We start from the raw sequence: 67,218 nt of genomic DNA on the forward strand, positions 1-67,218 counted from the left end.
ATAGGGGTGCAACATTGAAATAATATGTGAGTGAAAAAATTAACCAATTCACTACAGAGCTGTTCGACATCTTTTTGGTATTTGAAAAGATCTCGAGCAACGACGAACTGAGCAGTCAAAAACACTTTTTGCCTGCTAGAAGAGCCCCAGGCATTGCGAATATTTTACCCATCGTTTTTACATTAAATTTTGGTCTCAAGCTAACTGATTTTAGATTTCCTAACCAACTTTTTATTGTTTCTAACTGTGCTAACATGAGCCATCCTTCATTCAATCAATAATTTTGTTGTTGGATATTCGAATGGACAATTTTTATTAATGAAATAATGAAAAATCGAACCCAAATGCATTGGGAATTGCTGGTGCTTGGACCATTAGAAGACCCCGTCCGTGACCAGATGCTATGAAATGGTTGAGCATGGACTCGTCGACTTGTGGGTGCTGGTAGCTTGCGGAGTTTCCGATACTTTGCCGTCCCATTTTTTTGGGCCACTTTTGTCACGGCTGACGGAATCCAAATACAGCGCAAATAAAGAGAGAGAGAAGGGTTATTTAAATTTAAAAAGTGGAATAAATAAAAAAATACAAAAACAAAAAAAAATTTACTCATGTAGCTTTAGGCATTTCGTCCAGAAAATCGTCGTTATCTAGTTCTCTTGGCACCATGTTTCAGGATGACAGCAGAACCATTGAAGTGGCAGGTGGAAAGAATGATGTATGAAGATACGATTTAATACACACACAAACACACACGGACATGAACAGATGCTTGTGTAAAGCGGAGTCCACGTACCCACGGGAATGGAAATAGCAAAAAAACACACACGCTCAGGCAACAGCAGCAATGGTGGCCGTTTAAAATTTCGACGCAGCTGACTACTCCAATTGCAGAGAACTTTGTGTCTGGCCTGTGAACACTGCACACACTCCTACAAAATTGCGAACACCCAATCAAACCACCCACACACCCACCCACCCCTTGGAAAACACACACACACTCCCATTCTTTGGACAGGAAATGCCTGCTGCCACCTTTATGGTCATTTTCACTCATGGTTAGTTTTGGATCATCCATGAGGTTGTCGCTTGTGTGTGTGCTTTAGGAATCGTGCTCATGGCCAACCCCCCCCCCCCCCCCAAAAAAAAAAAAAAAAAACTCCAGTAGCATTTGCGAACGACTGGCAAACAGACGTGAGCTACATTTCTTGTGTTTTTGTGAAACACAAATAACTTTAAAGTGTTTGAATTTGCTGCCGGCGAGAAAATTGTGAGTGTGTGTGAGTGGGTGTGTGTGAGGCCTTATTTTTTTCAAAGCCAGTGGAGGACAAATTTTGACTTTTTTTGGACAACTCTACACAGTGAAACACACCGTGATTCAACTATAGCCATCATTTGTAGTCCAGCAACAAGCAAAGACCACGTCTAAAGGTAATTATCTCGAACATCGTTTAAACTTTTTGGGCAGCGTTGGGTCATTTTCCGGCACTTCACATTTACACAGCCATTCCTTTTTTTCTTTCCCCACCGCAGCTATTGCAGCTAACGCTATTCCTTATATTGCTGCTGCTACTACTTCTACTCCTGCTGCTGCTGCCCCTCCTGGTGCTGCTCCTTCTGCCGTGGCCTTGTGGCCACGATGGAACGTGAAACGATGGAGTGGCGCAACATTAGTAGGCTAAGATTAAAAATGTTTTTTTTTTTTATTTACATTTGAATAATGTTCTTTTTTTTCAGCCCCTCCAGGAGCCGTATTCTAGCCTTGACTTAGGCGCGGAATTTTTTCTTATCTTACTGTTTTTGGCTTAAAAATCCAATTTATGCTTGGATTTTCCTAAAACCGTATTCTAGCTTTTCTCAACTCACCTTTTTTTCTTAAGATTTTTTTTTTTGAACTTGTCTTTTTAGTCTTAAATCAGCAAATTTTTGTAAGCAAACTATTTGCGGGATTACAGCGGTTATTTTCTTACAATTCCGTGCTAAAGCTAATGCTGACAGCTATTGTTGTTCTAGTTTTTAGTATTTTCACTTGTTAATTCCCTATATTTCCCTAAACATTGCTCGTAACTACTAACTAAATTATAAATCTAAAATAAAAATAAAAAAGAGAAATAGGATCCGTCGTTGCAAGAAGTTTGTGTCACGTCATTTCGCTCGACGAATATTTCGATCACCCAGCATCTTCGACGACAGTCGGTATACTGCTGTTCCTGTCTATTTATTATTATCATCATTATCAGAAAGACAATAGAATCAAAATGGAGGGGGGAATTGTGTCACGAACTATTCCAGTCCGTCTTCTTCTTCTTCTCGGTTTGGTTGTCGATGATCAAGTCGCGTGGAATTGAAAGCCGCAGGATTGACGGCACTGCTGACAAACACTTGATAATCGCCCTCAAGTTTGCTCTGAATGGCAAGATCTGTAAAAACGCCACCACCAGAACCTATCGCTCTTCGTCGGCTACTTGTAGGAGGAAGAATTGTGATGTTCACAGATGGGCCAGCGCCGTATGGTTTAATGGGTTAAACATCCTATCAGCTACTTCCTGTATGGACTCTTCAACTACTTCGTTTGTCTCTTCTCTTCTTGTCTCTTCAACAACTTCATTGAGCTCACTCCTAATACAACACTCTTCACCATGGACAGCGTTGCTTCCATTTTCTCTCTTTGGTGATTGAAAGTTTCACCGATGAAATCACGAACACAGTCTTCAATTTGGTAATGCTTCGCCTCATTTTGATAAGCATCAAGTTCCTTTAGGTAGCTCTATCAAAAAACTTTATTTTAGCATTCTATGGTGAAAACCTGAAAAGCTGTGCTTACCTCAACTTCTTGAATAACAATTGGGGAAACCGCAAAACAAATTTCTTTCGTTGCACAATTTAAGAAAAAAACAATGGCGATTTTTTCTCGATGTAGAAACACTGTCTTTCAATCAATAGACACACTTATTTCCAGTACAAGTACAGCTCGTGATTACATGTAATGGTGTCACTGCACCTCCTCCAGCGTATGAAAAATCCGTCGGCATCTGTACATGGTTCAAGAAAACCACGTACCTAAAACAAAAAGGAAATCACGTTGAAACCAGAAAAAACTCTGCTCTTATGATAGCAATGTTAGGTAGTAAATTAGAAAACTGCTGCAATGAGAGCAATAGAAATTACAGCACGGTCGTAAAAAAAATGCTGCTAGAGCAACATTGCTGGAATTGAAACATTTTAAAAAATTGCTGCTCGAGCAATATCACTGGATTTGAAAGATTTTTAAAAATTGCTGCTAGAGCAACATCACTGAAATAGACACATTTCAAAAAATTGCTTCAAGAGCAACATCTATAAATGTGAATATTTTTAAAAAAATTTCTGCTAGAGCAACATCTCTCAATTTGAAAACATTTATAAAATTGCTGCTAGAGCAACATTACTGGAATAGACACTTTTCAAGAAATTGCTGCTAGAGAAACACAATTGAATTTTTAAAAAAATTTCCAGACTTACAGAATATTTTAGGTTATCTAGCAGCATTTGGTTGTTAGTCAAGTTGTCTCTGGATGACAAGACTTGACTAATTAGCTTTTGGATTTCCGAAGGATTTGTTGGCAAGTAGGAAATTTGTAACTGATTAATTGAGTCCAGGAAGGTACCCAAAGCCTTTGAACTTTCTGCTACTTAAAGTCTTTTCCGCTCAAATTCCTTCTTTTTTATGCTGTTTTGCTAGTCTCAACGAAGGAATCAAGTTCATTCCATTCGTCACGAACATCTACAACATCCAATATCTGTTAAAACTACACAAGGAAATGAAAATGAAACAAGTTTACCATTAATCCATTTGATCTTCTCTTCCTTATCGGTAAGAAAATTGGAGGATTCCAGTTTTCGGTGATATTCTAGAAGAAAGGATAATTTTCCCTGTTTCGGACCCATATTAATGGCCATCACCTCGGTAGCTTTTTCAGAGTCGAGGAGAGACTCGTGCAATTGCCATGGCTCTTCCACGAATGGGTGCATAGCCCTCAGCCTCCCTAGCCCGGGTGCTAGCTCCTGTCATAGCCAAAATTCAAAATCCGTTAATCAAGCCGCTAAAATCAAGCGGTAGAATTCATAACTGACCACAGAAAGCGTGAATCTGACAGCCGAGATCACCAAATTGCCACGGTCCACCACAAGAGAAGTTGTAAACAAGCTTCGGGAATCAGCGAGATCATAAGGAGAAGATCCGAAACGGCCAAATTCATCACCAGCATATTGGCCAGCATCCGCAGAGACTTGTAGCGGCTGAAGATTTTTAGAACGAGTACATTTCCACCGGTGGCACAGGTGACTACAGTCCAAGCACAGGAGCACGTTCAACAGATTATCAATTTGTTGATCAGGCACAGTACATGGCTTGAAATCGTGTTTCTGCGCCAATGCCAAGGAGACATTTCGTGCAATCATGGTGATGTTTGCCATTGTCAGCTAATTAAATGAGTCTGGAAGAATTCTCGGTAGTAACGTAAAAAGTGTTGCTGGAGTGCTTGACGAAAAATCTGCGGACTTCAACTGAAATTTAATTTGTTTTAATGAATGTAAATAATTGAAGAAATTAACATGTTTTTGGGTCTACTAAACAGAAACGACCAACTGCCAGCTACTCCAGCAGTGTGTTTACGATCTACCCCGACCAGACTCTGTTATTTATACTAAATTCGTAAAGGTCTAGCGCTAAACTACGCTAAACAGCGTCTAGTCTAGCGACGAAAAGTCAGCTCATTTGCAAAGCTTTTCTGTTTCGTTGCCTCTTCCACCTTTTTCTTGTGTGCGTTCCTGTATTCGTTTTACGGCCTCTGCCAACAAGTGGGGAATTTCAGCGACAAGATCGCCGCAGCTTTGGCCCCTTTATCTCCACTTTTAAAGAAAATATCGCCTGGGAGTGGTCCGCCGATCATGAACAAGCATTCTGCGCCGCCCGCAGTACACTAGCCATCGTTCCAGACCTCGCCTTTTACGACCCGGGCCGTCCAACATCTTTAGCAGTCGACGCATCTCTGTTAAACGGCCTCGGATTTATCTTAAAGCAACAAAACGAGTCCGGTACGTGGCACGTCGTGCAAGCTGGCTCCAGATTCCTCCGTCCGCCTGAAACGAGATACGCTATGATAGAACTGGAATGCCTGGCCGCATCTTGGAGCATGAAACAAAGCCGCCAATTCATTGAAGGACTCCCCAACTTCGACTTGGTTACAGATCACCGCCCCCTAGTGCCGATCCTTAACGACTACGCTTTAGACAAGCTCGACAACCCGCGGCTCCTTCGTCTTCGTCTTCAGATGGCGCGATACAATTTTACCGCTCGGTGGGTGCCGGGAAACCGCAATATCGAGGCCGACGCCCTCTCGCGTTCACCAATTTCTCCAGGCACACCCGCGGACGAGCTTGGGGAGGGACCCCAAACATTCACGGCCAGGATCGCCATGGTCGGGGTCATTGCCGAATCCCCCGCCACAAACATCGACATTACGCTTGAAAAAGTGAAACTAGCAGCCACAGCAGATCCAGTATTAGTGGCGCTGCGTACCACCATACGGGAAGGTTTTCCAAACGAAAAGAGCAATCTGCCTCTCGCCCTTCGCCCGTACTGGGACGCTCGCCACCAACTCGCCATAGACGACGCCGATGACATGCTCGTTTATGGCGCACGCATCGTCCTTCCACGATCCATGGTGAAAGAAACGATCCAGACACTTGTCGGCATGCACCAGGGCGCCTCAAAGATGCGCCAACGAGCCAGGCTATCACTCTACTGGCCCCACATGGACGTCGATATTGCCCACGCCGCAGCCTCATGCGAAGAATGCGTCAGCCAACTTCCTTCTTTACCGGCAAAACCTCTGCAACACCACGAACCAGCGACTCGGCCGTTTGAATTTCTTCACGCGGATCTCGGCGAGGTTGAAGGCCGGCACTTCCTGGTCATCGTCGACCAGTTCAGTGATTGGCCGGCCGTCACCATGTTCGCAGACAAAAACACAACCGCCCGGCGTCTCATCAACGCGTTCCGTGCATTCTTTATGGACACCGGGGGAGCCCCAGTAAAGATTTATGCTGACAACAGCCCATTCGGAGCAGCCGAACTCCAATCTTTCCTGCGAGACTGGGGCGTATCATTCGGATCTTCCATCCCATCCGTGACAGCTTGCCCGCCCACCGACGATCTTTCGCCCCCGTGGCAGTGGCAGAGAGTAGCCGACGTTTTGAAACAGCACATGCATCGCGCATTGGCGCTAACAACATCCCGTTATAAAGCCACCGCTCATCATTTAGCCACATTCCCGCTTGGCGCTCATGTGCTCGTGCAGCATCACGCGACAAAGCGATGGGACACCCCCGCCGTCGTCGTAGAGGTAGGCGACAACCGCGACTACATCGTCAAAACGGCATCAGGACGCCTATACCGCCGAAACCGCCGCCTACTCCGCCAACGCGTGGTGGTCATGCCGGGACCCGCGGTACCGACGAACGACCCAGCCCAAATCGCCCCAGCTCCAGCCCTGGATCCAGACATCGAGCCGCGCCAGAGACGACAACGTCGGCCCAGGAACTACGGCCCGGCAACTCGACGTTCAGCCAGAACACACAGCGCCCCGCTTCGCTACCCGGCCTAGTGCCGGAACATGCGAGCCGCAACACGGGTTTTTCTTTCTTTTTTAACCCCCTCCCGCTATTTTGTCCCCCTTCGTCTCAACAAACAAGCATTCTCATTTCGGCTTTTTTTATTATTCCTGCCCCCCGTCTCAAACCTAGTATGGCTACCAGGCCATGTATGTATCCAAACGCTATGTGTCCCTCAAACCATTCTCATCCGTTTCCCTCGCCAATTGAAGCCCTGAAATAACAAATAACAAATAAACAAACACGGAAAGAAAGGGCATGTATTGACTCCGCAGACGACGAGTCTAGCAGACGACGCTGAGAGGAGCAAGGGAGTCAGTCTTGGCTAGCTAGCCTATTCATCACGTTGTGCTCTCGTCCCCTCCCGGCCAGTGTTTCGTATCTTTTTGAAAAGATAAGATAAGATACGAAAAGATTAGATAAATTCGTATCTTTTGACCTATCTTTATCTGGTACTTTAAAAAACGCAATTTATCTTATCTTTATCTTATCTTCGGACCTTTTTTCGCAAAGATAAGATAAAAGATAACTTGTTACTGACATTCTGACAATTTTTCGGTGTGACCGATATTTGAACCTCGCTCCTTCGACATTTCAGCCCAGGATTCTAACCATTAGACTACCAGAGACATGACTAACGAGTAACGACCAAGGTTAAAATCAGGGCCAAGTCGAAAATGAAAATTTCATATTGTAAAAAAGGAGTCTGCAGAAGAGACGAGAAGAGACTGCGCCCGCTGAAGCCAACGGAAGTGTCGAGCGTGTTTTTAGTACAGCCAAAGACATTCTTCAGGCTAAACGCAGTAGAACTAAAGCTGATCTTTTCCAAATGCTAATGTTCATTAAAAGAAATGCATGTATTGATTGAAACATTTATTGATTCATTTGCAAAAATAAATTAAAAGCATTATCTTATCTTATCTTTATCTTATCTTTAAAAAAAACAGATAAAGATAAAGTGCAAACTTATCTTTATCTTATCTGAAATTTATCTTATCTTTTTCTTTTTTTTTTTTGAATCTTTATCTTATCTGAGCGGTTCAAAACAGGTGCTATCTTATCAGATAACGAAAAAACGAAAGATACGTTACACTGCTCCCGACTCGACTTAAGGTAATACACTGTTTACCCCCATTACGCTGGTCTAAACAGTTCCTCAAATGTAATTTGATTCGAGTCTTGCATCTTCCGCAAATCCAATATTCGAAGGACAAACACTTTTGTTTGCGGATATGAGTGTCGAATTTTTCTAACTCTAATAACCCCGTGTGATTTTCTTTGTGTCCACTCATTTCCATCAGACCTTTGTCCGTTGCTCTAATGCCAAATTTGACTGGTGAGGTAATTGGATATTTGAAATTTGTTTGCCGCCATTTTTTGCGCACCGTCTGACGCAGTTGTTTCTTCAGACCTTTTTGTGAGGTTAGCAGGGAAGAATTGACCAGTGGTGCTATAAATGCCACCACTCAAAGGTGTGCTAATCTTTAATGGTTCCCATGGCGACAATTTTTGACAATCCAATTTCTTATTCGATTTCGCGTGCTGACTAAAAGTCAATAAGTACACTAGTCGCAGATTTCCAAATGAACCGTAACACAAGGGTGCGATTTTATTTTGGGTCCAATGTCGAATATTATTGTTGCTTTTTTTTTTTCATTTGCATCCGTAATGGATGGAGAATAGTTTTTCTCTTAACAACTGCCGGACAGGATTTTTAAAAAACACTAGGTGATTTTATGCTCTATATCGTTCCTCCAGCAGATTATCCGAGTCACTTAAAAAGCCTTCGCCGTACTTTGCCTACGTAGACTTCCTGCCATTTCACCAGCGATGTGTGAAATGCGGTGAAATGTTTCAAAAAAAGCTAAACGTCAGATGTACAGGAACAGTCATACAAGGAATCGTCACTGACCCGTATTGAACTTCGTACTTTGTCAAATTTGAACCGTCCGGTACCCTGTGCATAGAAACCCAACTATGCCAAACATATTTGTGCGACGCAATGCAAACATAATTTGTATATGCGATCCCGAGCACACATCAAGTAAAACGAGGGTCAAAAACACCCGGGCTGGAATTTCTCAATATCCAATATCGTCAACGATGATTTGAAGCACTTGCAAATAACAACGTGTAAAGAAATCGAATCAGCTCTTCCGCCTTTTTGTTCCCTAGCAGTAAAAAAAACTTTTGCGACAGCCAGCACAACCGTTTCAGTTAATATGAGAATTATTCTGGTCCATTTGTAAACGCTCCTCAACGATCCGGCGATGAAATGTAGGCAAATGAATCTTGTAATCTTTTTTTTTTTTCAGCGGGAAATTTGAAAAATTCCAATAAACGGTATGTTGATCAAACAATAATAGCGCAAGCGCACTCATTTGGATGGAAAAACCAGTTAGGGAAATCCCTGAGCGGGAAAGCGCTGGTTGTTCCGACAATTTTCCAGCATTGTTATGCTTCCTTTGTAGGAAAACCAAAAAATAAAAAGGGGAAAAATTCTACCGGCAACAGGGGAAAACTTCCGTTGGAAGAGGCTAAACGGTACGCCGAGTTGGAAAATGTAGTTACTTAGCAACAAGAGATTTGATTGCTTTTGCTTTGATTTTATTTTGATTTGATTTATTTGTAACGCGCACTATCCAAGTGAAGTTCTAATGACGCGAATTTAACGTCATATCCTTGAAAGCAATCAAGGATCCTGTCTAATAACATTTTTTAGTGTTATGCCGCAGCCTCAAGGCGCAGGCCAACAGTTTTATGACGGGTTCAGCAGGGCCTTTTTTCAAAGCATTGACGCTCTAGCCACTACACCCTACACCACATCGCTTTCACCCCCTTCAGTATATATCTAGGCCTGATTGTATAGTGGCGGGATGTGGCTCGACAATCTGCAGATTGTCAATGCAGGCGCATGCAGATAGTTGCGGTTATTCGTTCCCAAATTCGATTCAACGTCGGTTAATTTGTTCACTTCGTCGAGTTCAAAAGCTCCCGCAACGATGGCGCCAGAAAGTCCTTCATTCGGGAAGCCGTATATATAGCTAGCGACCGTGTATCGATCCGACACGACAAACTATCTGATTGCTATATACACACGTCTTATCATTGCCTCTCCCCACCCCAAGTGTTTCTGATGTACTACGCAACAACTTGGCTTTTTCAACATGGAGGGAAAAGTTACAGTGTGCCAAACTAGGCCGCCGCCACCACCGCCTTAATCAACTTTTTGTTTATGTGCTCTGGCTGTTTGGTTTTATTCGTGGGATTCGCTTCTTGGAAGTCATATAATTAACTTGGCGCCAAAATCGCAACATAAACATCTTCTTGTCGCTGGGTAACAAAATTTGCGAATAAGCACCTCCAGGAATATTTTTCTTTTTGCCAGTTTGTTTTATTCGAAGGATTGGATGTCAGCGTCTAAGAGATGAAAACAAAATATTGTCCTATAATTAATAGATCGCAATTTTCTCCGAGAGTTTGAAGACTTTATATCGATGTCAATTTTCTGGTTACATTTTTGGCTCGAAAGTGGGAAGAAGGAGAATCTTGGAGTGATCTTCGACAGCAATTTGACCATGATCCCGCATATCAACAGCGTGTGCAAGTCAGCATTTTTTCACATTCGCACACTGGGAAAAATCAGGAAATACCTGTCACCACATGCGGCGAAAACCTTGGTTCAAGCTATGGTTCTTTCCCGACTGGACTACGCCAACTCGCTGTTTGCTGGTCTTCCAAAGGAACAGATCCTGAGACTGCAGAGAGTCCAAAACGCTGCTGCCAGATTGATTGTCGGAGCGAGGAGGTTTGATCCTGTTTCCAACCATCTCAAAACCCTGCGTTGGCTGCCAGTCAACGAGCGCATCAGCTTTAAGTGTTTGGTTTTGGCCTTTAAGTGTCTGCATGGATATGCCCCTCCATATTTGTCATCCCTGATTGAGCGTTACAACCCACCACGGACCCTCAGATCGTCGTTTTCTAGTGATCTAGCTGTCCCACCAGGAAAACCTGGGCTCTATGGCTCGCGCACATTCTCAAGAATGGGTCCGAGGCTGTGGAACGACCTGCCGGATAACATCAAGAAAATGACGGAGCTGAAGAATTTTAAAACTCTGTTGAAATCCTATTTGTTCAGTAAATGTTATAAATGACCCAAATTGTACATATTTTCTTGAGTGACTCTACCTAAAGCGTCATTTGATCATTGTGTTGTAAAGTGCGCTATAGAAATTGAATAAAATAAATAAAAATAAAATAAAGACCTTCCGGATCGATGCGTTTCATTTGTTAACATTTTTACCGTAGCTGCTGTGAGCTGGTGATGAGACGGACTTTGAAATCACGTGACTCGCCAACTAATTTTTCACCCCGCTCTGATCAGCCGGCAGCTGACTCAGGTTTCAATTGAGTTTCCGCTGGGACTGGCCGTTAATGCTGACGTCTTGTTCTTTTTGTTGATTAGTCAGTTCGTTTCGTCACCCCTCACGCGGAACCCAGCGGCAGAGGAGACTCAATTTGTTCCTTCCGCCTGTAGTAGATAATTCACTTTTCTTGTCCAGCGTACAGCAGAAAGTCCCGGGCATCTCCAACGGGTCGGCCGTGGATAAGTGCAAAGGCTGGATTGAAGCACGTAGTTTACGCTTTGTACATTTTAGAGCTGCCTTTTGCCTTCTAATTATTTCGCCCTTGACGCGTAGCACTATCAAACAATCCTTCGCAAATGTTCACGTGTGCTCAAGCGTCGAAAAACAAATTCCTTTTTTCTTTTTAAATGCCAAAGGTTTTCGGGGACGAATTCAACTTAAGTTTTCCATATATCAAGTTGGGAGTAGTTTAGGCCAATTATTGCGAGTCAACCTGTTGCTAAAGGCTCTGCGCCAAGGGAATCATCTTCTCGAGAAAAGCCAGTTGATATGGAAACTACAAACTTGTGAAAATGGCATGAAGCAGCCACGGGCATAGTACATTGTAAAGGCTCACATCATATTTTCAAAATGATACGTTGGGGTTGACTGACAAATGCAACAGTCAAACTTCTAAGTACATATAACGATTACATAGGATTTGTGGGAGCACTAAAGTCTACCTACTGTCTGGTGATGATGTGGACTGGGCAGAATTGAAACTTATAAACCCACCAACATTCACAATTGGACGCATTGAATTGCATTTGGTATCATTTGCTCTTGTTATCTTTGTCTTGACGTGCTGTAACGAGATGAGATGACGGGATCTAATTTTCTTTGTATCTTGGGAGATGGCACGACCTGTACAGTGGAGAAATGGGAAAAGTGTTTGGCTAGCACTCTGACGTGTTTGTACAGAGTTATATACCACATTGTTTCTTTTGTCCAACCGCTGAATCGTCACGCATCAACTGTCGTTCCTATACGTATTACACATAATCCTATAGAACAACAACTCTTATCTCATAAATCAACAACATTTTGCGAGGGGCTGGCTGATATAAAAGACGGGGTGGATTAGGGACCAAGTCGGAGATCCCTTCGTTTGTATTTATAGAATAAATAAATGAACTTGGTCGGCGGTCAATAAATTAAATATCAAGGGCTGCAAAGTCTCGTTGTATTTCATTTGTCGATCGTTATCTAAATGAGGGCTTTGAGCGATAGGGAAACATCTTCTTCGAGAAGGAATCCAGTGAAATGTGTGTAAGAGGGACCGAGTAGACTGATACCTGAAGTTATGTACGTAACCTGAGTCCAAACTTGATCGCCAGCTTTCAGATTTAATATCGATTGCATCGAGAGTGTTTCGGAATTGGCTCCGTCATCGGCCGCTGCTCTGGCGACGTACTGGCCGTTCTTTACCATCTCCACGTCTAATGTGAAATCGCCTGGAGGGTTATACGATTGGGCTCTTCCAGTAAAAGAGAAGAAATATCTTCCAGCCACGGGTGCTGTGAATTTTTTTGTCGTTCGGTCGTAAGCTCCTCCTTCGTTTAGTACGAAGCTGTCGTATGCAATTGGAATTCCGACAGAGTACCAGTTGTAGTTCAGTTGACCGTAGAAGTATGTCGGTTTGGATTGGACGCCGGCGTAACCGACAAAAGTCTGGAAACCTAATTAACCAACGAATTAAATCGTACCAGAAGTTGGAACTGAGTCTGCCATGATTTTACCGGGGTCGGTGTTCGGTTTGGTGAAATCGCAGTAAACAGTTTCCACCGTCGAGGCGCCCATGACAGAATAGACGCCACTCCAGAGGTGCCCAGTACTTTTGAGATCGGCGCATGAGGTTGGCATTGGTTTTGGGTAGGGGATCTAGTTTCCATTTCCACTGGATTATGTTATACAGTATGTTTTAGTCCTTGATTCCTTGGAGGGAAATTCAAATACAATCCGGAATCTCATCAAAGTAAAACACTCGTGTATTAATGCATAGATATAGCTGCTTTAATACTTGATACATCTTCTCAAACAAGCAAACTGTCCGTAGGTTGTCGTTAACAACGTGATTCGATGCCAACTGTTGCGTGAATGGGTTGAATGACTCCTATAAATCCATCTTCGAATTGCATCTCCTCCTGTTTTGAGAAAAGAAAAGTTTGTTTAAATTCGCGTTATTGCGTCATTGCTGTTGATATAATAAATTACGGGTGTCTCCGCCACGGGGAAGAAGCGGAAGTTTTTGACGAGGGTGCACAAGGCAATTTTCATTTCCTCTATGGCGAATCGCATGCCGACGCAGTTGCGGGGGCTCACTCCAAATGGCATGAACACGTTGGGGTTTGGCTTGATTTCACTTTCAGAGTCCCATCTGATTTATTTTTCCCATCAAGTAAAGATTAAAATCAATTTATTTTCACTGAGGACGCATTAATGACATCATTTCACCTGTCGGGATTGAATCTGTTGGGATCCGGGTAGTACTCCTCGTCGTAGTGAAGGGCGAAGGCTGGAACAGTTACTATCATGCCCTTCTTGATATGAACGTCGTCATTGAATGTCGTCTTTCGCTTGAACAGCCACATAAAGAGCTTTGCTTTCCACGTCACGTGCACTGTGTTTTAAAAGTAGATCGATCATTCCTGAAAAACGCAATAACGTTACAATGTTAAAGCACACATATGCGTTAATGATTTGAAAGAAATACCCATATCACGATGTTTGACTGCTTCAACCAACACAGTGGATCCTGTAAAAACGTACTCGTCTAGAGCAGTGCGAGAACGTAATTTTGACAATTCTTCTTCATTTAGATATATTGTAAGGTTGGGATTTCCACCGGCAACTAATATAAGAGACGCAATAGCAAAATTTTTGTTCTTCACAGCAATGTGTAACGCTGTTTGTGTTCCATGGTCACAATAGATGTCTACATCGACAGGACTCAAAGTTTGATTAACATTGCCAGCAGGTGTAGCCGTATCCGGTTTTAAGTTTACGTTGAGACGGGACATTAATGCTTGAATGGAATCTGATATCCGTTTTTTCGCCGTGATCGATTCCGCTCCCGACAACGACTGCGTTGTCGATTCGCAAGACTTTAACATTTTTCCTTTGACGCGATATTTCAAAATGATCTCTACCATCTTCAAACTTCCCATGTAAGCAGCAATATACAACACAGTTTGTCCTAAAAAATATTAACAAGTTAAAAATCTATTTTTGAATAACTTATCTACTTAGTCTGTACCTGATACATCTTTCGCGTTAATGTCAAAAGGAAGTTCATATTCATAATTGCCAGTCTTATCAATGTACTTTTTCAGAATACTAGAGGGGTACGGGAACTTGAGTAAAAGATCCAGCACCTGATGGTGCCCCTGTATACAGCATCCGTGAGAAGGAAACCATTTTTCAACTGTTGGCGTTTGTACCAATTCAGGATATTTCTGTCAAAAGATAAAAATACAGATTACAGCGCCACTTCCAATTTTAATTCTAGAATCGTTCATCTTTCAAATGAATATGCAGCTTACTCTCAATAGCAATTCGGCGATTTCTTTGTGGCCATTGTAACATGCTATGTATAGAGGAGAATACTTTGTTACAGGATGAACTCTTGCATCCGCGCCATTGGCAAGTAAGAGATTAACTATTTCCTTATGACCGACTTCTGAAGCTCTGAAAAATAATTTAAAGCATTAATTAGAATTCATGATACAAACATGTAGCTACTTACTTGAATAATAATGTGTTTGATCCTTCAACAGTCATATTTATAACAAGTTTCAAGTCTTCTTTGAGCTCCTTGAAAAGTTTGAGCATTAAATCAGGGTTTCCTTCAATGCATGCTTTTAATAATCCGTTAAAGGTTTCAACTCTAGAAGCTTCATGTGTTGCCTGGGCTGTTTTTAGAGCTGTGGCACATTCTATGTGACCACCTTTGACTGCTAGATCCAATGCAGAGAATCCAAGACCATCTCTGACATCAATACGAGCTTCATGACAAAGCAAAAGCCGAAGATTGTTGACATGGCCATATTCAGCTGTGATGTGTAATGATGTCTTAATTGAAAAATTAAGACAGTAAGTTAGTTTCAAAATATACTTAAGCTGTCAAATTTACCCTGTATTCTCCTCGAGGCCCACAAGGGATGTTGGGATCAGCTTAAAGAAAACACCAGTTGAATGAATACATACATTTTATTTTTTTATTTTTTTATTTTAACATTTGCATACCTCCTGATTGAAGCAATATTCTGAGACAGCTAGAGTTTTCTGTGGTGGCAGCTGCATGCAGTGGTGTTCGACCCCAAGCATCAACTCCATCAATATGTTGTAATTGATCAGCGTGAAGGAGATCTTCAAGTAATTCCGCATTGTCCCACAAAGCCGCCTAAACAATAACGCATTCACAGAGCATCGAAATAAATACATGTTACATCCCAAGTATTTACAATTTATAAACAACAAACAAATATCAAACCTGATGTAACAGGCGCCCGGGAAAATCTTCCAAATCATCGGAGTTTGGAGAACTTGGAGTACTCATGCTTGAAATTGTAGAGTCCGCCAGAAAATTCGCATTATTAGTTTATTACTGAATTTGTCAACAAAACTCGACCAATCTATTTGACGATGCTGATCCCGTGCATCGATCAGCTGTGTGCCGCTGTGTGAGGCAGCAAAGAAGACTACTATTTGGCGGATAATGGAAAGCGGCAATTCAACAAGAAAACAAACGGGCCAGAGCGCGTAATTTGAAGCGGGGGTTACAAGAACTGCCCCAAAAAAGGTGTATTTCTATGGCAAGTAACTTAGTGCCTGTTGGCGAAGACATGGGACACTGATCCGTAGGGGCCTGTGTAGCCATTTATATTGCCCCCCGATAGCAAAGGGTGATTGCGGGGGGATTGATAACATAGCTGTGTGTACAAGGTTGGGTGATCCATAATAGCTGGGTGGGGGGACGAAAAATGGCACTAAGTACTTACCATACTTGCCATAAAAATATAGGACCTTAACCTTAACAAGTAGCCTAAGTAATCTAAGAAACTTCCATCGGCCAAGGTCGCCAGTCTATTACCGACGATATTATCCGTTTTACCTTCTTTTCTTCTGATAGAAAATTCGGGTGTGACTAAAATGCGGACGTGGACCGTGGACCGTGGACGGCTAAATAGTGGACTTTGAATGAGTGGACTCGACACAAGTTTTTCGGTCCACTTCTAGGTTTTTGATTACTAAAAGGTGGACCAAAAAAGTGGACCAGACTCTAAATCAATGACAGTGTTTGTATGTACTCGAGGGGTTCACCACTAAAAATTTTTTCGTACATCCTGCCAAAAGTACACGTTAGTCTGGGAGCTGGGCAACCAAATAATGTTTTTTATTTAACAAAAGGTTTGAGGCTAAAAGATGGTTGGGGGGGAGGGGGTATGACACGCACGAAAAGCACAGTCTGTCGACTGGCGGCCGGGGCGTTCAAGCGTGACGCGATCCCGAAGTCGGTGGGAACCGTAAAAAAATCAACTTTGTTTAGCAAGCCAAAATTTTCTCTAGGGATCAAGTTAAGATTATGTTGATGCCAATTTCTTACCACATAGGGACATCAATTTGTTCTTTTTTCATTTTTAAACAGTATGTGGTAGCTAGGATGGTAGAACACTAGATTACAAAGAGATTGTTACGGTGAGGTACGGTGTTCGCGTCCCGTATAATTCCCCTTTTTTTTTAAATTTAACTTTTTTTAAATAGATTTATCATTTCACAATGAAAATATTTTTATTAGCAAACCCAACGTTCTTAACGTAGATAATTTAATTACTATGGAAAAAGGAAAAGAGCGACGAACGAAAGGACTTAGAAAAAATTCCAAAATATTTGCGTTTTCTGTTTCTTTTTCTTTCACGCCGGAATTTTTTGTTTGTAAGAAAAAGAGGCTCGCCGTTTCCCCGCGTTTCTCTTACCTATGTCTGGCATCAAAATGGTTTAGATTTAACACAATTTAATTTAAATTTAGGAGACCACGCTTTAGTATGTATAGTGGACTTTCTAGGTTACTAATAAGTGGACTCCGGTGAGCTAAGTCCACTCATTCAAAGTCCACTATTTAGCCGTCCACGGTCCACGGTCCACGTCCGCATTTTAGTCACACCCAGAAAATTCCGTGAATAACAAGAGTCGTATCAACGTTCTGTCGAGTCGTAAACTACAAACGGCCATCATTGCATTTTCATAACTTAGTCTGGAAGCTTAGTCTTTTGAGTTGTATCGGATGCATCGGGTCATTTCTCCAACGCGCATGCATACATTTGAAAAATAATGCCTAAAGTATGAGAAGTCGAATCTCTGGTCCAACTTTGTACGGACTGCATTCAAAAATCGATTGAGAATATTAAATTTCCATCTGATGTTTCAGCAACTAAGAGAGAAGGAAATACGTTCAGAATGAGCCATCCGATCTATGAACTAAGTAAGTTGACCCGAAAAATCTATATTTTTTTTTTTAATTTAAGCGTTATAATTTACATTTTTTTACTTTAATTTATCTAGTTAAATCTATTTTTAAACTCTCTGTTAGCTGCATTAAAATAACGATTGAATGTAGAAAATTTGTGCCAGACCTATCGACAACTATAAGAGAGAGCAATGCGATCAATGTCAATTCTGAAATGGTTAGCGATCCATTTCATAAATTACGTAAGTTGACCAAAAAATAAGAAAAAGCGATGAAAATGATTATGTTTTTTTTTTGCTTTTATTTAGTCGAATCTGTGTTGAAACTCGGTGCATGCTACATAAAGAAAACGATTGAGAATAAGAAATTGGCATCCGACCTATCAGCAGCAACCAAGAAAAAGGACGATACAATCATTCTCAGTTCAGTAGAAACAAAAAATCCATTTCCTCAATTACGTAAGAAGACTGATCAAAAAGGATTTCTTTCATGAGAGCTTAAAAACTAATTTTCACTTTTAAACTTTTATATTAGCTGTCCCTCTTTTGGAGAAGATCATTAAGTCTCTTACCAGCGGAAGAAAATCAACACATGCAAATATTCTAGAACAACTCATCACCTCACAACTTCAACATTTGACATTATCTTTTTACTCTGAAAGTTACTTGAGTTTATTTCCCAAGCTGGAAAATCTGATAATTCTTAACCTTGAAGACACCGGAGTAGGAAACGACTGTTTGAAAAGCATTGGGATTTACTGTTCCAAATTAAGGTATTTCAGTTTAAGTGCTTATTGTTATATTGTCATTATGGCTGTTGAAAGAAAACTCATTGTGAATTAATTTAAAAAAAATAGGTGGCTGAATGTGACAAGATGCGTTAAGGTGACAGACACTGGAATTCAATGGCTCTGTCGCAAGGCTGATTTTCCCGAGATGGGAAATGAAAAATCGGGACTTTGTGAGACTCTGAAAAGACTAGATCTTAATTGCACTAGTGTTACACAGTGGGGAATTCAAATGGCTCTCACGCATTTACTGTCTTTAGAGGTAATTAATCATTATGATACCTTTGAAGCCTTGTTAGAATTGGCTCAGTCAGCGGAAGATTCAAAGCGTGTTGATTGTTTCAACGGTAAATTGTCCGTACTTATTCTGCACACCACTCGTAATAAGCCTTATATAAACGGTAGCCTTCAAGTAGCACTCTCCATGTGCAATTCACTCACTCGTGTCACAATCTACGCAACCAGGGGTTTTAAAGACAGTGACCTTTTGGGCTTAATTGTAATTAAGGTGCTCCGCGGATTAAAAATCTTAAGGTCTGATTCGAATGCATTCGATGAAATGACCTTTGAAGGTGGCTTATGTTCACTTCTCAAGGTAATTGGCAACTCTTTGGAAGCGTTTGGCACTGATTGTTTCGATTCAATCTGTATTCCGACCATAGCCGAGTTATGTCCCAATTTGACTGCTCTTTATTTCAAAGACGCCGGAGGCATGCTTATTGAAAACGAATTAATAAACCTTCAAACGGAAAGGAATCCAAACATTTTTAAGAAATTAACTCATGTTTATTGTTGGAGTATTCCATCCGATATCTTACTTTTTTTGTTATGTTCTCCTTTACTTGAAGACATTCGGTTTTTTTACTGTCGATCGTTGACCGATGAAGTCTTACGTAGGGCAGCCAATTGTCATGGATTTCATAAACTTGAAATTCTGCATCTACGAAATTGCCACGTGGTGTCGGAGTATGGTATTAATGTTTTACTTCAAGATAATATCCCACTTAAACAAACTTTTTTTAAATCTTGTTATAATCTGGGTTTGCATACCCATTCAAATTGGCTGTCGCGGATTCTTAAAAAAAAAAGGAATTTAAAACGCTTTTTTATTCAATAAAATGTCTTCGATAAAAGACTGAGTTTTTTTATTCGTATTAGATTAATAGGTGGTTTATATTTATAATATGCACGCTACCAAAAGATAATAAAGAAATAGACTTTTTCAATTTTATTTATTTAATTCCATCAACGTTATATACGAAAAATCTTAACACAACGAACAAGCAAATTAAAAGAAAGCAATTCAATTTCAATTCCCTTCGCTGTCGTTATTAATATTCTCTTTCCGCGTGATAACGTTGACGTTCTCTTGATTGGTTGTTGGATACTGGCCAAGTGATTAGGAGTAAGTGAAGAGGATTTACCGGCCGTCGTACTTGGCTGTCGGCCTGTTTCGGCAAGTTCTGAACGCGAAGTGATTCGAGAGCTTCCCCCAATCCACCCCTCACCTGATTGAAACCATGCACAACTAGCGACAAGCGGCCCAGCAAATAGTTCAAATGGTCGTCAACTTCGTTGGCCCGTTCCGTCACTTATAGTAAAGTCCGCTATCAATTGCAGAAATGTCGTTCAAATTTCAAATAACTCCATTTGGCGGGTAACGAAAAGCGGAAACTCAGCAAGAAAAAAAACGGACCAGTCCAGCCTCCAGCGGAGAGAGAGCGGGCCAGCGCGGGTGGAAACTGGAAAGTGGAAAGGAAGAGCCCCGAAAAAAAAAACGACAAAAAACGAGTATTTCGGCCTACTTGCTTGAGAGGGGGGAATAGGTTTAAACATTGAATGTGACCACGATTTTGAAAAAATATAAATACTGCACTCTAGTTTAAAAAATAAATAAATAAATATTAGGTCCCGCTCCCGGCCCCCGCACTTTAGGTGCTTTAGGCTGTTTTTCTCCCTACGGCAGAAAGAGCAGACGAAACTCCCTCTATTGGGAGAAGAGAGAGACAGACATTTCTTCTGTACCTGTTTGTTGTTAGGTTACTAGGCGTTACGTCAGTTCACTTTATTGCACTGTTAACATCTGCTCAACTGCTTTGATGTGTCATATTGACGAAATATTCGCGTAAAGCTGTAAAGAGAAAATGGTATTCAATGTTTTAAAATGTAACTTCAAAGTTATGTTAATTAACTATTATTTTGCAGCAATCTTCCAATAGTGAAATCGAAGAAACTCTCAAACGAATTCAGTCTCACAAGGGAGTAATCGGGGTTGTCGTTATTAACAATGAAGGTAAAATGTTTTTAATAACCACTTTGAAATATAAGCTTATTCCTTAATTCTAGGCATTCCTATCAAGTCAACTTTGGACAATGCCACCACAATTCAATATGCTGGTTTGATCAGTCAACTTGCAGATAAAGCCTGTAGTGTGGTGCGTGAGTTGGACCCAACAAATGATCTGACTTTCTTCCGTATTCGAACCAAGAAACATGAGATCATGGTAAGCTTGATTTTAATTTAACATTGTCTCTTTTTTAATGTGATGTTAATTGTTATGCAGGTTGCACCAGACAAGGAGTACATGTTGATAGTTGTTCAAAACCAGTCTGACTAATTTTATCCACTGTTTAATTTACTATGCTTTTTCTTGGTACAAGCTTTTTTCCTGTGTTGCCCAAATATTAAACCATAAAGATAAAGCATATGAAATCATGGTCTTTTGCATTGATTGAGTTTATTTTCTGAAGGCTGGAAAAATTTATTGAGGTTACCCTTGAAATTTTTCTTGACACAACATTGATGGTTCCTCAATGAAAGGCCAGGATTAAAATGGAATGTATAAAACAATGTTAATCATGTTAATTTTTTTTCTAATATTTGAATGAAATGACGATTCATTTTCGTCCACCTTTACAGTCAAGGGGTCAGCAACTCAAATTTGAATTTGGTACTTATTTCTTTTAATTTTTACCAGAGTAATTTTTATTTGTTATGTTTTTAGTAGACTTTATCTTACAAGAAAAAGTAATAGGATAGAAAGAGTAGGAGTAGGGAGGGGGTCAATGGGAGGAGAGTAAGGACAAAGGAGGCTTCCGCACGCGCCCTTGTTTTAGCTTGTATTGAAAATTTACTTTTTCCCCGAAAAATTTACTTCAGTAGTCCGAGTTACGAGAGCCTGCGACGGTTTGGACCATCTAGGCACTAAGTATGAGTAATAATTAATTTCACATCAAATGTAAATGATCAATGTTACTAATATAAAGAAGCCCTTTTAATTATAATTTGAAATTATACATGTCACTATATATTTGATATTCCAAACCCTTTATAATGAACACAGGAATGGCTCACATCACAATGGCGTCTGTAAACCAAACTGAATCCGGTAAATATGTGTCTTGACAAATATGCCATATAGAAAATAATTGAGATAAAGGACGCCTTTTTCGCAAATTAGAATCATGCTGCATCAGCATGTATATTTCTTCGATTTCATTTGTTTTAATAGTGAACAAAAATGTCTGAAAATTGTTTTGGACTTTACATGGTGTCTCTGTTTAAGTGTAAACGTGATACCCGGATTAAAATGCCCCACAAGTGCCTTGAGCGCGCGCTGTATTATTAGCCTAAAAGAAAAGAAATCGTGATAATTAGCATAAGAGATAAGACTTGGTTTACTTTCCAATTGTTCTGACCTCAGGTTTATCGACTGCCTTTGAGACGCTTGGGCGACCCCGTTTGGTCTGTTTGAAAAACGTCGTGAAAACAATTTCCGCTACGATGCCTGCAGTGTACACTATAGGTACTCCGTACACTACAGCTGAGAAAAGGAGAGATGGGGCCGTCTAGAAATATAAAGCAAATGAACTTGAAACTATCTACGATCGACCATCTAGAGAAATATGTAAAACATATGAAATGTATATGCCATTCGAAATGCAAAACAGAAAGCATTATTAAATGTCTTGCACAAGAAACTGTGTTTGACCCAGAAAAAAAGTCAAGCAAGATGTTTCTGTCAGGAGTCTTTGCCAGAGGCAGATAAAATGTGTAAGAAAATTGAAAATAACTTACCTCGATGACTTTTCCAACAATGCTCCGTCCCATTTGTTGATCAATCGCCATTTTAATTTAACCGATTCTATATTTTGAAATAATAATGAATAAATGAATCAAACAAAACTTTAGACATTTAATTGCTATCGAGTCTCAAACTTGGTAATCAAACAAGTCTAACCTACTGAGCGTGTATACTCTTCAGCGTTGCAACCTGGTGTGCTACCTGTTCAGAATACTGCGAATGACTGGCTCCAAAGGCTCGTCGACCGTTTTCTTCCTAGACCTGAATGGAAACTAGCGGAGTTGTGTTTTACGGAAGACGCGCTTTGGAAACCCTTCATGCCTCCAGCATCTCACCCTACCAGTGTGGTTGAGCCGAGAGGTTCCAAATAATAACGGTAAAATCAAGGTAAAAGGTGGCTTGGCTTGTTTTTTCTTTTCGTCGTTTTGCGCAGAACTGCTGCCAGAGTGAAGCTCGAAGTAATATAACTGGAACTGCTGACGCGTTCACCAACTTTCACCAGAAACAGAAAGGCCAAGATGTTTGGTAACATTTTTTCGGCATCTTATAATTATTATCTGTAATTATGTCGAGTAGTTTTGATTCAAACAGACGCCCCATTTATTTAAAATTAAAAAAAAATATTCAGTAAACAAACCAAATCCATATGTCTATGAAATTCCCTTCTATCTAGGGTCATCTGGGTCAGGCAACCACTGCAGGCCACCAGTACTAGTACTATCGTGCTGCCAAAATTTAGCCTCTCTATTCGCTGCTAACCTGATGATCTAAATCTTTTTAGAACGCGAGAATTTGTCCTGAAAAAAAACAAAAAAACACAGTCGTGAGTTTTAATCACTTGCCTTTCGATGCTGTCTTCTTTTTGAGGCCAAGAAACGGGAGTAAATAACATATGGTGTTGTTGTTTTTTTCGGTTAGAAAAGCAGAAAAACTCGATAAACTGGAGTAGACTTTTATCAGATTGTCTGCAAGGATTGTGAAGTTACTACATAGGCGAAATAGTTTGTGACGAAAGTACGACAAATTTCCGACGAGAACAGTACGGACCGATTCGGCTGCTTACTAAGTTTTGAGTTTCTCAATGTTCCGAGTTTCTAACTAACCGCGGTCAGTTTTTTCAACATACTTGTAACAAGGAAATTCTCTATTTCTTAATGTAAGCCGATCATCAGGATATATGTACTCTACGTGGTAAACCTTAGCTTTACTTAACGGACACACCGACACAGCGTTCAACAAATGGAGGCTAAAGGTTCAAATTGTATACCGTAATTCATGCGCAAAGTAGGTCACCGTTTTTGGCTTGAAGGTGAACGTAACGTGGCAAGAACACACAGACTAAGCAAATTAAAATGACGGAATTTGCTTTTTTAATTTTGTACTAACCTCAGGAAGGTAAAGTTAATGTGCCTGTGCTATAAACTCACAATATTTTATTTTCATTGACTAGCTGGTTGCTAAATATACAGAGTTACAGACCAGGAATATCATATTTGGAAACTTTTACTAATAATACATTGCATGTAGTTTTATTTTAGGATCATTTTTCCCAGTTGCGAAAGTCGCGTTGTGAAATAGTTGTCTCAATACATTACCGTGAAAGTTGTTGAAATTGCTAAATGTACGTATGCGTGAACTTCTATTTAGAAGCTGTATAGAAAGCGTCTCAAAAAGAACGAAAAAATGTCCCATGAAGCGATGTAGAGCAAACTACACAGTTCTACTAGGCAATAACGTCCCTTGAAATATTTGACTCCGCCAAGTGACACCATAATTAAATTTTAGATTCTAAAATTATTAGATGTTCATAAATTATACTGTCAAATAGTTGTTAAACATTTAATAATGCAATCTGAAAAACTGCTGTACAGTTTTGATAAAAACCATGCATGAAACACAAATACGTAAGACAATTTGGCAATAACAATAAAACTTTTAAAATCTTTCTATAATCAGTCGAGTATGTCATGATTGATGTTTCTTTATGACATATTTTATACTCATATGTTTATAGAGGCACTCAACAGAAAATGCTGGGGATCATTTCACCCAGGATCGCACCCAGCAAGTTCGATTATATGAGTTGGTAGTAAAAGCTGTTAGACCAGCAAGCAAGGGGCCGGCGGACGTGGTCTTGTTCGTTCGTTGGTCACGAGATGGTTTCCAACCTGTGAGAATTAAAATGAAAGAAAAATAACTGTCAAAGAAATAAGACAAGCATTCATTGGAACCAAGGTTTTCTTTTCTTCTAAGTTATTGTATTCGTAAAAATAGCATATACGTATGATGGAGGAGGCCTGAGGAAGCGGAAGAAAGTGGACAATAAAAGTGCTGCTGTCAGTCGCAAGCACGTAATTCATGTTGACTTTTACTCTTTTTGACCACAAACAAAATAACGGAAATGAAAAGACTTCCTTGCGTACTTAGGATTATTTTCATAACTCGTCAGATCGGTGATACTTTGGCTTTATTTTCATGCATGTGTAGCGACTCCATCACAGAAATCTTACTTGACAAATCTGATTAGTTTTGACAAATATGGGTGTCGAAATAAACAGTCTTTTAGACGACAGAAATTTTATCATTTTTAATCTTCGTAAAATGCATAAAAATTATATTGCATTCATAAACCCCGCGAAAAATATACCACGAATCATTGCATCGTAAAATTCTACGGTTTGAATATTCATTGATTGCATTGTCATTAATTTCTAACCATCACAGTGGTTTCTCAAGAACTCAAGAGAAGTAGCTCAAGGAAGAAATAAATCCTGCTATATTAAGACATCAAGTCGCCAGCCGAAGCTCATTATTAACAGTATTCAGACTGGCCTTAACCTGGGTTGGTATTTTTAGCAATTTTTCGCTAGCAGCTTAAATTATTCTGCACCCAGTAAAAAGTGCAATTAAATCAGAAATGTATGCGAATTAAATTATCCTATTGCACGTTTAAAAAAAAATTAAATAAAACCATCTTTTTCACCATAATTTTTCAATAAAAACTAGTTAATCCGATCAACTTATTGTGCTAATGCTGCAATGTAAGGGTATTTTCACAACTATACTGATCTCAAATTATTCCAAATTGGAAAAAGAAACAAATGCTATTAAATTTCTTTGTAAAATTCTTTGAAATAATTTAACATAGGCTTTACAATGACGTATTGTACGTAGCAGAGTGTTCTTGGAACAGAACGCGATAAAAAAAATCTTTATCGGCTACAGGTAATAGCCCTACGTAATTCACTAGAAACTTGGGGGGGAATTCGACAAGTCCGATAGACCAAGGCTCAATGAAATGAAGGCGGAGCGGTTTCTATAGGAAATATCCAGCGGAAAGATTAAAAAAAAAAACCATCCGCCATCGGGGGGGCTGGTATATATATATATTTCTGTAAAGAAAATGATTGTCATTTCTTTTGTTGACTTTGCTTTTTCCCATTTGCCCTGAGACAGTAAGAAGAGAAAGGATGTCCGCTCTTCCTCTCGGCAACTTCTCAAGGTCAAGGTCGACTCCGGCCTAAAAACTTGAGAAAAATATTCTTTATTTTTTAAAAATAAAACATTGATTCGCTCAGTCGGCCGTGCAATTTATTTTTTGTTGATCGACGATGCGCAAACTCTTGTGTGTGTGTATCGCCAAATGCGCCAACCGAAAGCAGAGTACAAATTGATTGAAAATATCGTGGGAATCATCCCCGGAGCACGCGCTCAACGGTTCCAACAAACTCTCAAACTGATTTAAATGACTGAATCAAGCAAAATTAAACCTTATATATTTAAGTAGCAATTCAAGGTGTGAGGAGACGCCTTTAGAATATTATATTAGTATATTCATTCCCGATTTTTCGAATGTAGAATCAACGGAATTGTATAATCACGTTCCCGAATTCGGGTCGCAATGGGGAAACCCAACCGCAAGCAAATGAAAAATGTTGCAGTGACGTGTCACACAGGTTAATGAATATGTAGTTAAAAGTAGACGAACGAGCGAAAGGTAAATACATAAAAAAAAGACTTGAAATAGCCCGGAGCTCCATTTTGATCCTAAACCACCACGGGAATAACCTTCCTCTGAAACCTTTTTGAAAACTGAGAGATACAATCAACCCCCTTAGGGATTAGTCGAATTCAAGTTAGTTTTTTTATTCATTTGTTTGAACTACCCAAGTCTATCAAATCTACCAAACAGGAGACAAATGACTAAATATAGAATTTAAAAAGCTTGGACTTGGAGGAATGACCAAAATCCATCTCGAGGTCGAATATGAGAATCGAGTGAAGGGGGGAACCCCTGCCTAACATTGGATCATATTTGATTGTACATTTTCACATTCAAACCGGTCCCAGAACTTCGATTGGTAAATTTTCTTTGACACTTTCATCCAATTTATATTGTTGATTGCGTAAAAAGTTGTTGATGCCAAGAAAAAATAACGAAGTAAAAAATGAGAAGAAAGAAAAGTCTTGTCAAAAACCAATCGAGAGTGCAGAGTTGCCAGTTTGTGTTGTAGTGATGGCGCTGCCTAGCGGCCAACGGATGTACTTGCGAGTTTTTCACCTGTGGCAAATTGCCGAACCTCGGAAAATAAACCTGTGGGAGCTTCCTTCATTTCAGCCAGTGTACTGGGGGCTGTCATATAACTCGGTGTGGCTGTTGGTTTTGGTTTTGTTTGACTGTTTAACACTTGACTGTGTTAAACTAAATAGTTGTGTGGTGGTTTTCTTGGGATTTGTTTGTTATTATTATTTTATATAATAAGTTACTTCGCTCTGTGGTAATTCCTATTTTATTCCGGGGGGGAATTCTTCAACATTTTATTCTCTTGCTACTCGTGGGTGTTGTTCGTTTTACTTCGTGTTCCTCTCTCTCTCGTTCTACGAAAAACTCGGCACAAGTACTTCTCTCTACTCGACACATTTCGGGAAACATTTCACTAAACAACACAAAAGAAATACTCTCTGCCAAGTACCGCACGTCATCATAATCTCAACACCTTGGACTGAAGATCTTTCTGTCGATTGTCTCCTTCTCTCCCGATCCTCGGAACCGGTTTAAAATCGTCGTTTTAGAGTCGTATCTTATTATTAGATTTTGTGTGTCGTGTGCTGGAACTGAGGCAACACATCGCCAACTCTCTCTCGAATAGTGACTCAAAATTTAAAAATTCGCACCATCAACGTCGTAACGGAACTTTATTATAATATTTAATCGACCACCCCTTTCCCCCCGTTAAAACCCCCCCTCAAAAAACAACAAACAAATTAGCCAACTACTACTCTGCAAGATAATAATCTCTACGCCATGGCGACGACGTATTTGAGCGTGGTTCATTTGGCCACAGCCGGTCTGAATGGTCCTCTACTCGGTTCTGACGAAGAAGAAATCGTTTTCATCTGTCTGGTCGTTGTCAACATGCAGACCAACCAGGTAAACAATTCAACAAGCATTCATATTTTTTTCCTATTTTTAAATGTAAAGCGTTTAGATTTTGTTTATTACCAGAAGTTGCATTTGATAAGAAAAAAACTTGGGGGTTTAGTCTAAAGCCCCGCACTTGCCTTATCGCGTTCACCTCTCACTTTGAATAGCGAACAATCTAGGTGGAATGCCTTTCTTCTTACCTGTTGCTGCTGAAGCACTTGAATCCAAGATGGCGCCTCAGTGTCGTGACCACCTGTTTTTTTCTTCTTCTCTCTCCCCCTTGCAGCTCTTCTTTTGTTTTGTTTTTTCCGTGCGGTCGAAACGAATGTTGAATCAACCGTTTGGTCTCGTACACCCAACGAAAAGAAGTTTTGGGAAAATGGTGGTCTCTTTCAATATTGACTTACTTCAAGTTGCACACACACACACATAAGAAAATCAGAAAAGAAGGTTCCTTGTTGACGTAGGGTCCACCACCAGCGATGTGTATTTAGGAACCAACTTTATTTTCGGGTAGACAACCCCTCCCTTTTCTACTAGTCTCCAGTGATAATGCACACACCGTATTTGTACGTATACACATATTGTGTGTGTGTGTGTGTGTGTGTGCGTAACGTGTGTCTTATCATTTGAACGCGACAATCAGGGACTTGCTCGTGAAATCATGAGTCAACACTCGGCCGCTTATATTTGCCATGTCGGGATTATCTTTTTAAAAACAGAATCGACTTTTCGTTCAGATTAATGGCACAAGATGTGCTGGGCGGGCTTTGTAACCTGTTTAAAACAACTTTTTTTCCCTTCTTTCAAATGCAGTTGAAAAGATTTTAAGAGCAGATGATGGGAAACCCGGTGATTTGAACGCATATGGCAGGCTTTCCATTGGTTCATTTTCAAACGGGGGGGGGGGGGGGGAATCTTAATTCCTCGTATTGTAGCCAAGTGAGCTGTCTTTATCATGTTGCTAGCCAGGCTTAAATTTGATTCGTCACCTTTTATGGGGCTGTATTCAACCGAAGCTTTGCCAAGCAACAGCAGGTTTTTCATTTTATTCCCGTCTCTTACACAAACAAGGATTCCCTTATTTCATTTAAACAGGTTAAGTAGATAAGAATAAGAACAAACCAATAGCCATCATATTCGATTGACAAAAAAAGAACAAAAACAAAAAATCTGCTTTTGAGTTTTGCACGTTATTTTGACCGCTACCTGTTGTATAAGACTGTAAAAGGGGAGTTTTTCTCACTCTGAGGAAGAAAAAAAGGGTTGACTGACCTGCGTTTCAATTGTTTGCTGGTGCGACGAGTTTTCTTTTATTCTCGTGGGCTCTAATTCTCTCTCTCTCTTAGAAAGTTTTGTTTTATTCCTTCGGTGTTTTTAAGCGCTATATAGATCTTCACGCTAAAGTAGCGTGACTGGTTTATCGAGACAATTTTCCCCCCTCCGCTCATTTTTCTTTTATTTATTTATTGTTTTGGGGGCAGTTTTAGGGTATGAATAAAGAGAGAGAAAGAGACACACACACACCAAAAGGGAAGGTTTGCTCACGCTCTGGCCCGTGGGTTTGCGAGATGGTGTCGTCTATTATTCACGAAAGATGGAATCCTTCGATTAGGTCGTCATTTTCCATCGTAACGGGACATTGGTGCGCTCGTCGAGCGTGAAGAGGTCACTCAGATGCAACACGATTTTGACCTCTATGGTCTACTGGCGATCCTTTTGTGCATTGAGCTCGTACATCTTTTTCCAGTGACGTCACATGTGATGGAGAAAAATAAAAATGTATTTTCTAGGAAAAAAAGAAAGAAAAGAACAAGGAAACATTCGGCGGCTATGGCATAGGCACTACATAACGGCGTCTTCAAGGCCACTGGAAGGAAACCGGGGCTACCTTTAATTACGCTGCGGCCTGGGAAAAACATTTGTACATAAAAATATATAATCATATAATAATATCGCCGTGCCAAGAAGAATGCGACCTTCAGTCTTTTGGTTCTGCTGCTATAGTTTGCGCACTAGTTGGGTGGCATTTTCGTGCTGGTACCGTTGCCAGAGAGAAAAACAAAAAATGTACCCACTCGGCACAACCGCCGAGTTTTCTTTCTCAAAATTCATTTTATTGGTTTCGTAATCAAGTTGCCGAGTTACAGATTCACTGACCAGGTCTTTTTTCTTGTTTGTTATTTTATTTTTCCACAGGTGGTGACCGTGCAAGACTACTGGGTTAAACCACGTTCGGCTGATATCAACGAGAATGTCCTTTCGGAGCAAGCCAGAGAAGAAATGGGTCTCTCCGAGGAACTCATCCGTACCAAAGGCAACTCGCTGGAACAAGTCCTTTCTCAGGTAAAAGCTGCAGCCAGCAGCCAACACAAAAACAGGCAGGAATTTTACCCTCCTGGAATCAAAAGAAAAAGAAAGAAAAAACCTGTTGGGTGACTTTGACGCATGCGCTGTCCAAGAACTCTCTCTGCTGGGTTTGACGGTGTTCAGAAGGAAGAAGAAGAAATAACACACAAAGTTACAAGAAATTTAAATAGAGAGAAAAGTCGGCGTCGTTCCAGAACGCCAAGATTTTTCAGTCGAGAAAAACAGGAAAGACAACCGTATCGTATTCATAATGAATGCATCTCTTTTCTTTCTTTCGGGGATCTCGTCGTCCTCCTGTCGGCAGCTAAATTACTTTTACTAACTGGTGTGCACGTAAAGCGATACCAACGGGAAGAGTTGGCTGTTGCACGCTGGGAAAAAAAAAGAATGAATTAGACATTAGACAATCAAGAGCAAAATGTCACTGCCAAGGCGGGGCTTTGAAACCTACAAAATGTTACACAAGCAGTTTTTTTTTTCTTTCGTATATGTGAGCGCTTCAAACTTGATGAACTGCTCGAGCGAGCCTCTCCTATTTCTGACTTCTTTTTGTATAAAATTCTCTTTTTTAGTTTCTTAGTTTTGTTTCAGTAACCCCGAGGCAACCGTCATGTTTTTCTCCATCCTATCTTTCTCCATCTCACTTGGCGTGTTTTGAATCTTCACGAGATTGAAAGAGAGGGAGGGTTATACTAGAAAAGAGAGAGAAAAAAAAATTAATGAAAAAGCTTCAAGGTGATTCTTTCTTTTCTTGTTTGGTAGCCGCACATCATCTCACGTTCTATAATGGCCGTACAACCCCAAAAGAAAATTTTTTTTTCACCGATTCACGCCGCCGAACATTATGAATCGTGCTTGACCTTTTCTTAATAATGCATGCAAAAATAGATAAAGATGATGATGATGGGCTACAAGAAAGTGGAGGCAGCAGAAAGTCATTTGGAATTGCGTTTCAATGTTAGATTGGTTAGCCACGGGAGATTTTCAGTTTTTCTTCAAGCAATTTTACAAAGCCACGGACACGCCAGATGGTTTTAACAAATTGTACATGAGGAAAGAAGAAGAAGATTATACAATGGCGAAAAAAGAAAAGAACAATTGCACGAGGGTTTTTTCGTATGAAAACGGTCGCTGCCACCAGGATTGTTATATATATTTTATTCGGTCAGGGTTTTGGGTTTTTTTTTTTTAACTATTGCAGCTAATGGAAAAAAAGATGGCGACGACGTCAAAGGGGGTGGAAAAGTGGACTCGTTTTCCCCCCATGAACGTCACGAATTGTTTAGAGACAAAAAGGTATCCGGTGAGCTGGTGGGGGGAGAGAGAGAGCAGTTGGCCCAGGTGAATATGGGAAATGGTATGTGAACAGGTGTTTTGTCGGTCGTCTCTCTCTCTGTGTGTGTATATCTGTTGGCACAGATGCATGTTCGAATAGCTGATAATGTTTTCGCAGCTGAAATTTGTCGATGATCATTCCGTAGTGGCTGGAAAATAATAAGAGGAAGAAATGACATCACGTCGATTCCGTATGAATGGTCTCCCCATCCGGGCTAAAGGCAACAGCAGCAGCAACAACAACAACTTGAATGGATGACACGCCGTTGGCACAAGGAAATCTATTGTAACCACATCCTGGCGCGGTTGTTTAATACTCTAGCCACGTAGATACCTCGCGTCTATATATCCCTACTTTTATTTTCCGTTTTTTTATTTTTAAACTTAAAAAGAGACGAACAAATATGAGGGCAACATTTATGCCCCTCGTGAATTCACAATGTTCACTTGTCTCCCTCCGAAAATAACCAAAGAAAGAAAGAAATAAAACGACGAAAATAGAAAAATCATCAAATGTTCCATTCGGTGGCGCGCTCAGATGACTGATGGTTCATTTCGAAACTGTTTTCCCATTTTGTTCTTTATTGCTTTTTTTTTCTTCGGTAAAAATGCAATGAAATTGCCTGTCGGGATGCACGTGTTAGTCAAATAAGAGACTGACCGACTTTCTCGAATCAGTTTTGACGTGCAACGTGCGTGTTTTAAATGTGTTTTATTTTTTTTACGTCTACTATTTTTTGAGAAGGGGGGTTTGTTACAAATTTTGGATATTATTCGAATGATGGTGCATGTGCCATCATGTGATAATGAGATGTTATCTAAGAAAGCCCCTAGGACAAGAGGGGGTTCCAATATCGAATTCAGCCCCGGAGTAGAATCCGTCGACCGTGATGGATAGACTGCCTGGAAAATGTTTTCGAAAGAGATAGAAGAGAAAAAGGTCGATGAGATGAGACACAACTGGAAGATTTCAATGGAAAGATTGAAAAATTGGTACCAGTCGAGAAGGACACAATAATAAAAAATATTTTTCTCAAAAAAGAAAAATAGAAAAATAGAGGGGGGGGGATAAAAGAAATAGGGCTAGGGGCCATCGACCGAACCCACCACCACCAGGCACAAAATGCTAGTGAAAGTTTGTTATGTATATAAATGCGGGACCAGCTCAAGGTTTGAGAGATGACTCGAAGCGTGCACGTGGCGTTGTCTTGGAAACGAGGCAGCCTGTCATTTCGCGCACCATTTCCCAAATGTACACGGCATCAACGTTCAATCGTTTGGCGGGAGGTCGTTGAACCAACTCTTGATGCCACCCCAAAACTATTTTTCTTTCTATTTTGTCTCTGTTTTCTCATGACTTTCATTTATATTTCGACGTGTTTCAACAGGTGGACAGTTTTCTGCAGAAATTGTCGACCGAAGTGGAGCATAAGCCGCCCACTGGCCAGCCAACGAATATCGTGATCGTGACCGACGGCCAACTCCCTTTACGCCAGTGCCTGTTGCCCGAGACGTGCTCCAAAGGCATCAACGATCCTCCGGCCGTTTTCGGCATCTTTTACGACTTGCGCAAAGAGTTCCGAAAAGGATTCCCGAACGCGCCCGAAATCAACTCGATTCAAGACATGATCAACTGTAAGTCCCATTTTGACTTTTTTTACTATTTCAATCAGTCGATTCAACACAAAATGTCGACGGTGGGTGTTCCTTATGGGAAAAACAAAATGTGAGAAAAATAATAATCTGCACCACCTCCCCAAGTTCAAGGTCAAATCTTATATAGACGAAATTTTTTTTTTGCTTTTTCGGGAGCGTCACGCAACACACACTCCGATGTGGGGGGGGGGGGCAGGTCTTTTTTTGGGAAAGTCACCGGATGAAGGTGGGGATGTAAGGGGGGGGGGGGAGGTGGGGTGATGAAGGGCTCGCGCTGCGGTTACTGGAGAGAGGGTGTGGCCCCGTTGGCTGGAGGCGATTTTGCCAGGTAACCTCGACGCACGAAGTTCCCGTTTTTCTTCACGACGTCATATCGAAAGAGAGATAAATTGATGAATAAGACGATATTAACTTTCTAATGGGAATCGTGTCGCCTTATGAAACCACATCCTCGTTGTGTGTTGGAGGAAAAATGATAATAATATTAACACCAACAACTTTTTAAAACAATGTCTTTCCTTCCCCCTTCACGTTGGACCCCGAAACAGTTAACATTTATTTCATTTGGAAGAATAACAAGTCAAAGAAAAAAACAACCCAAAACGTGTTGTTGTCCAATTTTTGGTTGCAACGAGGGAGGCTAACTGTTGGAGCTGGTAGATCCGGGCAACGCCTAGACTATCCTTGTTTAACAATCCGGTTCGTCGTAGTAGTTGTTGTTTGATTTAGTTTACTGTTTTTTCGCTGGTAAAAATAAGAACGAAGCAAAAAAAAACTGATTTTCGTTGGCCTTGGTTTCCTGATGATGAACTGGAGTGGACGAACGAACGAAATTTTTATGGCGCTGCAATTGCCAAATTGTCGACGACAGAAAAGAGAAAAACAGTGGCGCGTGACGGGATATTTAGGGCCTCCTTCGGGTGGGTTGTCTCGTGAAAATCCGGTGACGGAAGAAGAAGAAAAGATGATGCTCTTTAAATAGCTGCCAGCGCTTCCAGGCAATTAAAAGGATAAAAAAGACTCTGAATTGTCAGCTAGGCATTCCCTCCTCCATAGTTGGCAGGAGCTCCAACGGTTTCTTTCCCCTTCTCGGTAAAAGAGAAATGGGAGAGAGAAACGAATAAAAAGAAAGGTAAAAGAGAGAGAGACAAACTCTCCCAAGGACTCCCTTCTCTTTTACCAGTTTCCATCAGGTACCAGCCAGCCCACCTATTCACCTGTTTTGAAGGAAAGAAAATGGTCTTTTTTTGATACCTCCAACACACTGGTATAGCGGGTTGTTGAGTACTTTTTCGGTTCCATTTTGTTTTTCCTTTGAGTCATCTATCTCGACAGCTAAATCGGCTAGCCAACAATTCTACAAACGAATCAAACCAAAATGCCGAGATTTTATTTAAAAAAAAAGAGCTGTTATAATATAATTTAAGATTGCTAATAGTGATGAAATTACCTGTACGACCTTGTTAAATAGAAGAAAAAAACAAAGGTAAAAACAGTGTAGTGGATAAATTGTCTTCTAGAAGACTCTGTGTGTGTGTACACGCTCAAACATGGCCGCATATCCACCCTAAAGGGATTTTTTTTTAGATATTTATTTTTCCAGTTTTTCTTTTTTTCGCTGGGTTTTTCCCTGCGCTGCCGGCAAAGTTCCCATTCCAGAGGCTTTCTCACCTTCCTTTTGGCTGGGAGACATGCTTCGTTGCATTTTCTACCCAACAAAAATGTCTGTGTGTGCGAGTGTCTTCGTGATATTCATCATACAGAGAGAGAAAAACTCGTTTTTTCTTCTTCTTCTATATATTTACCTCCCGGCTTTTCCCGTAGGATTCATCATACAATTACCGTTTCCTTCTTGGAAAGCATCTGCGCTGTGTCGACCGAGAGAGAGACAAGTCTTTGACGATCGAATTCAGTTGGACGTTTTTTTACAATTTTCCCATTGAATGTGACTAGGCAAATTTGGATCAAAAGCGGCGAGTTCAACGTATTCTGTATTGTGTCAGGCCCATTTAACCGATGAAGAAAGAAAATTTAGTACTTTTTATTTTAGAAAAGAAAAATGTTCTTTTAATTGTTTATGGAAAAAAAGAAGAAAAATGGGTGAGAAGCGTCTAGATGGAGCCAGTCGCGGTTGAACGCTTTGCGCTCTGAAAGAGAATCGATCATAATGGCTTTTTTGGAGAAATGAGGGTAGGTGGTGTAGTGCACGATGTGCGGTTTTTCAGTCCCGAAGGTCGGCGTCTACACCACCGGCGCGGAGATAAAAATGCTGGAATCAGACTCTAACCTATTTTCGCCGAATTATTTCATTTCTTTCAATTCTCTCTCTCTCTCTTTCTCTCGCGATGTAATCAGCCACATTCTTACCTGTAAGGAAAGAAAAGAGAAATACTCGGGCTGCCAATAACCTGGTTTTCAACACGACAGTCAATACAACCGTAGTGGAACGTGAATTGAAACAACCACCCGCTGGTTTTTTAATCTTTGAAAACAATTTTGATTTCGAGTTTCTGATGATGTGATGATAAAGTTGGTTAGTTTGTTGAAAAACCACCAGTGTGTGCATTAAAACTGTAAGTCAAAATAGTTTTCCTTACAAAAAATAAAGGGGGAAATAATTGACTAGAAAAATCGATTGGTCCCGTATTATCACCTTCGGTTAACGGGTACGGTCATGTTTCTTTGTGAGGGGAGGATAGAAATGATTGTTAAGAGGGTGGCAATTCCATGCCGGTTAGCCAGAACGGAACCCTGATCCCGCGCCATCAGTCCCGCATGGAATTTCAATTTTCTCTTTTTTATTATTATTATTATTCTTTCCCTTATTCGGTTATGTGTGTGTTTTTTTTTTTTTGTTTGACCACGGAAACGTTGCCGATATTTTTTCTTGGCTATCATTTTTCTTTTTTTTGAAAAAAAATGACATCCCACATTTATTCCCCAAAAAAGGCAAAGTGATCGATACACAAAATAAGCTCCGCCATTGGTTTTTTGGTGGGGGGGGGGGGGGAATTTATATTTTTTTGAAGATAATGTTGACGGGCGGGGCTTTTTTTCCACTCTCCATTTTAATGAGTCGGCCATGTTTCTCTAATTGCGCAAGAATGTGTCCATTTGTTATTCAATCCGTGTCGCTGTCTTATTATTCTTTCGGATTAGTTTTCCTCCAAGTGGTTTTCTCCTTCTAACGTAACACCAGCTTTTCCAAGGTCACAAACATTTTATACCTTTGCTAATAGATGGCGTTGGGTATCGACAAAAAAAAATAAAAACTGCACCCATTTAGAATGAATAATAATAATAAAAAAAAGATTCATTACTCACGCCGAGAGTAGTTTGTTGGACAAACGAAAACAGAAACGTCCTTAAAAAAGATTGAAATCCGTCGATAACTTTTTTTTTTTTTTCGTGTAGAGGGGAAACGTGAATCGATGATCTCAGCCTTTTAACATCCGCTAGAAAAACGAACTTGAAACGTGAAGGACGATTATCTTGATTAGCCAAACACAAATATTGATACATCAGTGGATTGTGGCATCCATCAAAAGTTGAGAGAGCCTTTTTTGTTTGAATAATATTCCCTACCAATAGAGTATTTTATAATTTTAATCAAATTATCATCAAACGTCATTTAACGAAGCCATAGATGGCGCCAAAAGACCAAGTGTAATTCAAAGCTCGTCGCTCACTTGTGTGTGTGTACGTCCTTGATTCGTGAAAGGAGAAGGGAGAGCTGAGAAAAATGAAACCCCCCCCCAAAAATTTCCCCCCGAAATATTTCATGTTGGTCTAAACGCAATTACTCACACAACATCCAAGTGATTTGTGTGTCGTCATTTCAAAAAGGAATTGAAATAAGATTGTCCAACCCTCTTTTCACTTAAAAATAAATTTGAAAAAAGGAAAATGGAGACGCAGCAGCTAGCACTATGCAGGGGAAGGGCTAGCAACAAGTGGTGTGTTCTCTGTGTACAGCTGGATGCGAATTATGGCTCTCTCTCCCCCCTCTTCTCCATTCGTGAAGCAACAGAGGGAATCGCTGGCCTGTCGTGTCTGGACGCGGGTTACTTGAGACGTTCTTATCAGACCTGTGTGTGTGTGTGTGCTGGATGAAAAAAACTTGTTTCTAGTTATTATATTTAAAATATTAATAAAAAAATATTTACATTTCGAAATCAAGTTTTGTGTGTGTGAGTGTGTGTGTGCTACGTGGGCAAGTTAAAAACAACAATTTTTGTCTTTTTGTTTTGGATAATATTCAGATCTGAATTTGGAGCCGGAAGAATCAGCTGGTGTAGTTCAGCAGAATGCCACGAGGAGAGAGGCGCAAGATATGGGTCGAATTCTCCAACGACTTTTGAAAGAAGGTATATACCCCCACACCAGTCTTATTATTACGCTCGATTAAGAATATACCTGGCCTTAATATTAATCGCCGCCGCCATTTCTCTCTGTGTGTCATGTCAGGTCACAAGTTCGAGAACCCAGAGACGATCCATTTGCGACTCGAACCTGGCATTTGGTAAGTTTTTATTTATTTCATTTGATTATTTCCAATCAATCTGTCGCACACACACACAACAAGTGTGTCTTGTGTTAACTGTTTGTTTAGCCTTTGACTGACTGATAGTCGAGTCGAGAGATAACACAAATCTCTGTGTTACTTTTCATTTTGTTGGGCTTTTTGTGTGTTTGTTCTCGATTTGACGTGGTCGACTGTGAGGCGGCTTTAAACTGTCACTCACTTTCGAGGCTACTGGTCGGTATTTTCCCATCGTCTCTGATAGCCATTTTTTAAAAGGACCAATTCACTAATAGTTTTTGTTTCTAATTGTTTTTTTTGGTTCGTCTAGTTCCAAGGATGAAGAGGTAGACAGTAACACAGTCGTACGAGCACGTGGTCTACCTTGGCAGTCATCGGATCAGGATATCGCTCGATTCTTTCGCGGTCTCAACGTTGCTAGGTAATTCATCTCTTTCTCATGTCAAGTTAAGTTGGCTTTTAGATAAACCACCAACCACATTATCAGTGCTGATGGTGCACTTCATTAAAAAAATCAAAAGGATCATGTTATGTACAAGAGCTTGATTTTGTTATTGCTCAAAAAATCGGGAGTTTATCGGCGACGTGCATGTGTGTGTATGGCCAAGCTGACGTGTGCAAGAAATGTCCCTTTTTTTTTTAATTTTAATTTTCAATTTTATTTTGCTGCTTCCGGTCAAGACGGTTGGGAGGGTGTAAGACGATACGCCACTGGGAAACGATACGCTCACACAGCACATCCGAAAATCTGTTTTAATTTTCTTTTTCCCGTTTTTCTTCCATTGTTTACGCTTTGGTTTCGATTTTCCTACAAGTGGGCAGCCATTATTTGATTTCGTTTATTTGGGTATCCATTTTGTGTCGTCGACTTGTATAAATGTTGGTTTTTGGGGTGGTTTTCCCTGGGCTTAACAAGAGATAAGATAAAATAGAAAAGAAAGTGACTTTAAGAAGGCACGTTCGTAAACTGGACAGCCCCCCCCCCCCAAAAAAAATAACTTTGTGGGTAAAAAGTGGGAGTTTCAGCTCTTCTTTTATTTTATTTTCTTTATTTTTTCGGGGCGGTCTGTACGGGGAGACTGATTAGAAGCTGGACGCATCCAATGATACAAAGTCCGTTTTGTATTCTAATCTGACAAGAGAGAGAGAGAGTCCCTCCCGGGCAACAGCATGCAGCAGCTAAAGTTTATCTGATTTTTATTTTTTATTTTCTTTATCCACCCTCTTGCGGATGATGGTCATCATCCGCATCTCGGCATCTTCGGTGTCATTCTGTTCCACGGCACTGCCAGTCAGGGTCGCTACAGTTGGTTGTGAATTGAGTTTTTTGTGTGTGTGAGTGTGTGTATTTTTTCGCCATTTTTGTTTTGTGTATAGTGGCTGGCCAGATCAGTCTTGACACACAAGTGGGTAGCCTTGCGTTATTGTAACACTACGTGACCCGAATCCGTGTGTGTGTGCGTGTGTGTGTGTTTTACTCTTGTGAAACAGAGTCGGGTCCCGCGTGCCGAGAAGTAATGTCAGTGGATGCCATTTGACACTGCTGCATGTTGGCTTGTAATAGTTTGCAGTAACATCGTGCCCCGTTGTGCTTTCAATCAGGAACAAAACAAAACCCCCAAAAAAGAAATATTTTTTTTTCTTTTTTTGTTTTGTTTTTCTGTTTTTCACAAAGCGGAAATTAGTTGATAGCCGATCTCTCCGATTCAAGTGTGTGGCCGACTGGCGCCATCTAATCTTGTTCGATAATAGAAATAAAGAATAGCATCAGCAGCAGCAGCCATGTTGCCCAGTTATTTTCTGATGCCTAGTCCTTACATTCATCCTCAACCTACTCATAATAACAGGGGCGGAGTGGCGCTCTGCTTGAGCCCTCAAGGAAGACGGAACGGCGAAGCTCTCGTCCGATTCATTTCGCCAGAGCATCGCGACATGGCTCTCAAACGGCACAAGCATCACATCGGACAGCGATACATCGAAGTCTACAAAGCCACCGGCGAGGACTTTATCGATGTCGCTGGAGGTATGCCATCAACTGATTGCACCGTTTATGCCGATAGACGGACACTTATTTATTTATTTATTTCAATATGATTTCAGGTAGCAACAACGAAGCGCAAAACTTTTTATCGAGAAGTGGACAAGTTATCGTACGCATGCGTGGATTACCTTACGATTGCACGGCAAAACAAGTTGTAAGTGAATTGTTAAATCATCTTTTTATTTTTTAAAAAGTAATGCTCATATTTGGATGACGTTAGGTGGAATTTTTCGAATCCGGTGGCGAAGACGTCGGCTCTACTGTGCTGGACGGAGATTCTGGCGTTTTGTTTGTCAAGAAACATGACGGACGGGCAACGGGTGATGCCTTTGTCATGTTTGCTACAGAAGAGGAGGGCTCCAAGGCATTGGCTAAGCATCGTGACATAATCGGCTCCCGCTATATTGAACTCTTCCGGTCGACGACAGCGGAAGTCCAGCAGGTTGAACGACACTCTTAATTTAGTGGTGGGAACTCGTTTTTGATTTTAAACTGACACATTTTCTTCACAACTTTCCAGGTTCTTAACCGGTCCATGGATCCCCGCACGTACGAAACGCAAGCGCCGTTGATTCCGCAACTGCCGCAGATGCCTCTCCTTCCACAAAACATGATTACGTCTGGCACACGCAAGGATTGCATCCGTCTGCGTGGCTTGCCCTACGAGGCCCAAGTGGAACACATCCTCGAGTTCCTGGGCGAACACGCCAAGAGCATCGTCTACCAGGGAGTTCACATGGTCTACAATGCACAGGTAAGACCAACATGACATCTCTCGTTTTTTTTAATTTAATGGTTGGATGGGATAGAATTTGGTGGTTTGCTGCTCACTTAGACTTAGATTTTAAAATGGACTCTTGAAAACTCAAAAAAATGTCTGGTGACGAAGATTGCCCAGATAGCTGACCGTCTTTTTGTGTGTTATTGCGGGCGCGTGTGGTGATTGTGTACGTCACGGTGGACGGAAATTTGTAGGGTCAACCTTCTGGCGAAGCTTTCATCCAGATGGACTCGGAGCAAAGTTCATTCCAGGCGGCCCAGCAGCGCCATCACCGCTACATGGTGTTCGGCAAGAAGCAGCGCTACATCGAGGTGTTCCAGTGCTCTGGCGAGGACATGCACGTCGTACTGACCGGCGGCCTGGCCCTGCCGTCGACTCCGGCCACTCCAAAGGCTCTGCTCTCTCCTGGTATGTTGCCCTGGGACCAGCTCAACAGTGTTGCGGCTGCGGCCGCTGCTTCTCCTTTGAGTAACACTCAGGCCCAGCTCCTGCGAGCCCAAGCCCAGGTTCAGGCGCAAGCTATGCAGGAGCAGGTCCAGGCACAGGCTCAGGCTGCTCAGATTCAATCAGTCCAGGCTCAGTTGGCCGCACTCAAACAGCAACATGAGGGACTCTGGCTCATGGGTTTGGTTCCTCCACCCTCACCTGCCACTTCCAATCCTTCACTTAGCCGGCCTCCGCCTACCCCATCCACCTATACGCTCTCTTCTCGCCATTCTAATCCCAATTCCGTCGATCGCCAGCACCGGCCGTCTGCCGGGCCCGTTCAATCGCAGCAGCAGCCACCGCCTTCTGGCTTGGGTCTCCTCGGTCAAGGTGGCGTTCGATCGGCTCATTTTATGCCCGGCTCTGCTCAGTCGGGTTTCTCTCATCTCGGGTTTGGAATGGGTGGTCTGGGAATGCCCGGCCTGGGAATGGGCAACTTAACAGTTCAGCAAGAGCTGGCTTTGCAACAGTTGCCGATGCTTTCTGCTAACTTTCCTGGCCTCAATTTCGGTCCGGCTGGCGTCACTAGTAACGGGGCCGGCAGCAGTGCTGGACCGGCAACTCCAACGGCTCTAAATCCCCACCATCCACTGTTCCTGTTGGGTCTCCAGCACGGCAATAATCAACTTGCACGAAACAATCAAGCCGGATTAGCCAATGCCCTTCAGGCGGCTAAAGCGGCCAACTCATTTTTCCCTAACGTGTCGGCACAGCCGGCCTCGGCTCAGTTGGGTGGCGGATTTAAGCGTTCGTGGGAAGCTGCTTTCCAGCAACAGCAACAGCACGCCGACGCCTCTCAAGCCATGGCGGTAGCCGCCATGGCAGCGGCGGCAGCGGCCAAAAGACAGTGGCCGCCACATTTGGGCGGCGCCCCCGGGTCCGGTGCTGGCTCCTCCTCTTCTCTCACCTTTCCTTCATCCATTTACCCTGCTTTGTAGTTTATGGGTCATGTTTTGATTGATTCCCCTCGTCGTGTACTTATATATAGACGTGGGATTCTTTTTTTTTCTGTTGTTTCTGACATTGCGCACCCCATTTTCCTGATTTCTTATTTGCGTTTCGTTGAATATTGGCAAAAGACCTGGAGACTTAATTTCGTAGTTGGTCAATCAAAAAACCAAACACACAAAAGGGACATGTATAATTTTTTTTTTTGCGAGTCTGGTTACCGTTGATTTTGCATGCCGGGCTTTATCCAGTTGACACTGTTGTTGATTCTCTCTCTCTTTCTTTAGTCCCGTGGCCTTATAAATCACTCATCTACCATTTCCTTATTCCTCACCCCCTCTACTTGACTGTCGTACAACATTCCACATTTTTTTTTTTCGTTGGCTTGACCTCTAATGGCCTTATTTCAAAAGATCGTATGGTAGTGATTTTTTCAATTCAAATTAATTAATGTCTTAAAAACAAAAACGTTCCATTAATCCCGAAATTCTTGCCTTGCAAATTTGGTTTATTTTCCTTTTCAATCGCGGTCGCTTTTCAGATTTATCCCTTACCGCAGAGACGTAAATGCCCTTGTCGAATTAAATGTACTAGTTTATTTCACATAGCTCTCTTTTTTTTCGGTTTAAATCGCGTTAAAATTTTTCTTTTGTTCAATTATCTTTAAAAATAATTGTGTGAAGTCAAAGTGGAGTCCTTTATTTCCTTTTTTTAACCCACGCGCGTCCAGCTTGCCAAGTATATCGATACTAATGTCGATGATGATGACGATTGATGGGTTGATGCAGTGTGTTTCCATATCAAGTGGCCCTATCTATCCTCTCTTTCTCCCCCCGAAAAGAAAATTGAACTAACCTTTATTCTATGTGGTCTTATTTCTGTGCCCGTTTTTCTCATTTCACTCTCTCGCTCTCTCCAAATGCTTCGATTTTTCGTGACTCAAATTTACCAAAAAATACGGACATTTACGCACAAACACGAGATACACCAACACATTATTTGTCCACCCTTAAAAAAAAACAAAAAAAGGTGCTGGCTATTTTTTAAGAAAAAAAAAATACAGTCAAACAAAACACACTGAAAAAAACAAAATTTGGGAGGGCGGAGAGGGAAGCAAAATTCTGTTTGTTTTTCCCCACTTTTTTTTTGTTACCTATTGTGTTTTCTCTCCTTTTTTCCTTATTCCTTGACGTGGCCTTCTTTTTTATATAGATCTATGGGATCCAAAGAGAAACCACGGCGTGTATGGCTTGCTATTATTATAATCAGTCTCTCTATTAAACCAGATACAATCATCATAACACTTCCTTTTTTTCTTCCCCTCCCCCCTTTTCAATTTATAATACACTGTTTTTTTTTTGTTTAGCGCACTTGATACGTATTGAGACTTAATCAGTGGCTGTAGGGTTCTCTCAAACTGGTGTATCCTGGGTTTCCCCTCTCCCGTGCAAAACTCAACAAACAAACTCATCTTTTTTTACCCCCCTCTTTGATTCGCGGATAATTTTAGTATTTGAGTGGTTCCGCTTTTTTATTTATTTTTGACTGGGGGTCGTACATTTTTAGTTGGAAGGCAAAAATTCTCCTTATCTTATTATTCGTTTGTCTCTGGATATTGCACACTGCGTTATTCGTTGGTTTAATTTGTTTAAAACATTTTTTTATTTCCGTGTTTTGCTGGGTGGTCCGAAAGCCTCGCTCTTTTTATTTGTATCATTCTGGAATCTTGATCTAATCCCCCAAATTGGTGTTTCGCCCTCCCCCACATTTGAATTCGATTCGTGTAGTTTTCTGGCAATCGAATTCGAATCTGATTTTTCCATTTAGACCGAAAAAGACATTTATTCAAAAAATAACAGCCAAAAAAAGCATGACATTTCCCCCCCTACCCAATTCTTTCTTATTGGCTTTGTGAACTTAAAAAAACAAACAAACAAATTGTTTACGGTAATTTGTATTTCAGTTTTTAGTTTACATTACTTCATAGCTTGAACTCAACAATTCAAAGTTGGTGCCTTGGTTGTTCTGCCATCCGCTTTAGCTGTCACTTTTACAAAAACAAACAAACCGTCCACTCGGATGGCGGATTGGGATTCAGCTTTTGTATTCGCGTTGCTGACGATTCTCTTTTTTGCATTTCGTAAAATTCGGTTGTCCTTATTATTGCCCATCGTAAAACAGGGGCGGGTTGGGGGGTTGTCCCAAAGGTTCGTAAAACTCAACCCAGACAGACACACACACACCCATACATACTGACACGTCATTTCGTTTTACCCAGTCGTCTGCCGATAAAAAAAAAAAAGTTTAAACAAACAAAAAAACCAGCTGGAAATTTTCGGTTGTTTCATTGTGTTCCTTTCTCCTTTTTTTCGGTTGGTTCATTTATGTTTGGTATATCGCGCTGTGTTGATAACTTTGTTAGACTACGCCGACTGTCCTCTGCGGGCTACTTCCCCCCTCTACCCCCCCCCAAAAAAAACTGGTACAAGGTGTTAAAAAAACAAACAAACAAAAAAGCAAACAACTTATACTGGCAAGACACCCAACGTGTATGGTAAGGGCAAGTTATATGGCTATGGCTATTTGCTTTCAACGTGGTATGGTAAATAATGTTGGCATTTATTTTATTTTTCAGCCTTTTTGTTTTTATTTTTCTCTTCAATGTCAATGTTTGTTTGATTTTTTTTCTTTTTCATTCACATGGGATGCATTCGGCACACACTGTTCTCCTGTCTCTCAGATGTGCCGGTGGTTATTTGATTTTTTTAGATGGCGCATGGGTTTATTTTTTTTTATTTTCTTTCTTGTTTTCATTATCTAGGAGGTTCGTTTTATTCAAAAGAATGTTGCATTGCAATTTCATTTACTTCATTGATTGGCTTGTGTGTTGACTAATACCAAACAGTAAAAAAACATTTTCCTGGTGGTTTACGAGCTGCATGTTGTTATCTATTGCGCACACGTGTGTCATGGTGAAGGGGTAAGTTGAATGGATTTTTGTTTCTTCCTTATTTTTATTCATTTTTTTTGTTTGGCTAATTGAAATCAGTTGTGTTATGAAACTTGGATTCGTGGTTATTGGGTAACACCTTTTTCACTCATATGCATTTGTCGGTAATATTGCCATGTTCGACTCCACTCCTTCGCTAATTGCCGCTACGACGTTTTCACACAGGCTTTAGCCTTTTATTTCCAGTCACATCGAAATATTTTGATTATTTTTTGTAGATTGATAATTGAGTGAATTTTGATGAATGTATGTGGATTTTTCGTGAAACTGAATTTTTGTGTTTGGCGTGACTCGATAGGCGGAACACTGCTGCCCCACCAATCCTACGGTACGTACCCGTTTGGCCAACCACCACAAATAATCCCGGCCGTTAGTCCATTGACCCCTCGTCCGTCGCCCTTTGGATATCCTCCCATCTTCTACTGGCCATATCCGTCACCGCCCGTTAGCCCCACCAACTACTACGGAGCTGCCAATGGGTCGGCCGCTGCAGCTGCGGCTGCCGCAGCCGCCGCCGCCGCCGCCGTCGTGTCAGCCGCCGCGGGAGGAGCGAACAATGGCTCAGGTCTACCTGGTACCTTGGTAATCATGCGGGGGCTCCCCTTTACCGCATCATGTTCGGACATTCTTCAATTCTTCTCTGGCTTCTCCGAGGTTAGGGGACTTTCATCCGACAAAACTCTTCTCTTTTTACCTTATCTACTTTTTCACTACTTTTAACGTTTATTTTATTTTTTTAAATTTTATTTCTTGTTTGAACTGATGTGATGATCTGTCGTGGGATGTCACTTCAAGGAAGACATTTTGAACGTGAGATCTGATTGAGTTGCTTGCCCTTTTTCAAAAAAATATCAGGAATTCAATCGTGAGCTACGAAGTCTGCCACACTATGCATGGCTTTTTAATTTTAACATGCACAATTCACGTAAATTTTAACTTCATAGCTCACAAATTGTTTTGTCCCAGTAGCTCACTCCATCAGCGTGTAATAACATTTGTTTGAATGGAGTTTAGTTCAATTTGTTTCTGGTCTTGGTGACTTATTTCACTGTCTACTCTTTCATCAATCATTATGCTTTATTGATCCCACCCGCTTTATTAACAAGTTTGTTTTTTAAAACAAAATGTGAACTCGACATGCCCGTGTCGACTTGGTATTCAGTTGAAAAATTAACTTTGTCGCCTTTCTTTTACAGTTGACACCAGATTGCATCCAAATTCATCGCAACAATGACGGCCGCCCATCCGGAGAGGCTGTCGTCAATTTCCCGAACAGAGCTGAAGCCGAGCGAGCCATAGCGGAGAAAAATCGCCAAAACATCGGCACGCGATACATTGAACTCTTCATGACATAAACAGCCACACCGCACCAACATCGAACGAGAGTGGATGAGGATAGAATCCGATTCGCGAAGAAGAAATAATTAAAAAGAAGCAAATTGTCTTGGCAAATCGGATCTTCTTTCCATCCCACTTTGAAAACCCTTTCTTTTGACATCTATCATCATCCGAATTCGGATGTTTCTCAAATGAATTGAAACTATCGAAATATCCTCCAAAATTTTATTTTCTTTCCCCCTTTACCTGTAGTTGATTTTCTATCTTCAGTTTGGCAATAACATTTTGTTTTCTCCTCTCTACTGGGGGTTGATCGTGCAAATCTGGAGTCGCCACGACAACTCCAACTAACCCAGCAAAAGTTGTCCCGCACTCCGATGTGATGTTGAATAGGTTTTTTTGGTCCTTTTTTTGTGCATACGACAATGCGATCATTGCCCACGTCATCTATTATTATTTTTTTGTTTTGTTTTGTTTTCGAAACTGTTTGCCGAAGTCGGTAAAAGGAAACGTCTTGAATCTTGCCACTAAGGCATTGCAGTTTTGACACACAAAGTCGATCTAAAAACGTCTTTTGATAGCGTTTGTTTTTTTTTCCAATTACATTCAATAGCTAGCGTATTTCAATCGCCTGCTCATTATAGTAAATTGCCTGATAGCTCTTTTCCTTCCGCACTCGTTGCGGATTGTACCGTCTTAATTTATGTTTTGTCCTACTCGTTTTTTTTTTTTAATTTGCAGTTCAGAATGTCGATTGATTAGAGTGAAGACCGATTTTGGCAATGATTTGAAGAAAAAAAAGCGCAAAAAGCTTGAGAGTTCCCAACCAAATATGTTTTATCTCAAAGTTAAAACTTGTCAATGACAGAGAGTAATGTGGAATAAGGAGTACTTTCTGAAGATGGTTTCATTGAAAAGAAAAAAATTCTTCAATTAACAATATCGATTTTTTTTTTCAAAGTTTATTTTCATAGTTTATATATTCTCATTCCTCCCAAATTTATTTCACTCCCAATTGAAAGGAAAAAGTTACGAGTTCGTGCAATAACTGATTCTGCGTTTGAAACATTTCAGATTTGCCATAGTACTTAAGATGAAACTAAAAAATCTAATTGATATTGATAACCAACCGATGGACTATTTTGCTGTCTGCAAATAAGGAGAGCTATAAGGGTTGTGAGGTACCATCGTATATCATCGACCGCTGCCCTTGTACGTTGTTGCACGTCAAATACTAGTTTACATAGATTTTGATTGATATTATCTCTCTTCCCCTTTCTCTTAATTACTTTCTGCACTCCCCCCTCCCCCTTTTGCCCTACTTCAGGCTCCAGAAAGAGCATACTTTTCGTGTGTATTGTTTTGTCACGTGTCTTTTGCAACAATGAATTACACATCTCTTGAACGAAGCTTCCGTCTACTGTGCAATTTATTCCCACACTGCAGCGAGGAATGTTTTAAGTGTTTGTGTTACATTAATTGTTTTTATTTTCCCCGTTCTAATACTGGTAATAGTTAAGTTCAAGTAACCTATACCGAAAGAAACCGCTGATCTTTAATTGAAAGAAATACGTGCAGTATACACCATCTTTCCAAGTCATATTTCATATTTTTGAAAAGAATAAAACTAAAATTACGACTGGCGTTGCCAGATTACGCTACGCATCACATATGTTCCCACACAACACATTTTTTTTCACGATAACGATGGTGACATTCCCATTTCTTCTGCCAGTGCCAGCTTCTGCCACGTATAAATTCTAATTTCTCTTCTTGAATAATGACGAAACATCTTGGACATTAGACAAGACATGAAAGTTTTCGCTCATAACAACGCTTTCTTGAGATGGGAAAAATGGAACGCAGGGTAATAAAACTCAAAGGAAACAAGAGAACGAGTCAGAGAAATTATCCCACTATGTTAGTATTAAATAGCTTAAAAATTCAACGTACTCGTGGTATCTGAAGTCTAAATTAAAATTACAAAGAACGTACACAATTAATATAGGATATCGTTTTTCGATGAAAAAAGGGCACACACGGTGATCGATCTTAAACTAAAACCGGGGAGATCGGTTAGAAAAACAAAAAAACATAAACTCGTTCGGAAGAAATCACGGCTGAATTGGATTGAAAATGTAACTTTTAAGTTGAAAAGCTAAAAGGATAATAATCTAAAGTTATGGGTAAGTTAGTACCAGACTAGACTAGGCTATCAGCCTACCAGTTTAAACAAACAAAAATTCGTGTTTAAATCGAGAACATTAAGTATCGATTTATCTGATATCCTGGATAAAATTCGTCTGCTTGTTTTTATTGGATTTTCGCTATCAAGTCTAAAGTCTAAGTTAGTGAGCAATTGTTTTCCCTACAAGTTTTACGTTTGATATTGGCACTGACTAATTGTAAAGTATTGTACAACTCTATTATCATGTTTTCATTTGGGAACAAGAAACCAAATCCTGCTCCTAAAGCAAAATCTACGGCACCTCAAGCCGCAGGAGGAAAAAATAGGAATCTAGCACAGGTACAGTCAGTATTAAATGAAATTGTTATGATTTTTCCCCGTGACTTAAAGTTATGTTGTGCATTAGTTTGGATTTCTAGACATGGGATTTCAAACTGATAACATGACAGGAGCAGATGATAGTGATGATGAAGATTTGGAAGCTGAACTTTCTGCCTTGACACAAGGGTCAACAAAGAACCGCCAGAAGAAACGTAAGAATATACAAATGAAAAAGTAAAATGCTATGACTTAGAAAATCCAATATTCATATCACTACTTTATATCTTTTCCCTACATTTATTTAGTCTTTGATGGTTATTGTAGTGTGAATTTTAAACATGACTAATTAAGAAGAATATAGAGTAGTATAAAAAAGCTGGAATTCATAGGCTACACTATACAGTACTAGACAGTTCCTCTTTAAAAAGTACAGGAATAGTTTTCAAATCATAATCATTTTCCACAAATTTTAACCAATTTCTTTTTTATTTTTCCAAAGCCACAAAAAAACTTATTTCAGAGAAAGAATTGGCTGCCATGGTTTCTAGTAGTTTGGCTGATCTACCTTCAGATGCTGAAATATCCGACATTGATGATGCAGAAGTTGAAGTTTGTACTTGTATATAGTAAAGGTTAACATTTTAACATTAATGTTATTTATTATTCAGGATGAGCTTGGTGAGCTTTGTGAAGAAGCATCAGATTCAGATTCATCGGATAAACCAGTAAATAAAGAGCCTTCATTAAATGTGGAGGAAATGATAAAACTTTTAACGGAAAGGATAGATATGTACAAATTGGCTGAAAATAATGCTACTAAAATAGGTGACACAACAAAAGCAAGAAGGTGTAATTTTATTTTTAAATTTTGTGGGGATTGTGATTGTAATAAAAATTCTTTCAGATTTAACAGAGGAGTTACATCTTTAAACGGTTTACTAAAGCAAGCTCGTTCAGGAAAACCGATTGCCATGGAAGATATTCCTCCTCCGCTCGCAGATTCAAATAAAGCTATCCAAAGTACGTGAGTTTAATAGCTGCAATTGCTCTGTTATATGCAACAAACAAAAAAAAGTATTTTTACTTCTAATTTTTTTTTTTTAATTTTCAGAACCAATTCCGAAAGAAGACATTACAAATAATCCCAGTATTTTCGATGCACCGATTCCCTCACTCGAAGTCAACGTTCCTCCTCCAATCCTTCCAGTACCAATACCTGTACGAGTTGCCCCTTTACCGCCGAATATTGTACCACCTATCACTCCAAGAGTAAAAGTTCCCAAACTTGCTGTCGAAGAAGATCAACAAGTAGAATCTGGCGAAGGACTTTTGATTCTACCGTCAACAAGTATTCGCACTTTCAATTAATAAGGACTTGGGTTTAATTCTTTCTTTTGTAGTTCCTTCGGACATCGAAAATGCATTGGCACGTAGACAGGAGTTGAAAAATGCAGCATTGCAAGCTAAACGCACTGGAGATCAAGCAAAAGCTTTGCAGTTCGTCCGTCTAGTCAAAGTATATCATGCATTTATTTTTATTTCATCCTTAAGAACGATATTTTCAACATGTTTTATTGTGTATTTTTAGGTTTGTGATCAGATGATTGATTCTGTGAAACAGGGTGTATCTGTGGATTGGTCGAGCTTGCCTTCAATTGATATGGGAAGTGAGGGTAGCGTTGCTTTGAGTACAGTTGAAACTAAATCTGTAGAAATGAAACCCGAAAATTCAGCTCAACAAAATGATATCGTACCTCCTGCAATGGATGTAGCAAATGAGCAGAGCGTACCAGTGCAAGCTCCTGTAATACCCGTTCCCCAATCCACAATGGAAGCGCTCGAGCAACGTTTAGCCAAATATCAAAGTATAATGCAGCAAGCCCAAGAAGAAGGAAATAGTTCAAAAGCACGGCGGTTTGGTAGAATTGTCAAGCAATATCAAGATGCGATCAAGCTTTTCAAACTTGGGAAACCAATACCATTCGACGAACTGCCAGACCCTCCAGGTATTGTTTATTTTTCACTGTGAAGTATTTTGCAATTAGGTAAAATTTTTTTTTTCTCTTTAGGGTATCCTCCCATTCCTGGAGCACCACGAAAGGCAGAAGAGATGGAGGGACCCGTAATAACTCCAGCGCAGTCGAGTGAAACCCCACCGTCAGAGACTACCATAAGGAATCCTGAAAATCCTTCAACAATACAACCTCCAACCAGTACCCTGATTCCAGCACAATCACAGAAAATTTCACCGACAAAAACTCCTTTGGCCACTCGACAAGATAAACAGTTGGCTATGTTGCTGGAACGGCAGAGTTTGTTCAAACAAGCTGCTCTGGAAGCGAAGAAATCTAATGAAATTGAGTTAGCCAAGGAATATCTGCGAATGGCCAAAGGAATCGATCCTTTGATAAGCGCCAATAAATGCGGAGTTCCTGTTGATATGGATACGGTAATTTTGATATATTCTTTCGTCAGAGACAAATCGCTCATTTCAAGTTACAGTTGCCGATTCCCCCGCAAATGAAACTTCGCTCAACCACAGACAAACACGGTTCATCAAAAGAACGTGCACCAGCAGATGATTTTGTTATACTTTCTAGCGAAGAGTGTGTGTCCATACCAACGTTGGAACAAAAAAATATCTTTGCTCAGTTGGAAGCTGATTTATTAACTCAATTAAAGGCAAGAATTAAATACGTACATGTCACACTTATCCATAATAACATTTGGTGCTTTACAATAGATGTGCTCCGATAACAGAGAGCACTACAAACTGATGGGAGACATTGCAAGCGCCAATCGTTTTGACCAATTGGCTCTCCACACTCGAAAAGATTTGGACGTGATACGGAGCTCAGCCATGCGAGGTGATGTAGTTCCACGGTGGAAAAATGAAATGCGAACTTTTTCAATTGTCAAGTATGCCGATAACTATAATATGTTTAATATTTTTTCTAAATTTGATGTTGAAAATCTTTAAACTTATGTTCGAAAAAGGTGCTGTACCGATTTAAAGGATGACGATATGGAAGTGACTATTCTTAGAGGGCTTTCCTACAATGTAGCAAATCCCAAGACTATTGATACTTATGTACGATTCGAAGTTCCTATCCCGAATACTGAAACCCCGACGAGAGAGAAGACGAACACTGTCAAAGATACAAATAGCCCTGAATATAACGAAAATTTTCACGTGGCCATTAGTCGACAATCACGAACTCTACTCCGCATTTTCAAAGCAAAAGTCATAAAATTTGAAGTTTGGTCTAAAGGGTATATTTTAAAATGAACTTTTATTTTTTAATGATTATTTTATTTATATATATATATATATATTTTTTTTTTTAGTGGGTTCCTGCGCAGTGACGTTTTGATTGGCACAGCATCAGTAAAACTATTGAACCTATTAAACCATTGTCAGATCCATGAGGCCGCTGATGTGAGTATTAGACTGTTATTATCTTCCAAAATGGTCACATTTAACGATTGCGTGTTGTAATTTTCAGTTAATGGATGGAAGAAAGCCGGTGGGCGGTAAACTTGAAGTAAAAATCAGACTTCGAAATCCTATTGTCGGGAAAGAAATGGAGCAAGTCCAAGAAAAATGGACTGTTCTTACGTGTTGATACATAAAGTAAATCAAGTTAGTTTAAGTGAACTAACGTGTATACTGTATACTATCAACGTTGTAATTGAAGACGAGGGAAGTGAAACATTAAATTCATTATCTCTGATGATTAATATAAACTACTTGAATGCCGAAAAGTTGCCTGCATTCTTATTTTAATTGCTCGTTAATTGTTATTCCTTATTGTTAAGTTTAAGTCTAGATCTTTGAAAATTTTTTGATTTTTCGGTTGATAGTTAGAAAATAATTTATTCACTATACCTTATTCGGTTGTTCCACATGTCCTGAAATTTGAATCCTAAAACGAATAACAGGTACACTGACTTAACTTAAGGTAATTAAATCGTCGTTACTGTTTTCTTTTTTTGAGCCATACTGGTGAATTCCATCTTCTAACGCATCATTTCATATAAATTTAGAAACAGAAAAGGAGATACAAGTCAAATGTAGCGTTAATTGATATATTCCGAACCAGCAGTCAGAAACGACTGATCCTTAAAATGACACCGAGGAGACACATTTACATGAACACAAATGTACAGAACGGTACGCCATAAAGAACACGGATGCAAGGAGCCCTTAAAGTTCGAAGTGTTCACAGTTTAGCAAGCACTATACTAATCGACATCATACCGGATGGCAATGCCAAAAACCCCATCACATCTAACAGAAAACCCAGATAAGCATCAAAGGAAGAATATAGACGTGATGTACTAAAAGTGCAAGGAAATCAAAACAAAAATTTCGTTTGACTGATTTTACGTGATTTGAACGGATGAAAGAAAGGGACGAGCAGTAAAGGTCAAGTATGAAGGTCAAAAGAAACAGAAGTTAGTTGACGTGTCTCGATAAAGCAGGTTGAAAACATTACAGGAAGATTACAACTGTTTCCCGTGGACATATATGAAAAATAATTCTCTTGCTTCCAAGCTAATGAGGGTTGAGTACCCTCTCGTATGAACATAAACAACAACAAAAAAGTAGATAGTAGCGTTGGGCGAAAAATGTAAGTACTCCGTGAAACAGAAAAGAGGTTTGAAACAAGAAGATTTTCGAACAGTCGCCAAACGGTTGAGATCTCTGCAATATTTAGACACGCGACAAATGCTGCAGGAGACTCGACGGACAGAAAGCTTCCAATTTTCCCAGAACATAGAGCAATGGCAGCGAAACCCCGTTGATGACCTAAGGTAAAAGTAGATTATAAAATGGTCAACACACATTGAAAGAAACTTACAGTGCGAGCGATGTATCCCATCGGTTCTGGATAATGATGGGTGAGAAGGGCTAAGAGAGCAGTAAAAGAGCACAGCCCGGCAGTAAAAAGTATGAAGAACGGTAGCTCTTTTTTCGGATAAACACTAACTTCGTGAAAAGCTGCAAATATGTTCACCAACAGTTATTAAATATGATCAGTCAAAGAGTTAATTTTAGATGTAAATACCTGGAAGAAGTTCCCTATCGGCACATTCAGTACAGCTAGGATAGGGATAGAACAGATGACCCTTCTCCAATGGGTACGGGATCATGCGAAAAGTTCCTTCCCATGTGCAGTGTAGCAAATGCAGTGCGCCTTCTACTCTTTTCCAATGGGATAGATGGAAAAATGCATACGCCACAGCTTCCGAGTCCCCCCGTTTAAGGATGTGTTCGGGCGGCAAACACAATGGCTTTGTTTCTAACAAATACTGAACGCAGGAAAATTAATCAAAACAGAATACATTCAATCAATTTAAAAAAAAAAAACTGTTGCTTGCATACCTTTGGTACGTGAGGATTGAACTCAACAGCTCGATGTATGGCTTCGACAGCTGACATTTCCGATGGGGTTAATCCTCGTTTACTAGCCAAATCAGGAGAAAACCTGCAGGAGTAAAAATGTGAAACCTTTAATACAAAGTTCTGTTGCACTAGTTTCTATCAAATTCACTTGTCAGCCACAGCTCTGGCTTTAAGCAAAGCTGCTGTGTAACATATCGTGGCACTTTTCGGTAGTGTAATGTCATCATAGCGCGCTAAGACGGCCTGGACGTCAGCGTAGGCTTGCATTTCTAGGAGAGCCTCTAAAAGATTCTCATGAATGTTAAGCATAGAGAGAATAGGTGTAACTTCCTTCGTTAACTGATATTAAAAGGAAATTAATTAACCGGTGTAAAGAAAGTAGTCCCAATTAAAAAAAAACTACACTTACATCGCGAAACATTTTCACAGCCTCCTTCAATTTACCTAATTTCCTTGCACACATGGCCAGGCGCCGTTTTACACATATCAATACATTAGTATCTCGTCCTTAAACAAAAAATCCAAAATGAAATATGGAAAACATAAATATTAGGGGTGCCAATTTACGGTGTAATCCTTCTGCTAAGGATCCTTGGTGTTGGTTCTGTTGAGATTTACGGTACGATGCTTCGGCAGCTTTCAAAGCCTGTTTTAATAGTTGTTCTGCTTCAAAAACAGAGGAAGCATCTTCCTCTGCCAACAAAAGAAGGGCTGGAGCGCATTCTGGATTAAGAACTAATGCCTCTTTGGCCGCACTCACTCTAGCAGCAGGATTTCGTTCCCTCCAGGCAGTGGCCATAACTATGTGCACAAAAGTTTTATTGATATTGAATGTATCTAAAACTGACCTTAATTTTTCATTTAAAAAATGTAACTTGATTGTTACTTCTTAATTGCATAGCACTTACTCTCATAATCTTGCTTGCCGGCATCAGCTTCACACGTAAAGTACGTCTGATGATCTTGTGCAGAGAGGTTCATATCATAGTATGTCAAGGGATCCTTTCCAGTACTGGAAGTAAATCTCTGATATTCCCCTCCACGTAAGAGATTCAATGGATTCCTCCATACCTTGCATTCTAGAAACAAATTTAGCCACTAGAATAAACTTAATACAATTTGTTTATTACCTGGTACAGTAGCTTGAGGAGTATTGTTGTTGGTGCTTGGAGTAGATGGCTCACTGCTATTAGATTCACCACCCCCTAGCCATGGACTTAGATGATTAAGGGATACTTGTTCAATAAAAGAAGTTCCATATTTTCGGAAATACCACCATTCAAATATCTACAAAGCAATTGCAATAACTGGTTATTTTCTAAAAACTGACTAGAACCAAATATATCAAATTTAAGGTTTTGGAAGGTTTACCAATATCAGTCCAGAAATAAGTGAAGATGTTCCAGTAAGTGCAACATAGAACTTGGGAGTCAAAGTGCTCAGGAACATTGTTGCTGAAAATCATGGCTTAACTTAGTATTTTTTATTTTATTTGGTAATTTATGAAGGAAAACACTAACCCATTGCAAGTGTATCTGAGATTTTGAGTGGACCACTCAGGTAATACAAAAGAAACACAACAAGCACAATCCAGAAAATCCACAGGTAAATCCAGAATTTACGAAAAATATCTGCAATAGATAAAATTATTAAAAATGCATAGAATCAACTTATTGTTTTTAATTTAAACGTCGAAGATTTCTGGTATAAACAGGGACGAATAATGGTAAACAATATAACATACTACATTGGAAGTCACAAGGATGCTTAGTTAAATATGATGTTAAATCAAGTGGGGTACAAAGTTCTTGTCTTTAATTTCCTGGATCACGTATTCACGTTTGACACAAAAATGTGTGCTTACAAATAGTGTTTTTTGCCTCCTTAATAGAAAATAGAGGCGATTCGGCCATCGGACTCCATACCATAAATAAATATAAACTTCAGAACTAGGGCTGTGGCCCGGGCGATGAAAACCCGGGCCACCGCCCGGGCTGAACGAAAAAAAACCCAACCCGACTCGACCCACCGAGGCATTTTTTTTAACGGGGCGGGCGACGGGTTGAACCCCCGGGCCCGCGGGCCAACCCGAGCGGTGGCGCCATCTAGTAGTCAAATAGAGAAGCTCGTTATTCTCTATGCCTGCGGCCTCAAAATATTGCCGCCAAATGCTCTACGATAATTTCGTAGCATGAAAAGTAAGATAAGTGGTAGAAAAGGGCGTTCAGGGGTGTTCAGAAGACAGAATTGACGTGTCACTGTTGGAAGAAGAAGATAATTAAGAAATTTAGGGAATTTTTTTAAGTTTGTAAAAAAAAAAGTGTGTTTGACCCGATTTTTTACCCGGGCCGTTACCCGACCGGTATAAATTTTTTGACCCATGGGTTGGCCCGGGCCAAACCCGGTCACTCAGTTGGCCCAACCCGCTACGACCCGCGGAAGAAGAAAAACCCGTCTAAAAAACCCATAAAAAAAAACCCGCTAAAAACGTCCCGGGCCACAGCCCTATTCAGAACTCGGAAGAAGCAAAATATTGTAAGGCCCGTCAGAAGTATCAGCACCTTTTTTTAGCTGGACTATGAATTGAAGTTGTAGTTGTCTGCAAGCCCTCTGATGACTATTCGTCGAACTAAAATAGAAAACGTTTTATTCATTTTTGCATTTTTCAGATAGGCGCGAGTGCGAGTCGTAAAAAGAAAATATTTTCTTAACCTGATCGATTTCCACCCATGTAATTTCATAATCTATATATAATAAAACAACAAGCTTTTGGGGGAGGAGCCTGTGTCTGTGTCAACAATGTGTCAACACAGGCTCCTCCCCCAAAAGCTTTTGGGGGAGGAGCCTGTGCCTGTCACGGACATTTGGGGGAGGAGCTTATTCATGTCGCAATGCGATCGCTGTGATTGGTCAGTCTCAAATCACCACCAGATGTCTATAGCATCGCCGTGATGACGCAATCTTTGGTGACGCAACAACCAGCATCACCACCAGATGTCAGCATCGCCGTAATGACGAAATCTATAGTCACTGGGCAGATTTCCCACGATAAAATCTATTACGGGCAGATGATTAAGCTACAGGAAAGCGAATAGCAAAAGAGTTCGAATTTACACTAGACAAAAATTCCCCGGATTTAAACGGGGCTCAGGTTACTCGTTACTTTGTTTATAAACCTGGAAATTCATTTGATTGTTGAATATGATTTTTAAAATATTTATAAATAGGATATATATATATATATATATATATTTATAATAGGTGATTTCTAATTTTGGAAATTTCCGCTAGATGTTCTAACTTCTAACTGTTAAAGTACCTTACAAAGTTGAATTTTTCAACTTTTAAGTTTTGCATTATTTTTTTAACTAGGCCTAGTTTGTTTATGTCTTGAATCTCACAGGAAATATTATACGTACAACTAAAATCGATTTCAGAGAAGATTATTTCCCCCTTAGTAATTTTTCCATATTTTTACGCCTTTTTTACGGTACGAATACTGAAAACAAAAAAACAGCTAGACATTTTTCAGAGTTTATTTGTAGGCTAATCCAGCCAGCATGTTAAAATTTCCGATTATTGACGCAGAAAACGTGAAAAACCATAAATGACTGTTGATAGCTGCGCTTTTCATACGTGGAAGTTCTACGGTGGAACCAATGAAAAAAGAATTCGCATTTTTTTATCCGCTACATTTCTCAGTTAATTTTAGAGCTTTCCAATTAGTAAACAACCAATCTTGGTAAATTTTCAGCATAATATCGGTAGGTCGGACTTGAAAGCAAAAAGGATGAACATAAGATATTTGATGCAGGAAATTAAATTATTTAAATATTTGACAACCTTCTTTCCACTCTCCAAGACAAAATATACGGTACGAATCTGACCCGTACTTACTGATACCATACAAATCTGAAGGTTTCACCCAATCTCCTTTCAAATAGTCTTCTACACAACAACCAAAAATGTCATACACAAAATAAGTGAATATTAACTGGAGTTATAATTGCTGTAGGCCTACCTGACATTCTGACAATACGTTTGGCTCGAAGCTCATGTAGTCCTAACGGATTCATAAGATCTGCTATTTCCTAACAATATTTAACAACAGTAACATAAATATTGGCCAACTTTATAACATTAAAAGAAAGGTAAATTCCTTTGAAAACGAGCCTCTCTTGCGGATATAATTGCATGAGAACGGTGATTAAACAAATTCATACTTTCCAATCGGCTTGCCGTGCAACTTCGGCTGTCGTCCAGCGCTTTAGGAACTCCCAGATTAACGGGGTAGCAGCTTTTCCTAAAAATAAGAAAATGAAACATGAGATTAAATATCACTAAAAGCTTAAAAAAAAACTAAACCGTTGGTTTTGTTCAGAAAGATAGTGGCAACTAGTAACTGCCAAGGATCTCGAAATAGGTACTCTTGTATGAAGTTGTAAGGAGATTGAGGTGGCTCCCATTCAATTGGCAATCGCGGATCTTTGCTTTTGGGTAAAACGTCAAAAGGCACAGAAAAGTAGGCACTAGTTTTATTGTTTCCTTCCACGGGAATAGCTTCCGTTTCTGTCTCTACTTTGTCCAGAATAGCTGTTTTGTAGTTTTTGATTAGTTTCTTTGAAGCAGCTACTTTTGGCCTAGCCACTACTGGCGTTCGTACTGTATGCTCGTCCAGTTTGCGTTTTAATGTCACCTTCTTCGCGCTGCCTAAAATGGCATGAGGTTCAAGAACTGTCATGAATTCGTTTGCTAAACAACTGTTTTGACTTAAAACCACGCAATATAAACATTTCAACTTAAATAAAGAGGCAAAAGTATACTTTGTGTTAGATTGTTGCTGCTGTTAGGTACTCTGATTTTAGTTTTCCTCTGCTCCCCCCCGCCGCTCGCCTCCCCCGCCGCTGCAGGTCCATCTGCAATGGGGAGAGCAGAGATGATTTTCTTTTACCAACATCAATATTAGTAACAAACAGTTATATATTAAGATTATGTTCACACTAACAAATATTTAACTATAGTAAACAATGAAAGAGACAAAGATAGGCATTGCTGTGGCAGGACTTTTCATCATGTAATAATGTATCAACTGGTTTACACATACAAGCACACACGACGATAGAACTCGTGGAGTGAGTTGTTGGTAGACTTTCTCGTTTTAAAATGTAAGGATGGAGTACACAACAAATAGCGAATGTGGGTACAAGTCTTGTGTCGACCTACTTGGAAAACTTGTTAGTAAGATAATTATTTGTGTTCCCATACCATAAAAGGCTGACATAATCAATCGAGTACCGAATGCAAAAAAAAGATCGTCAAAAAATTGAAAAGTTACGGGGGAAGAATGAACACTTGACGTGATCCTGTGAGATGATCATGAAAATTTGAAAGTCCTTGAAAGTCAACTCGTTTTTCCGTTAAAATTCTGAGTTTTCTAATCTCAGTTTTAAAAGAATGCTGTAAGTCTTGCGTTTTCATTGCAAGTGAGGTTTGGCATAATTATGCACATCCACCGAATCGCCTATTACGACTACTTGCATATGGTCATCGCTGATTTCAGTGTCTTCATGATGGACAATTTTATCAATGTTAACCGTATGCGTGACAGGATACGTTTCCCCTGAAGCTGTATAAAGGAGCGGATGAACCACATCATTTGGGGAGGCTAAACGTTCGCTGTATGACTGATGGTTTTCAGTGCCATTGGTTTCACCGTTTGCAGCTCTAACATCTTCTTCGTTGATCTGTAGAGGGTCAGAAGTCTCCTCAGACGTTTCAGGACCAGCAGTCTCAATATCAGCATCAGCAATATCAGAAGTATCTTTGTTCGGATAGAGACTACAAACATAATCCAAATCTTCCTCGTCGTCCTCTTCTGAATCGTCCACTCCGTCTCCTACAGGGATAGCTCCTCCTTTTCGTTTAAGGATACGTCTGGGGCTTCGTTTAACTTTCTGAAGACCTGATGGTCCAGCGACTGGTTCTGTTGTTTTGTTTCTTCGATTTTTCTTAGTGGTTTGCCTAGTTCTTGGGGTGGTAGTTTCTGTATATTCATCCATGATTGTGTTGTTTGTAGCAGATGCTGTTGCAATAGGACTGACTCTCTTGGTGGGAGAACCAGAAGCCTTTGGAACATACTTTGTTTCAGTTTTGTTTTTCTTCACATGCATATTTCTAAATCTTCGCTTTTTCTTCCGGCCCCCATTTGTAGAAGGTCTTATCATTGCACCAGTGGCAGTGTAACCAACTTTTACTTTAAGTTTTACATTACTGACTTCTTTATCCTCAATTTCTTCATGGATGCTTTCTTCTTCTTCTTCTTCTTGCTCTGGAAGTGGCTCTTCTTCATGCTTACTACGCAAACGCTTCCTTAATTCTCGTTTTGGCCTCTCAATAGGTGTAATATTTACTTTAGAAATATTACGTTTGCTACTGACAGGTGTAAGAGACTTTTTGCTAACCTGGTTTTCTTTGCTATTTTCAGCTTCATTTTTTTTTGTTGGACTCTTACCTTTATTATGATGACCTTTCCCTTTAACTGAAAAGTCAAAATCTTCAGAATTCATTGTTGACCCAATCTGGTTGAAATGTGTTCGTAACTCATTGCGAGAACGAAACTTCTTTCCCTCTGGGCTAAACCAAAAAGAAAATAAATTTTTCAGAAAACAGAGATAAAAGATTAATTATTTCATTACTTGTACACATAGACATCCCATTGCCCTGCTGTGGCTCCTGTCTGGCGCTGTACAACTTTACGGTGCCAACCTGTTGGTAGGCTAGGATCATCAAACAAAGGACTTTCTGTGAACATTCCCATATTGAATGATGGGTTCAAGACCAGATGCTGTACCTTTTGATGAAAAGCAAATATTGTTAAGAGTGGATATAATGACCATGAATGAGCGCGAAAGAATAACTGCCAACACTGTTATATACTATAACTGATGACAACTTTAAATGAGAGGTTTAAGCAACAAGTATGGAATGTTTAGGACTCACCAAAGTACTGTATTCTCAACATAGAATGTTAGTTTAGTAGTATTCAAATTGGGATCTTAATCGGCCATAAATTAAACAAATTCGAAGTGTTGGACTGGAGCAAAACAAACGATCAGAACACAGGGGTGTCTTAGTAAAGTACCAGGGGGACGCATTGGGGGTTGCCAGATTTGCTTTGAAAACGTCGGCGCCAAAACTTGTATTCAAAATCACAGTATTCACAGATAAAGCAGGATAATTTTCAAGAGTGGTCTTTATCGAAACGAGAGAGAATCAGAGAATAGATATAAAATATTTATTTCATCTTTTTTCCTTCTCACGTATAGACCTTATTAAGATTCAAAGGTATGGGTCAAGCCGACCCCTTAGCGGCGCGTTGCAGTGTGAAGGTGTGCCGTGAACAGGAGATTTTATTTTGGCTCGCCCCATGTGGCATAGTAATAGGCTTTCCGGGTTAATCGTGCCCGAGGGAAGAAAAGGGAGGAAAGGAAAGTCTGGTCCCCTCTTTTTTTCAGTCTTTCCTTTCCACCCTTTCCACCCTTCCTTTCCACACAAATTTGGGACTAACGGACGGAAACTTTGGCATAATCTCTCTTTAACTTCAGGTATTGGCAAAAATCTGACCGGCCTCTCCTCTTGCCCTCCCCGCTTGCAACGTTTACATGGGCAGGGATATTCCTCATAATTTCTTCTGTGACTTTCTGTTTTCATGAAATTGCTAAGTCAGCAGAACCAAGTTATAGCCACTGATGATCAAAATAAATAGAAAGTTAGATTATGCTTACATTTTACTGATTTTATAACTTATTTACTTATTAACACTTAGCCTTTCCTTCTTTAGTTTTTTCTGCATAGTTCTTGGGCACATATTTGTAGTGATCTAATGCTTTCTTCTTCCATTGAGAAGCAGATCTTCCTTTGGGTGGTGGCATCATGCATGGATCGAGCTTTATTTTTGCATAAGTCCTAGGAGTCGATGTAGTATTTTCCTTCGTCGGAATCTCTTTCTGTACCGTGGGTGTTTTTTTTTAGCAAATACCTGATGTGTGAATTTTAAAAAATAAGTTCAATTAGTTCTCTGTAGGTATATCAATTAATAATATTCATACCTGATTCATGCACTAAATTTACGGTGCACGTTTGCGCTTGAGCATTCTTGCTACTAGATCCTGCCTCTGCAGTTTCTGGAAATAGTCGAAAACATTTTAATATAGTTGTAGGTTAGTTTTTTATCATGTGAATACCTGTAGCAGGAGCGGCAGAAACGGGAAACAACTCCGTGGCCTCTTGATTAAACATCGTCAAGATTCGTCCATCATCTATTAGATCTGTTGGCTCGTTAGCCTTCCACCTATTATGGAAAGTGCGCAACAAGTTGATGCACCCAGTGCAACTAGAAGTGGTGAACCTTGAACTTTTCTGCTTATAAATGCGAGAAGTAGGTTCATTTTGCCAATCATGTTGCGTACACTTTTCTCCTTATTCTTGGGACCGACTGCGACAGACAGAAAGTGCTGGTGTTGCATTGGGTAATGCAACAGGGTTTTCAGTCGCGTCAGAGAGAACTTCCAATCTAGTACAGTTATCTACTTTGTCAACCACGAAGAGCAGATGCGAACAGAGAATTCGGTAGGATGTGACAAACCAACATGTACAAATTGCGAAGTTAGATGGCATTTTGTAATCTGACTTCTAAAACAAAAGGGGTCTATCAGAAAGATAGTAACAATAAGGAAGTAAAAGCGAATTTAACAGAGCATTTTATACTGAACACTTACAATTTCTTAATCTGTTTCGTCACCCTCTGAATGATTTTCAATTTCAACAGTAAGATAAATTTCCTATTTGGCGCAAAGACGGAAATTCTCTTGGGAAGAGCAGGCGGAATCTCGCACTTTGTCATCCAATACTTTTTGTTTCCGCAAGAGACCTGAAAAATAAATTTTTACTCATGACTAGATTTTGTTTTCATTAATTGTTCTTATCGAGCCAACTCATCTATTAAATTTTATATTCCTTGTTAAAGTTTCTCTATTATTTCTTGATGGTTTATAAGAACTAGAGCAAGAATTAAAATTATAAGTAACCTACGACACGGTCATTCAAAAAACAATGTTTCCGTTGCAACACTTTTCTTCTTCTTTCGAGTATCGCTAGTTGACTTGACTTTTAACACATTCAAGATGAATAATGAGGTATCGACGCACTTCTTTCCGTCGGTTCATGCTTGTTTGAGCGAAAATTTTTTGAGCGATCTAAAAAAATGAAATAGATCAATGAATTAGCAATATTTTAAAAATAGGAAAACAAAAAATGGCTTACAAGGGCTTGTTCGACTAATTCATTTCAATTTTTCTAGCAAAATATTGTTGTCTTCTCTGAGTTTAAACTTTCTTTTCACGCAATCCACAAATTCAGCACTCACCATCTCGATGAAATGATCCATTAGATTTTCGATAGTCGATTTCGACTCAGCCATCTTGAAATTGCAACGCGCGATAAAAAAATCGAGACTAAATATAGAATTAATTTAGAATAGTAAGGCAACTCTCCTTCTACTTTGTCAACCAAAAGATCAGATGCGAATAGAGAAGTCGGTAGGATGTGGCAAACCAACATGTACAACTTGCGAGGTTAGATGGTATTTTGTACTCTCCCTAGTTCGAAGACACCACATATGACGTAGGGCCCTGCGTCCAAGAAATAATTAACATATAGCAACAGATTTTTTATCTTTAAATATTGTGGAATATTTACTACTGTTAAAGTGTATGTTATTGTGAGTATTTCTGATTTTTTCTGTACTAGGTTCCATACATAAGTTATTAAATGTTCTCTTAGTGCGGCCAATCTCAGTGGTAAAATCAAAATGGGGAACCTAATGTCAGATTACAGAGACTTGACATCGCGATCAAAGAATCTATTTGCGGCAATGTCAAGCAACGCTTCTATGACAGAATTCAGCTAGCAACCTGACGGTGCAATAGCGGAAAACCTTATTCGAGCACCGTCAGGCTGACGGAGCAATAGACCTGACCTTTGTAGACGGAAGCTTGTTTATTTCGCTGAATACATTGAGTTAATTACTAAATTAACTACAAAGACTTAACAATCTAACATTAACAAGTAGGGGAGACTGGAGTAAAATGGGACACCGGGTCAAAAGGGACAGTGGGGGGAAAAATAGTAGATGTTAATAAAACTTTAAAATTTTTTAGTATGTTATGTAAATCTGTATAATCTACTTCGGCATGAAATTTTGTTGATTTTTGTCAATAACTGCATGAGTTATTGACAAAACTAAAAAAAACGGTTTTTATTTATAAATTTTTGTCTCCGCCATTTTATGTTTATAGAAACAAATAAACGGTAATGGCATGTAAATTTAATATTGAAATGAAGCTGATTCATTTCTTGATCGTTTAAAACAAAAATTAGAATTTTAGACCAATTTGTTTAGACGGTATGAACTTTTAAAAAAAAGAGTCATAATCGGGTTGTTTGGGACAGCCGTTTTTGCCTAAAATGGGACAGTTACGGACCAATCAGCGTACAGAATTTTTAAGAGGCTCGATTTCCTGACCTAGCAACGCAGGATGTCCTACAGCTCCATAAGGGTTTTTGTATATATAAGAAAAAAGGTTCATTAACACAATAATTTAATTGAAACATTTATAAACTCAAAGAGTCTATGCAGTGGAACACTTTTTCAATTTTTTTCAATTTTATTAATGAATTTTAAGGCGAAAACGGAGGACGTCCCTTACCACCCACCCCAGTGTCCTCACTTACCCCAAAAAATAGGCTCCTCCCATAAATCTGAGTAAACTTTAAAGGTCTTTTATGGGGAAATGGTTTATTATAAAATTATAAAAAAAATATGGGGGGTACATTACAATAAAGAATACATAAAAAAAAATTTAACGAAATTAAAGAATTAGTTGGGGAGATATAGGGGGCAAACGAAAACTGTCCCGTTTTACTCCAGTCTCCCCTATGGTAGATGGGGAAACGTATGCGTCCGAAGCCGTAGACTTCCATTATGTGGTAGCCAAGGTTGTTCAAGAAGTGATTCTCGGTTAGGTTAGCCACCACTTGATCCAGTAACATGAAGTTCTGTAGCGGACGTTACTCCTCGTGACATAATTGTAGTAGGCCAATATCGTGACTTCGTGATAGGGACTGAAGCGATGTCCTTGTAAGTAAACCGTTTCCTAGAATCGGGCGTCAGCGTGTAATTTTCACGGTGGCCGCTTCCTTTGACCGGCATTTCGAGTCCACAAAGTACCTACACCGCACAATAGTAACTTCGGGTGTGTTTTCATCCATGCAGTTGAACGAGCAATCCATTGGGGTTGGATAATCTTGGTAGGTCCGGAATTTGGGTATAAAAGACTTTCCGAGCTCGATTTCAATCATCAGTTCTATCCAAGAACAATCAACACAATATTCTTACGTGGCGAATTGTTGTAAGATCTATCCCCTATCCCTTTTAATATTAATTTTCAAGGTATATTTTAATGTGGGTATCAAATTAATTAAACACATTCAGGGATAGAAAATTTTGCTAGTGTTGTTGACCGTAGTAAACCAAGGATCGAAAAAAAAACACATGACGCAAGAAGGGTCGTGCACATCAGGGTCGTGAATAAGCAAGCACTACTAAAACAATTTAGGGGATAGCAAATTTTGCTAGTGTTGTCGCCCATAGTAAACCAAGGTTCGAAAAAAACAAACAAAAAAAGACAGGACGCAAAAGGGGGGGGGGGTGAGTGCATATCAGAGTCGTGAATAAACATGCACTACTAAAACAATTTAAATGCAGTGAATATAAGGGTTCTGCACGTAAAAACAAAATATGGTCATAGGTATGGGGAAAATTACTGGACTTTTCTTCGAATCTTCTCTCAACATGCAAGATGCATAGGGGGGTTTGGAGATATACAGATTGAACCAGAGACATAGGGGATACTGGGGTTAAATGTGTAAGATGGGTTGTATGGTTCGGCGATACATTCACAAATTTCCATTTTTTCAAATATTATTCTGAAATTGGAATTTTAAGACGAACACTTTATCTTTAAAATTTGGAATTCAGAATCGTGTTTTAAACAAGGAAAGTTCCAAAAATTCATGAGGCTGTTTTAACTTGTGAATTGTAGGGGATCGGCCGACTGCTTTTCATACCCACCCATAATTTCCCACCAACAGCGCATATACCAACAGTAAAAATCTCACAAAAAAATTGTGAGTGACTTGTTACAAATCGGATATTCATCGGTTTGAAACTTGCCTTTTTTAGACTCTTTTAAATATCTCCCCAGAGGGAAATGGCGTCTTCTTATGTCTTTTACATTTTCTCCCCCTTATAAATTTTCTCCATTTTTTTTTAAATTCTCAACTCGATTGACCTTTGGGGTAGAGCAAAATACATCCCGACAGTGGGCACATCACCTGTCGGAAAGTGAAGAGACAAGTGAAAGGCGCGATGGTATTTTTCTTTTATATATGTTTTTCACTCTCAATTCCATTATGAAAAGTCTTTTTGTATTGGATTTAACTCCGATTTTTCCCGTTCTCGAACGTAGCCATCCGTCACAAATTGCCGGAATCGAGCTAGACTTGGAAATTATTCTTGACGACAATCTATCCAGCAGACCTGTTCTCTTTTTTCAAAATAAATCAACCAAACAACGATGATTCACCAACTCTTTTGGTGACTATCTGACTTTTCCAAAGAAACAAAACTTGGCTGGGCATAATTGGAGAAGAAAAGGTAGATGCACCCGAAACAATTTGTTTTGGCTTGCAAGGATTATTACAACAACTTCATTGTGCCGCGACAGTCGATCAGATTGCCACAGACGTTTTTGTTATATGGACAATGGTCTGGTGGTATTTTATTTCTTTTTAATTTTATTTTTTTCCGATTGCCGAAACGAAAAGAGATAGAAGAAACAACACACGACACC

At 40.0% G+C, this 67,218-nt stretch overlaps 8 protein-coding genes and 4 long non-coding RNA genes across 17 annotated transcripts; 4 read left to right on the top strand and 8 right to left on the bottom strand.

The window, feature by feature from the left end:
* Positions 1–12,220: 12,220 nt before the first annotated feature.
* LOC124204243 (leucine-rich repeat serine/threonine-protein kinase 1-like) lies at positions 12,221–16,154 on the bottom strand. Of its 2 annotated transcripts, XM_046601289.1 has the most exons (12): positions 15,550–16,154; positions 15,303–15,459; positions 15,190–15,230; positions 14,803–15,128; positions 14,600–14,744; positions 14,314–14,512; positions 13,771–14,253; positions 13,512–13,705; positions 13,272–13,434; positions 13,078–13,201; positions 12,797–12,992; positions 12,221–12,736 (listed from the first exon to the last, which is right to left on the bottom strand). In XM_046601289.1, exons 1-8 carry the CDS (start codon positions 15,613–15,615, stop codon positions 13,614–13,616), a joined length of 1,509 nt encoding a protein of 502 aa, XP_046457245.1. In that variant the 5' UTR covers positions 15,616–16,154; the 3' UTR covers positions 12,221–12,736; positions 12,797–12,992; positions 13,078–13,201; positions 13,272–13,434; positions 13,512–13,613. The 2 variants fall into 2 exon arrangements, with proteins under 2 accessions (XP_046457245.1, XP_046457244.1); XM_046601288.1 differs by lacking the exons at positions 12,221–12,736; positions 12,797–12,992 and having other exon boundaries at positions 13,028–13,201; positions 13,272–13,705; positions 15,550–15,741.
* Positions 12,264–12,920, bottom strand: LOC124203481 (complement C1q tumor necrosis factor-related protein 2-like). Its single transcript, XM_046600155.1, has 2 exons — positions 12,797–12,920; positions 12,264–12,736 (listed from the first exon to the last, which is right to left on the bottom strand). The coding sequence occupies exons 1-2, from the start codon at positions 12,918–12,920 to the stop codon at positions 12,264–12,266; spliced, it is 597 nt and encodes a 198-aa protein (XP_046456111.1).
* Positions 16,155–16,223: 69 nt separating the features above from the next.
* Positions 16,224–19,443, top strand: LOC124204096. Its single transcript, XM_046601111.1, has 5 exons — positions 16,224–17,538; positions 17,619–17,765; positions 17,832–17,981; positions 18,058–18,295; positions 18,380–19,443. Exons 1-5 carry the CDS (start codon positions 17,514–17,516, stop codon positions 19,425–19,427), a joined length of 1,608 nt encoding a protein of 535 aa, XP_046457067.1. The 5' UTR covers positions 16,224–17,513; the 3' UTR covers positions 19,428–19,443.
* Positions 19,444–20,298: 855 nt separating this feature from the next.
* LOC124204806 (dynein light chain roadblock-type 2-like) lies at positions 20,299–21,028 on the top strand. Its single transcript, XM_046602018.1, has 4 exons — positions 20,299–20,457; positions 20,516–20,603; positions 20,657–20,814; positions 20,875–21,028. Exons 1-4 carry the CDS (start codon positions 20,455–20,457, stop codon positions 20,926–20,928), a joined length of 303 nt encoding a protein of 100 aa, XP_046457974.1. The 5' UTR covers positions 20,299–20,454; the 3' UTR covers positions 20,929–21,028.
* A 728-nt stretch (positions 21,029–21,756) lies between these two features.
* Positions 21,757–22,692, bottom strand: LOC124204808. 2 transcript variants are annotated; one of them, XR_006879122.1, is made up of 4 exons: positions 22,552–22,692; positions 22,389–22,455; positions 22,010–22,159; positions 21,757–21,940 (listed from the first exon to the last, which is right to left on the bottom strand). It is a non-coding gene; the product is annotated as an uncharacterized LOC124204808 (long non-coding RNA). The 2 variants fall into 2 exon arrangements; XR_006879123.1 differs by having other exon boundaries at positions 22,556–22,687.
* Positions 22,693–24,333: 1,641 nt separating this feature from the next.
* Positions 24,334–28,372, bottom strand: LOC124204809. The gene is made up of 2 exons (XR_006879124.1): positions 28,021–28,372; positions 24,334–24,563 (listed from the first exon to the last, which is right to left on the bottom strand). It is a non-coding gene; the product is annotated as an uncharacterized LOC124204809 (long non-coding RNA).
* Positions 26,648–47,737, top strand: LOC124204805 (RNA-binding protein fusilli-like). 3 transcript variants are annotated; one of them, XM_046602017.1, is made up of 13 exons: positions 26,648–27,826; positions 30,020–30,166; positions 32,914–33,160; positions 37,444–37,548; positions 37,649–37,703; positions 38,035–38,145; positions 39,572–39,747; positions 39,825–39,919; positions 39,986–40,207; positions 40,286–40,519; positions 40,741–40,954; positions 45,289–45,555; positions 46,187–47,737. In XM_046602017.1, exons 1-13 carry the CDS (start codon positions 27,701–27,703, stop codon positions 46,222–46,224), a joined length of 2,037 nt encoding a protein of 678 aa, XP_046457973.1. In that variant the 5' UTR covers positions 26,648–27,700; the 3' UTR covers positions 46,225–47,737. The 3 variants fall into 3 exon arrangements, with proteins under 3 accessions (XP_046457973.1, XP_046457971.1, XP_046457972.1); XM_046602015.1 differs by having other exon boundaries at positions 26,997–27,826; positions 45,289–45,644; XM_046602016.1 differs by having other exon boundaries at positions 27,006–27,826; positions 45,289–45,572.
* Positions 29,892–30,728, bottom strand: LOC124204811. Its single transcript, XR_006879127.1, has 2 exons — positions 30,642–30,728; positions 29,892–30,561 (listed from the first exon to the last, which is right to left on the bottom strand). It is a non-coding gene; the product is annotated as an uncharacterized LOC124204811 (long non-coding RNA).
* LOC124204810 lies at positions 36,185–37,259 on the bottom strand. Its single transcript, XR_006879125.1, has 2 exons — positions 36,506–37,259; positions 36,185–36,413 (listed from the first exon to the last, which is right to left on the bottom strand). It is a non-coding gene; the product is annotated as an uncharacterized LOC124204810 (long non-coding RNA).
* An 878-nt stretch (positions 47,738–48,615) lies between the features above and the next one.
* Positions 48,616–52,602, top strand: LOC124203575 (coiled-coil and C2 domain-containing protein 1-like). The gene is made up of 14 exons (XM_046600245.1): positions 48,616–48,855; positions 48,923–49,049; positions 49,337–49,446; positions 49,506–49,684; positions 49,742–49,857; positions 49,949–50,185; positions 50,238–50,353; positions 50,426–50,843; positions 50,907–51,286; positions 51,340–51,519; positions 51,581–51,756; positions 51,835–52,110; positions 52,186–52,276; positions 52,344–52,602. Exons 1-14 carry the CDS (start codon positions 48,760–48,762, stop codon positions 52,461–52,463), a joined length of 2,622 nt encoding a protein of 873 aa, XP_046456201.1. The 5' UTR covers positions 48,616–48,759; the 3' UTR covers positions 52,464–52,602.
* Positions 52,603–52,912: 310 nt separating this feature from the next.
* Positions 52,913–56,781, bottom strand: LOC124203576 (protein ST7 homolog). The gene is made up of 13 exons (XM_046600246.1): positions 56,763–56,781; positions 56,112–56,196; positions 55,768–55,878; positions 55,619–55,701; positions 55,378–55,534; positions 55,156–55,326; positions 54,815–55,048; positions 54,657–54,754; positions 54,396–54,586; positions 54,227–54,329; positions 53,910–54,153; positions 53,703–53,842; positions 52,913–53,650 (listed from the first exon to the last, which is right to left on the bottom strand). Exons 2-13 carry the CDS (start codon positions 56,173–56,175, stop codon positions 53,555–53,557), a joined length of 1,692 nt encoding a protein of 563 aa, XP_046456202.1. The 5' UTR covers positions 56,176–56,196; positions 56,763–56,781; the 3' UTR covers positions 52,913–53,554.
* Positions 56,782–57,769: 988 nt separating this feature from the next.
* LOC124204159 (methyl-CpG-binding domain protein 4-like) lies at positions 57,770–61,404 on the bottom strand. Of its 2 annotated transcripts, XM_046601187.1 has the most exons (9): positions 61,247–61,404; positions 60,943–61,097; positions 60,759–60,880; positions 59,071–59,163; positions 58,613–58,957; positions 58,471–58,550; positions 58,269–58,338; positions 58,091–58,195; positions 57,770–58,021 (listed from the first exon to the last, which is right to left on the bottom strand). In XM_046601187.1, exons 2-9 carry the CDS (start codon positions 61,062–61,064, stop codon positions 57,930–57,932), a joined length of 1,029 nt encoding a protein of 342 aa, XP_046457143.1. In that variant the 5' UTR covers positions 61,065–61,097; positions 61,247–61,404; the 3' UTR covers positions 57,770–57,929. The 2 variants fall into 2 exon arrangements, with proteins under 2 accessions (XP_046457143.1, XP_046457142.1); XM_046601186.1 differs by lacking the exons at positions 57,770–58,021; positions 58,091–58,195; positions 58,269–58,338; ... (1 more) ...; positions 58,613–58,957; positions 59,071–59,163 and having other exon boundaries at positions 59,301–60,880.
* Positions 61,405–67,218: the final 5,814 nt, after the last annotated feature.

The sequence above is a fragment of the Daphnia pulex genome, chromosome 10, assembly GCF_021134715.1.
Source record: "Daphnia pulex isolate KAP4 chromosome 10, ASM2113471v1".
Lineage (NCBI taxonomy): Eukaryota > Metazoa > Arthropoda > Branchiopoda > Diplostraca > Daphniidae > Daphnia > Daphnia pulex.

Excerpts from the sequence above, each read along its gene's own strand:
- LOC124203481 (XM_046600155.1), bottom strand. The coding sequence starts at position 12,920 with ATGCCAACCTCATGCGCCGATCTCAAAAGTACTGGGCACCTCTGGAGT. Across the intron at positions 12,737-12,796 it reads CAAACCGAACACCGACCCCG|GTTTCCAGACTTTTGTCGGT; the intron begins GTAAAATCATGG and ends TTGGTTAATTAG.
- LOC124204243 (XM_046601289.1), bottom strand. The coding sequence starts at position 15,615 with ATGAGTACTCCAAGTTCTCCAAACTCCGATGATTTGGAAGATTTTCCC. Across the intron at positions 15,231-15,302 it reads AATATTGCTTCAATCAGGAG|CTGATCCCAACATCCCTTGT; the intron begins GTATGCAAATGT and ends GTTTTCTTTAAG. Across the intron at positions 15,129-15,189 it reads GGCCTCGAGGAGAATACAGG|ACATCATTACACATCACAGC; the intron begins GTAAATTTGACA and ends TTTTCAATTAAG.
- LOC124204096 (XM_046601111.1), top strand. The coding sequence starts at position 17,514 with ATGAGCCATCCGATCTATGAACTAA. Across the intron at positions 17,982-18,057 it reads AAATCCATTTCCTCAATTAC|CTGTCCCTCTTTTGGAGAAG; the intron begins GTAAGAAGACTG and ends CTTTTATATTAG. Across the intron at positions 18,296-18,379 it reads ATTTACTGTTCCAAATTAAG|GTGGCTGAATGTGACAAGAT; the intron begins GTATTTCAGTTT and ends TAAAAAAAATAG.
- LOC124204806 (XM_046602018.1), top strand. Across the intron at positions 20,604-20,656 it reads TGTCGTTATTAACAATGAAG|GCATTCCTATCAAGTCAACT; the intron begins GTAAAATGTTTT and ends CCTTAATTCTAG. Across the intron at positions 20,815-20,874 it reads CCAAGAAACATGAGATCATG|GTTGCACCAGACAAGGAGTA; the intron begins GTAAGCTTGATT and ends ATTGTTATGCAG.
- LOC124204805 (XM_046602015.1), top strand. The coding sequence starts at position 27,701 with ATGGCGACGACGTATTTGAGCGTGGTTCATTTGGCCACAGCCGGTCTG. Across the intron at positions 27,827-30,019 it reads TCAACATGCAGACCAACCAG|GTGGTGACCGTGCAAGACTA; the intron begins GTAAACAATTCA and ends ATTTTTCCACAG. Across the intron at positions 39,748-39,824 it reads CTTTATCGATGTCGCTGGAG|GTAGCAACAACGAAGCGCAA; the intron begins GTATGCCATCAA and ends ATATGATTTCAG.
- LOC124203575 (XM_046600245.1), top strand. The coding sequence starts at position 48,760 with ATGTTTTCATTTGGGAACAAGAAACCAAATCCTGCTCCTAAAGCAAAA. Across the intron at positions 50,844-50,906 it reads CGAACTGCCAGACCCTCCAG|GGTATCCTCCCATTCCTGGA; the intron begins GTATTGTTTATT and ends TTTTCTCTTTAG. Across the intron at positions 51,287-51,339 it reads TTCCTGTTGATATGGATACG|TTGCCGATTCCCCCGCAAAT; the intron begins GTAATTTTGATA and ends TTCAAGTTACAG.
- LOC124203576 (XM_046600246.1), bottom strand. The coding sequence starts at position 56,175 with ATGGTATGGAGTCCGATGGCCGAATCGCCTCTATTTTCTATTAAGGAG. Across the intron at positions 55,327-55,377 it reads TCCTCAAGCTACTGTACCAG|AATGCAAGGTATGGAGGAAT; the intron begins GTAATAAACAAA and ends ATTTGTTTCTAG. Across the intron at positions 53,651-53,702 it reads TGGGATACATCGCTCGCACT|GTCATCAACGGGGTTTCGCT; the intron begins GTAAGTTTCTTT and ends CTTTTACCTTAG.
- LOC124204159 (XM_046601186.1), bottom strand. The coding sequence starts at position 61,064 with ATGGGAATGTTCACAGAAAGTCCTTTGTTTGATGATCCTAGCCTACCA. Across the intron at positions 60,881-60,942 it reads TGGGATGTCTATGTGTACAA|CCCAGAGGGAAAGAAGTTTC; the intron begins GTAATGAAATAA and ends TTTTTGGTTTAG.